The sequence below is a fragment of the Poecile atricapillus genome, chromosome 1 (genome assembly GCF_030490865.1).
Source record: "Poecile atricapillus isolate bPoeAtr1 chromosome 1, bPoeAtr1.hap1, whole genome shotgun sequence".
NCBI lineage: Eukaryota > Metazoa > Chordata > Aves > Passeriformes > Paridae > Poecile > Poecile atricapillus.
In genome coordinates, this window is record NC_081249.1 from 155775811 (window position 1) to 155847899 (window position 72089).

Below are 72089 nucleotides of genomic sequence, written 5' to 3' on the forward strand. Positions count from 1 at the left end.
CATTTGGAGTGATGGTGTTTGCCTTCACAAGTCACTGTTACACTTGATGGGGCCCTGCTCTCCTGGAGATGGCTGAACACCTGCCTGCCCGTGGGGAGCAGTAACTTAATAAGTGTGCACATCTTCCCTTCCCCATGTTTGTCTCATCCCATGAATTTTCAAGCTTTTACCTTTTTGATCTTCTCCACAGCCCTGTTGGTGGGGGAGTGAGCAGCTCTGTGGTACTTGAGCTGGTGTTAAACCACAGCATCCACATCCAACTCAGGCCTAGAAGATTTCTGCCCACTCAGCCCTGTCATGACTTAGGCAGCTCTTGACAAATGTGCGTGAGATTTGTTGGTGCTCTGAGAACTCTGCTAAAATAAGTGTGGACTGTGGTTGTAGGCAGGAGGTTGTGAAGCTCCAAATGTAGATCTTTGGCATGCAACGTAGCGCTTGGATACCCACAGCCACATGGTTATTACAGTTTAAGAAGCTGAGCTGCTTAACTGATGGTGGCCCAGGTTCCCCCATCTCCTTGGCCCTGGGAGAGACCCAAGCACTGCACTCTTACAATTGCAGCCAGATCACAGCACTGGCTTGGCCCTGTCACATCCATTCATGCAGCTAAAATGGAGCTAAAAATAATCAACTTTTCTCAAATCAAGGAAAGATATTTCAGGTGAGAGTGAAGAGGGTAGAAACTAAGTAGAAGGCAAAATATGTGAAGAAATAAAAATCAAAACAACTTTCTGTATTGACACTTGTTTTTAAACTAAAGACATAATTATCCTGTAGCAAGCCTTGGCTACAGAGAAAAACATCTTGTTGGGAGCTAATTAAAGAATTAGCCAGTGTTTAGCTTCTCATAGATAAAGGAGCATAAGCTTTGAAACAGAAGTGTTTGCAGTATGCTTTCAAAAACTCTCTGAAGACAGCCGAGCTTAAGTCTGTTAAGACTCTTCCTTTGACAATTAAATGTCTGTTCAGATGTCTTTTTTTTCTTCTTCTTCCTTGATTTTTTTTCTTCTTATAAAAGAAGTAGCTGGTACCTCTGAACAGCAGGCATTTTCTCCCTTGCTTAGAGCATGTGTTACCATGTATCACAGTCATGAACACAGATCATCCACTGAACCACTGCATAGGTGGGACAGGTGTCAAAGCTGGCATGAAATACAGTGTTTAGTAAATCAAAAGCAACCTGCTGGTGCAGCATGCCACGTCAACCCCACCAAGATTACATTCTAATCAGACCTCCCCCAGGCACAAGAGGATCAGCACTGTGTCCTTGACAACCTCCAGGTGCTGCAGAGTGCCAAACCCCATTTAGGAAGTTAATCAACTTCTTGGTTCAGCAAGAGGGCACAACGACAGTAAACCATTGTCCCTCACCCACTTAACACCCTGACAGCCTCTGCCAGGAAAGGGATAACCAATCCAGAAGAGCAGGAGTGACCAGACGGCATGGGCTGCCATGGTGTGCGCTCAGAGCTAGGCACTCTTCTTGGGGACAACTTGGGCCTGGCTTCAGAAACAACTTCTCTGCTCTGCTCCCTCTGCTCAGCAGCCTGATGGGAGCTGTGAACCCATGTAGCCACAAGTGATTTTTCAGAGCTCTACTAGTTTGGAATACAGGGTCTTTCTTCCCATGCTTCTCACCAGCCCCCCACACAGCAGGCTTTTAAGAAGAGCCATGTACACTCTTGACTTCCCTCCCTGTCAAATCAGGCCCAGGGTGATGGCTAAGATCAGGGATCATAAACTTCCTCCTCTCTAGCAGAAAGACTTTGGCTGCCCAGCAAAGGAGCACTGGGCATGCTGGCATTGACTCTGTCTGCCACCACATAAGAACTGCTGTTGACTGCACTTGACCCAGCATCTGGGTTTATTTAGCATCTCCAGCTTTGTTTAAAATAAGCACACATGCAGAAGAAATTATCCCTGCTTTCCACAAGACAGACAAAATACTCTATCTATGCCTTGTGGAAGAGGATGGGAGTTTTAACCAATTCTCTGAAGTGGAAGTACTCCATAGAGAAAACATTATGTGGGAAAGGGGAATCAATTTTTACTAACCTCTCTTCCACTGTCATGCTCCTTTGCAATTTTCAGTGCAACCTCTGATATCAGATGCATTCTCAAGAGTCATGAGAATTGTCAGTGCAAATATATTTAGCCATATCCCTTTGGGTAGGTGGGGGAGGAAGAAAACCCCTAAATAGCTGTAAGATAACAATTACTGCAAACATATTTGCTTAGAGAAAGTTTAGTCAGAGTTCAAAGTCCTTGGCAGCTGGATGGCCAATGGCCAGCTTCTTCTCAAGCTGTCCCTACAAACCTTTACTCTTTGAGGAGCGAGCTCAGAAGAGAAACCCCTCTGCTTTCCATAGGTCTTATCCCTATGCTCTAAGAACTCCTCAGTCTAAAAGAAATGCTTAAATAAATGGCAAATTATTTAGACATCTCTTCTCTCTCTAGCCAAAAAACCCTGTAAGTCAAATCCAAGCCCTCCATGACAGAAACCATGTTTTAAATTGGAAAAGGGAAATTCTCACCATTCATAAGATTGCAAAGGAATCAGAAAGTTCACAGCTCTACCAAATGAGTGAAAATGCTCTGGCTTTCATTCAACTGCACTGTTAGTGGGAGTGAGGAGAAGTCTCCCACAAGCCACAGGAGAAAACTGTGGGATTCAGACTGGAAAAGTAGCAGGGGGAGGATGTGAACACTGTTAAAAATAAAACTTATCAGACAACAATTGAATCGTGAGAATGTTATCTGGTTCAACAGGAGCATGAAAACAAATAGGCATTTCAAGAAGAGGGTCACTAGCAAGGTAAATAACTTCAAAATAGCAGGAAGTGACCAAGGAAATGTGCCAAGCCGAGGGCAACAAAAAGAGGTCTCTCCAACAGCAGAAGACAGTTGTGGATACAGATTCCAGTGTACAGTGATTCTACATGCAGCTGCGTGGGACTGCACCCACCCCTTGCACCCCTGGCCACAGTAAGGCACAAAACTGAAGAGATTTGCACAGGACAGTGTTTAACATGACCCAGTGTTTATTGACTCCTGCAACATTTTTTTTTTAATAGTAACAGGAACACAAAATGTGATGTGTGGTAAAATACTACTAAGGGTTTCTACATGAATCCAATGCAAAGTGCCAGCATTGTTGACCAGCATACAACCTGACAAGAGAAGATGTAATCATAACTCACTCTCAGATAGCTGCTGGGAGTACATCACAGCCAAAGTAGAACTAGTCATTTGCCTGCAAATAGACACATTTTCTTCTAGATGCAAGTGGTGTTAGAGCCAGCTATTTTGCAACAACAAGAAATACATATAATATATTCCAACATTTTAAAAAACACAAAGGACTAAAACTGTTTAAAAATAGAAGGGAAAAAAAGAGTGGAACTTTGTAGACACTACGTTGTAAAAGTCATTCTTCATAGAACCAGAAGTAATCTAGAGAAAAAGATTTATTAGAGGCTACTTTGCTCAAAAGGCCAGTGGTCACAGGTTTAAGAATAAAAATAGTCTCTTAATTTTCAGCACTGATTCCTGGCCTTTTTTCCTCCCTGTACAGCAAAAACCTCCTGTTGAAAACTGCAGCTTTGTGGCTCTGCACATTTTTCCATGCAATTGAAAAGGCAACCATGTTTTTTAAAGAGCCACCAAAAACTTGCATGATATGACATGCACATGCAGCATGAAACATCTTCACAGATATGAACAATGAAGGCACATTACCTAAAGATTTAAAAAAAAAAAAAAAAACCAAAAAACCACCCGAATTTTTGAAGGATTTAAAGTTAAATGCCTTAGATAAAACATTCCTTTTCACAACTGGCTGACAAGTGCTGCTTAGCCATTTGATTTAAACAGCTTACTATGAAGAGAAAACACAAGGAAAAAGCCTCTTTGAAATACCCTCCCCACTGTAGCAGCCTGCTTCCCTCACAGAGACAGATAATTTCACTCTTACAGAGCAGTTTGCAAGAATTCTAGAGACAGACAAGAGAAATCTATGTAGGAAACATCACACCTGTATATTCCTACATGACCAACACCCCCCTACACCCCATCCCCAGTTAAACTACAGCTTCTTCAAGGAGATCATCACACTGGAAACAAAGTAGAAATCTGAAACAGAGGACTGAGGAATTAGTTTCAAGCTCTCAAACCCTCAACTTTTTTTGTACTTGATTACGAGTGTTAATAAAGACAACATTCTCTGCCACAGAATAATTGCTCTGTCTTCTATACATGTAATATAGATGAGGACGATATTGGCTAAAAATGAAAATATGTACTTTTTTTACAATAAATGCAACTATTCTGCTCCATGCACCATACCTGTTGCTGACCGCTGCAGAAACCTGGTGGTAGCAACAGTGATAACTGAAGTACCTTCCTTTTTTAGGCCTTACACAAAGCTTTTCCCCTTCCACCACATTGTTTTTCTACTGTTCCAGGCTCCAGTAATATGTGTACTAACAATGCTTTCTAGTTCAGTTTTAAGGTTACAGTTTCTAGAGGCAAAGCAGTATTTGCTCTGTTTTATCTGGCTTTCCTCCTTTTAAAATCATGTTGGAGTTTCAAATTCATGTGCCATTATCAACTTTGCCTAGTAATACAACAGGTTATACTCCATCACCTTCTCTAAATAGTAATGCTGTCTTTTCCAACACCTCTCACATTTCAAAGGGTTATCCTCTCACTCTCAAGAGCCCAAGCTCTTTCACCTCCCACATGAATATTTCAGAATGAGAATTTCAAGTTATCACTAAGTTTCTGTCAAGTCGCTGGTGTGTTACTTAGAAGCAACTGTAGTAGAAGAATGTTTTTTCCTAGAATTAAAACACATTTATCATGTTCTTCATCTTTTTCTAGTCTTGAGTTGTAAGAATATTTGTCACACATGTTCCCTCATATTCCCCTCTTAAGGTGCACAGTGGTTAGGCCTGTAAGACCAGAGCTGGATCTCTGGGAGAAAATAGAGAGAATAAGGGGCTTCTTAGCACTGTTGTATTTACATCCAGCATTCATGGGCAGGCTGAAGGATGCTCAGCTTTTCTTTCTCTTTAAGATATAAAACTGCTTTAAAAAAACACTCCATTTTTGATTGTCATTTTTTATGTCATGAAAGTTATTTCTTTTCTGTCCTATGCAGCTGTTACCTTTCTATCACTGACGTTTAACAGTTGCCATAGCACACTATTTTTCCATTCCCTGGCTCAAGTGCAGCCCCATCACAGCACGACAACCCAGCAGAGCATGGGGAAGTGCTGCAGGGGCCAGTGGTTCAGACCACCTTCACCACCAAGGGCAGGTGGAACAGGAAAATATGGGACACTGAAGGGGGCATCTATTTGGAACATTTAATAGGGTCTGACATACAAACAGACAGGTAAAAATGAATGCAAGTGAGTGTATTAGGTTGAGAACAATTAGTGTGAGTGATAAATACATCCACTGCCAGTTCCCAGCTTCATTAAGAGCTATTCTGAACTGCATAGTAAGTGCTGGTTGTAGAAGTTTAGACAGATTGGAAACAGGTCACCAGTTACTCATTGAGTCTAATAAGTTTAAAAAAATAATGGAGAAATAAAATGTGTGCTTTGCCATTGAAAAACTCTGATCTCAGAGCTTAGGCACAGCAGTAGTAGTTGCCTGGCATCACAGATCAATTGAAACAATTGCAGTTTCATTCAAATTACATATGCATGCAAAATTAAACGTGTTCACTAAGAATACGCAGCATAAAAATCAAGTCTAAGTTACCCATTATTTATCATATATTTGTCAGACTGCCAGACATATCTTTTCCTTTCAGATTCATATCTATTTCACACAGAACATAGCAGATGGAGAAGTCGCAAAGCAAACACTTCTCTACAAATCACTGGCCTTAAGGGCCAATGCATTGTGTGCCATAAGCCTTCCAAGTATACCAGACTTTTGGGAGAAAACAGCTGCTTTACCAAACTGTGAAAATAGAAAAGATACAACTCATCCTGCTCAAAACAGGAAAAAAATGGTTTTATGAAATTGTGAACAGATACATAATTATTTTCCCCTCAGTACTGGGACACAAAGGACAGTACAGCTGCACAGCTAGAACGTGCCTCTTGAAGGGCAGACAAAATCCAGAAAAAGTGATGACTGTGTAGACAAACATCTGGGAAGTCACGTTACTGAAGAGCTGAGCCAATGTTCTGTGCAGCAAAATGATGAACAATACATCAACAGGTCCATTTGGGACAGACCATAAAATGACATTCTACAGATATCTGATTTTATTTCCCATGTTCAATATCTCTGTGCCCATTAGCAGTCTGCCAACTGATTTTAAACTTTCAAGGCTTCTTCCCATTGAACTAGAACTTTTTTCCCCATAAAGTGCAAATAAGACTCAGTTTTTTATCACTAGTTCCAATGACCATTATCTTAGTTACAAGAGTGATCAAAAGCCAATTGGCTGAGCCACTACCACTAGGCTTGAGAATCACATACTCTTTTTTTTTTTTAAACCCTGGTTATTTTTTCCAGCAAAAGGCAAAGAGCAAACAAGTCTTTCTTCTACTAGATGCAGCATGACAGGAGGCTGCCTTAAGTACCATCAGCGTAAGATGCACATGCTAGACACAACCGGTGCATTCTTGTGCATAAAAATGTTTTGCCCTTATTTGCTGGAAATGGAAGTCATCTTTGGGATCTTATTTCCTCACAAAGAGTTCATGAACAGTTGATTAGTCTTCATTAAGAGGTGCTTCTCTCTTCCTTGCATCTACATCAAAAAGAAAAAAAAGCAGGGAGTTAAATCAGGGGGTTCTGACTATATTCAACTGAAAACTATAAACAGAAAAAAGTTGGTTTATTGTCAGTGGACAACACTTTTCCATTTCAGAATCATGGCATGAATCCACTATGTGGACTGAACTACTACATGATACCACAGCATGTTAACAAGGACAGTCACACAGAGATCTTGACTGTCATGTTCAAATTGAAGATGACTCATGCAGTACTTAAGTAGCCCAACAAACTCTGAGACCCCATATCAGTGATACTTTCCCCCGCCTCCTTCTTCATGATCCTCCTTAAGGGTGAAACCAGCATTTGCTTTGCATATAAGCTACAGAGATGACAACAGTCTGTTCTGAAAGTCATTTGACTACAACTTTGCCCAGCTGCACACATTCTTAAAAAGACAAATGCTCTCCACACTGTATTTTGAGGAGGTAGCCCCTGAAAACCAGATCTTAAACTGGTCTGAACAGCAAATCTTAGCTCATGGTCCCAGGTAGGGTGTTGGAACACACCTGGACAACTCAGTCCATGACTCATATGCCATTACTACAGCAGCAGGCAGTGTGGCTGCCATTAGAAAGCTGGGTCACCTCTTTGTGGGCTTCTGCCCTTTACTAATACAGAAGACAGACCCTATTCAGGACATTTAGAGAACATAATTATTAAACTTCCTGTGAAAGTCTAAACAGGGTTTGGAGGAGCAAAAATATACCTCCCAAATAACAAAAGAGCTGACTCCCTGTGACTGGAGTAGCCACATGGAGTAGGAAAAAAAAAATCTCAGTCATTTGGGACTCAAATCAGAAACTGTCTCTCCCATTCTCACTGTTTTGTTCATCAGGGATTCTAGGGCCACGCCTGAATCTTCTGTCACAACTTCTCCACATAACTGACTGGAAATTAGAGGTGAAAAAGCTTTTTAAAAATACATTACATATGCTTGTAGCTACAGAACCTGTCTCTGACTTTGGTAATATTAAAATGCATTAAATTCTTTCTGGTGACCATGTATAAAAAAATCATACCGGTTAAGTTCCTGAACTTCTTTTTGGCTTCTGCTCTTTCTTCGGCATCAAAATACCACACGGTCATGGCATACCTATAAAAGAAAGTAACCTTGCATTTCTTTCCACTTTTGATATTAAAACACAGCACTGGAGTTTGATGTTCGTGGAGAAAGGAAAAACAAAACTGGATTACTAGACTAGAGAAGTAGAATGAAAATGACACATCTTTATAGGCAAACACAGACAGCATTTTAGTGTGTATTTTAACAAGTAAGATAGAAATATAGGTGAGAATTTCTGCTGGAGGCACAAAAGAGGGCACAGCCCCTGGTAACAGAGGGCAAAAGTAGCTTCCAGACCTTTGCATGTTTTTCTGTTCAGAGATGCCTGTACGCAGCTTGGGAACTGCCCTGCATCACACCAGCTTCTCACAGCCTACTGACAGATGGTAGCCCCAACAATCCCTACAGTGCTACAAGGGCAAAAGAATAACCCAGCACCTCCCAGCTAAATAGCTGTGCCCAGCTTGGAAGACTTCTCCTGTCAATGGTTAAGGGCCTTTTTTTCACACATGAGGATATATATCATTCGAGCTTGCTCCTCCTTACTTAATGAGAGAATTCCCAATTACTCAAAACCAGGAAATTCACTCAACATCTATTTTTTATGCACATGTATTTAAAGATGATGGCTATAATTTTGGATAAAAATAATTGTAGAAGATATTCTTTGGGCTTTTTCCTAGCCAAAACTAATATTAAATATGCTATTTACCTGGTTGCATAAGAAGGCTGGACTTCATGTGGGTTCCTTCGATCTGACCAAAAAAAAAGTAATCGGTCAAAAATTGGCTCAACATCTGCTACATAGGACTTTCCTTCTGGGAATATTCGAAGAATTCCACCATGCAGCTGAAAGAAAAGGAAAGATTGTTTTTTGCACATATAAACAGCCACACATTCACATGAAAAATTACTTATTTCTTCCTCCTCCACACTCAACAAATGGGGAATAAACATCTAATGATAAACATGACAACTACATGACAATACTGGAAAACCTTACTGTGTCTCTTGGCCACTTTGATTTTACCAAACAGTTTTGTTTGTAACGTTTCAGTGTAAGCTTCTGTCTGAAGCAAATGAACCAAGGTAACACCAACTCTGCAGCAAACACTGGGAAACTTCTGAGATTCCAGTCACATTTCTATAACCAGTGAATAACACAGAGCTGCTCTATCTGACCAGTCTGAGATCAGGGTCTCTCCCCAACAATTGTTAGATACTGCTAATGGTATTTCAGAACCCATGCCTGATCATTTAGGAATTAACTTGTACACCTTGAGAAGAGTGAAGTCTGTTCTATTGTTAAGATTTGTAAGACTTCTCAAATGTATTATAGATCCCAGCCATCATTTCCCTACTGGAAATGGTTTCCCTATGGTTTCTCTACCATATAATTTCTGTCTTTCCATTTGCCACGATTTTCAGGAAGAAGGTCTGGTGATCTGCACACACTCCAGAAACTTCAAAAGATGAAGATGAACCCTGCCTCCTGCTGCTGCTGTTAGAGGGCTCTTTGGAGACTTCAATGCTGCATCACAGAGTGCAGGGAAGATGCTGTCAGTGCAGCACTAACCTGACGTGGTACCTCCATGCCACATGCAGACCTCAGTGAGAAACTATTAAGTCAGGTTTAAAACCACATGGTGGCTTTCAAAGCCCAATATAATTATACCCTTATATTTTATACATTTACATAAAATCACTGTCACTTCTACATAAAACTCCATCAGTGTCCTACATTTCAGTTAGCTTTTCTTAGTGCTCACTTGGGTGCCTCCTCACTATTTGGATAAGGGTGCAACACACAAAATAAACTGGATATTTGCATTTCCTCCCACATTTCCTCCATTTTATTACTTTGATATGTTTTACTGTTATACTCTATGTAACAGGATGTGCTTTTCTGCAGCACTGCATTTTTCAATGGCATTGCCTCTGTATCTGAACTCACTTACAGGGATTCATAGTATTTACATGTGCTTAAAGAGCATATTGGCCTAAAATGAGGTTAGAGAACCGAAAACATGGGACAATTTTCAGTCAATAAACCCCATGAACAGTTTGTGCTGCATTACGGCAACAGACTTGCAAAGAGACATCCTGAAATTTTACAAACCCTTCTTTTGTTTCTAACTTAAAGGTATGGCACATTCAAGGCTGACTTAACTGCCTTATAGTAACATAGGCAGAAACAAGAGTTCCATCCTGTCAAGAGACCCACTGGTGGAATCAAATCATGTGTTTGTTCCTCTTCCTAAGTCCCGCTGCCTCACAAATAAGAAAAGTGAACTGCCTGAATATCTTCTGCAGGTTAGCCTGAAGTATCAAGAATGATAAAGTCACAGATTTGGGCTGTCATTTTACTCTTCTTCCAGAATCTACTTATTCTGTAGTGAATTTATTTTCTTTTTCTGCTGTTTCCCCTACAAAAGTGTTAAGAGCATACAGCCCAGTGCTTATAGCTTTATTCTATAGCAACAAAACAGTATGTGCGTAGAATGGGAGAGGACGATAAGGAAACAGTTCAGATTCTTACTTCCAAAGCAGTGCCAAAAACACCCAGAGGGAAAAAAAAAAAAAAAAAAAAAAAAAAAGAGATGAAGAATGGACGAATGGACCAGCAGTTCAGAAGTTCATCAGAGTTCACAGAAACAACAGACAGCTCCGAAGCTCTGCTTCCAAAGCAGTTTTTCCTTCCTGTTCTGCCTCAACCCCTTGGCTTACTCACCTTGGAGTCCCAGTTCTTATTCAGGTAATAAATACAGGTGATGCAGCGCCCGTCACCATTTGGATTGTCCACATGACGAACATACCCAGTTCCATTTCCAGGATAGCAAGCAACCATAGCCTGAAAGATACAGGTTGTAAAATAATTAATTCTACAAGATGCCTACCTTCAGTTTTAATTTGCTAAGCATCCTCCCACCACCAGTTTCGCTCAGTACTTTTCAAATGATCAATCCAAAACCTAGAGCAGACATCACCTGAAGGTATCTCTGCATAAATGTCTTTCACAGGACACCTCAGACAGTGTGAAATTCAAAACTGGAAAAAAAATACCCTTCATAATTCACTAAAAAAAATGGGGGCAAAAAAATGAAACTAGGGCACTAGTATGCATTGTACAAGCTTTTTACAACCTACGTGACTTTGAGGCAGTTTCAGCTGAAATTTGCTTGGGTTCCTACAGATAAGCAGTCATCGCAAAACTGATTTTCTAGTCATAATGAAAGTAGAAAGCAATCCCAGGATGTCATGCTTTACTACCACCATCCTCCTCTATTCATATCATCCAGTCATTGTCATATACACCTCTATGTCCAACTCAAAGTGAGGGTCCCGAGGAGGTGTTGGTAAAAGTCCATAGAGCAAAGTCTGCAAAAAACTGTAACTCCTTTGCACTGTGTTTGCACAGGGCAGTGTATGTTTGCTTTCACAGACTGAACCACAGAACTAACCAAACAGCTTTCAGAGCATACTTCTCTCTTTGATCATCTTCAGACTTGCTGATACAATCGCTTAATTCATGGTTTTAATTTCACCTTGAATGATGAGATAAGCCTAACATGCATTACTCCAAACCACATGACAATCTTAAAAGGTCTTAAAAGGTTTTTTACAGCAGAAACATATTAAACTTAGTTGACTTGACTAGCAATCTAAGCAGGATGCAGGGAAGCGCAGGTGAGACTGCAGGTAGGGTACTAGATCTTTGTCTCAGTCACTCTTCACTATTGGGGCTACTTGGCAGTGATACTAATCACCCCTAAAGCTGTTGCAATAGAAGTCTTGTTCTCACTCCCCTGACATCTCCAGATGCTTGCCAGTATTAGCAGCAGGAGTGATGGGAAGTGATGGACTAAATTGAGTTGAAAAACTGCAGATAGTGTTCAGGTGTGGTTTTCTCAGAGATGAGGAGAGAGCAATTATCATTCCTCAATCTATGTGCTGTGCTTCCATAAAGAAGTTGTGCAGGAAGCACACTATAGGCTCAAGTTCAGCTCACTGTCCACCAGGATGACATGAGAGTTCCCAGGTTCCCATGAGGAGCAGAGCTGCTGGCAGTCCCTAACTTGTTCTTCTGCAATGGGCCCTTCCTTCCCAGGGGCAGGAGTCAGATTTGCCCACGTTTAATTTCATAAGGCTCCTGTTGGCCTGTTTCCCCGGTCTATCTGGTTTCCTTTTAGTGGCAGCCTTGCCCTCAAGGGCATCAAATGGTCCCCCTCAGTCTGGTGTCTTCTGCACAGTTGAAGAGTACACTCTGCCACCTGTTTCAAGTTACTGATAAATAAAGGTGCTTAATGCAACAGGTCCCATGACAGATCCCTGTGGTGCCCCATTTGGTAGCAGCCTCCAGGTATAATACATCTGATTGACCATGACCCTCCAAGTCCAACCATCCAATCAGGTTTTTACCCATCTACTTTTCCATTCAGACCATAAAACCCTAACCCTAACTTCAGATGCGACAGTATTTTACATGCTGTCCCACAGAATGAGGATATGATTGTACACCATTTGCATGATCTGCTCCAATGATCTCATATGCACAGCTGATAATGTAATTGATAGCTGGAGATTGACAGTTTTGGCTTTACTAAGAGCAATTGCAATTTTTATCTAGGAACCCTAGAACTCTTGTTTTCTTCTTCCAGGCACCTGCAAAAGGTATGCTGTTCTCATGGGACATGACCACTACAGCATAGCCCATGCTGGTTTAATTACAAGGAAATTTTACTGTGCCAACACCAGCACAGAAGCTACTGCCAGCCAGCACAGTGGGTCCCTTGAACTCTCTGCTACCAAGAACAAAATCTATCCACAGGAGTCAGCCACGTGTGGATTAACCTTCCTCCCCACAACAAGCAGCAGAACAGTACCTGCAGGCAGCAGTAAGTCACCAGGGCCCGCTCTCCACACCTCAGGCCACAGATGCCTAGAGACTAGAAGCCTGCAGGGTCAGGACATCATACCAAACAAAAGCAAGTACTTTTAATTCCAAGTAATAAGCCCTCTTCCATCACATCCGGGAGTTAAGGTAGATGCCTTGCTGTAGATCCTGTCTGCTCTGTTGTCACTCTGCCATTACAAATGGCTCCAGAGTGCACAACATTTCACTATCAGCCTGATAATAGCAGTAAGGGCCAGCCTACAGCATAGTTCTTGAAACAAGTTTGTTAAGGGCTTAAGTCTGATGGAAACCACAAATCAGCTGTATCTGAAATGTAAAAATGGTCTGAGGGAGCTGTACCCTCACAGGGGAGGATAACACACCTTGTGCATTCCTCCATCCCAGTTACTAGCACAACACCTCATGCAGACCTCCACCTACCCCATGCACAGTGAGCTGCATTAGGTCTAACAATTAAAATAGTAACCTTTTGCAAAATGGGATCTTCATACACTGGGAAACATGACCCTCATGCCCCTGAAGCTGCTCCATCACTCCCCTTCTCAACTGAGCCGGGAAAGAAAATGTAACAAAAGGCTCATGGATTGGTAAAGATAGGGAGAGATCACTCACCAGTTACTGTCACAGACACAACAGACTAGACCTGGGGAAACTAATTTAATTTACTGCAAGTCAAATCAGAGTAGGATAGCGAGAAATAAAACCAAACCTTAAGACACCTTCCCCCTAACCCTCCCTTCTGCCCAGACTCAACTTCACCCCCAAGTTCTCTACTTGGGCAGTGGTGGGTCCGTCTTGTACCCAGCTGGCATTGGCTCTGCTGGACATGGGGGAAGCTTCTGGCAGCTTCTCACAAAAACAACCCTGGTAGCCTCTCAGCTACCAGAACCTTGCCCTGCAAACCCAACACATCCTGAGAACTAAGAGTACAAAGGAGAGGAGCAGCCACTCTGACAGTCGGGCAGGGAGGAGGCCAAGGGCACAGGCACCTGCACCACCAGCGAGCCCCAGCTCAGCAGAGCCCTGCTCATCACATGAGAGGGATGATGTGTGATGGGAATACAACTCTGGGGACTGATAATACCTTGTTTTTAAGTCAATGTACAATACAAAATTGTGGTGGCCTTAAGTCTCTCTTTGAAGAGTAGAAATTACTCCAAGATTACTGAACTGCCTAAAAATCAATCTAATATTACTACTATTTTTAATGCCACAGAAAAAAAGCTACTGAACAGCAGACTGAAAGGCAGATCCTAAAAGGAATTTAGGTGCTTTATTTACTATGGAAATCTAGGCAAAAAGCCAGAGTTTTCCCTGGCCTCCCCCACATAATATGTTCTCTTAGCAGAACATGTGCTTTGTCTCCAACATTGATGCATAATTTATTTATTTACAGTGTGCACCTTTTGCAACTGCAACACTTTGTCCCTGGAGATTAAGTGGAACAATTCCCACAGAATCCTAAAGCACGAGCCACACTATAGCTTAACCTTCAAAAAAGCAAAGAGAAAAAAGTTTTCTAGTAGCAGTAGCAAAAGAAGAAAAGCAGAAGTGAAATATCCTTTTTCCTGGCACAGTGAATATTTGAATGAAACCTTGAACAATGAAGGGAAATCATTCTGGTCCTCCTAGAGACTGTTGAAACGATATCAAGTTTTATCAGAGCAATGGCTGGAGCAGCTCCAGAGCAGATCAAGCTGGCCTCAGCAGGGATTCCAGCTGTTAGCAGTACTTTTGGATTCATTTAAAGCAAACAAGAAACAGGAGATGAGATGCGTGACCCAGACTTAATTTAGGTAATTTGTGAACACTGGTAGTTGCCAGTTTAGTGCATGGTCTAGCTACAAAAGCCAGAGGCTCAATAACAATAATCAAACCATTTACCAGGTGTGCACGTGGAGTGTTAGTAAAAATGTTTCCTACACTTTTGGCTATTGTGTACAGAAGAGCACATTCCATTTTTGGAAGCAACTCCTCTCTTCATTAACCAACTCCAAACCTAAACTAATCAAACTAACTATAGCAGGCAGTAATGAGCAGGAATGTACCTAACTTTTTCAATACAATCTATACAATGGCTGTTGATTGGCTTAACTTCTCAGTGTAAGCACTCAGAAAATTTCGGCAACGCTCCCCTTTTCTAAGTTAAAAAAAGAAGAGTTTGTCTTAGACAACAGCTAAATAGTTAAAAACTGATATCCACATGCATGCCTTTGGAGTCACACATACACACCGCCATATGAAGACCCATGCTCTGGTAGTCAACAGTCATAAATTAAACCCTACAAAACTCGGAAAATGAAAAACAAATCATCAAGACTAAATCTTCTGCCCTGTTATTTTCAGGGATGTTAGCATTCCCAAGAGGGTGCAAATCAACCACAAGTTAAACAAGTAGCAATTATCAGCTTTAGAAAGGACCCAGGAATCATCAGTAAATTCAACATTGCACAGAAGTTTGCAAGAAAAAAAGTTATCTATCATTGAGTCTAAGTATTACACTCAAGTCAGGCAGAGAAATCTGCAAGTCAAACTGCAAGACACTAGCAAAGTCTGAAGGCAGATAAAAAACAACTGTCCATTGAGAGGATTTTTCCCTGCCTCCCAGTGCTTCTAGCAAGCAGAAGAACAAATTATCTTAGCTGATGGCCAGGATCATGCTGTGAGACATGATTTACAAAATAAACAATGCTAGAGCAGCCTGATACTTTGAACATTTCAGAAAATATCTCAGAGACATGTTTGTAAGTGGAAATGAACAGTGCTTAACAGGAAGCAGTGGTGACACCAGGTCAGAAGTAGCAGCTCCCTGTGCCCTCTAGCACTAAACCAGGGCCCCAGTGCACCCCCAGTGCAGGCTGTATAGATGGTATTGTAACCCCTTGCTTATCCTGCATTTTTCTCTCAAAATTAGTATGATCTTTGCAACCAGCAGAGAAAATCCTGACCTGTGCAACTCAATCCTGCCAACACCAACCACCCTTGCAGTTTAAGCTAAAGACTCTACAATATGCTTTTCCATTTTCCATATCAGATTTTTATTAATATTGCTGAACAGCAGCTACTTTTTATCCTTTCTGTAGATCATCTCTGTGTATAGCTTGGACATCAAACAGTTAAATTCAGAAGTTATGTGTAAAGTTAGTTGAAAGGTTCTATATAGGCACAAATCAATGCTGATCTTCAATGGTTGTCTAAAAAACCAAGGTATTAATAAGAATTAACAGTGCTGTAAGCCACTGTAGCTTTCACATATATTTTTATTTGGCTGCACACTTCTCAGATTTCAGCCCAATATGTGGTTCTCAGTTCTGAACTGGAGAGCAAACAAAAAAACACTTTTGACCAGTCCTCTAAGAAAAGAGGACTACCAGGGTTCACTTGCCTTAGTTTTGAATGTATATTGTGTTCAACCTGATTCTAGTTCATAGATGTGCACAGTCTTTACATCCAGAAGGGGAAGGGCACCCAGCATGCTCTACATTAAAAGAACATGAGTAGTCTTACATTTCATGATCAAAGGCAAGAGATTCTCAGTTGAGGCTTGACTGACACACAAACGCTATGGGGTGTTGATTAAGTAATTTCTTATTGCACCCAATTGCACCCAAGTGTTTTCTGACACATACCTTATAATGATTAAGTATAAAATATTAATGAACATTATTAAATATTAGTTTGTTTGAATTTATGAAAGTTAAAATATTCAACTGCTACACTGAAGCATGAACTGGGAACATTGATCTAACTTAATACTCTATAGAAAAAGGAAAGAACAGAGAGGAAAAAAATATGTTGAAACACCAACAAATCAGAAACATTAGCTTAATGCCTGTTGGAAAGGGAATCACCTGTTCCAAGAGGGAGTAAAATTCTGCTCACTTCAGTCAAGCAACACATGAAATGGGCTTCAGTGGCAGTATTGCATGAGAAACTGGTCCCTCATTTCCTCACCATAACTTGGTTATCAGTCTTCAATCAAACTATTAGTTGTAACTGTATAAAAAAAATCCTGTTTCCATGGATAGCATTTTTACCAGGTGGTCTAGTACCTGCTTCTCCTCACTTACAAGCAAGCTTGATCATCAGATTCAGATCTTCAGGAGCTGAAAACTCAACTCTCTTTTTTTTTTTTTTTTATTTCGTCTTTTGCATGCACCATAGCTTATTTGCTGTTTGCAGGTACATAAAAGCACTTTTTTAAGAAATTTTTGAGGAACAGCCTGAGGGTGGAAATTGTGGGGAAGACTATTCTCTCATCTGCAGGAAAAGGATGCTAAGATGCTGGTTTATTTTTGCTAACCAAACAAAAATATATTACCTGATAATATTCTGATTCTTGTAAGATGGAAAACTATTCCTGCTTGTCAAATTTCTCCTAAGAACTAAGGAACAAAAAAACTTAGAAACAAAGAGCTACTCATGAAAGCTCTGTTCATGGATTACCTCCATGCCACACAGTTGCTGATGACTGGCATGTTATCTAGTTGCAGCTCAAGGAACCCCTGGTAAGCTTTCAAGTCTTATTGAATGTGTCTGTAAAGAAGCCAGATCACAGACTGATGCTGCTTCAAAAATGAGCTCCCTGTTAAATGAATCTGTGATGGGGTTTAGGAAGCTTTCCTAATGATTGGCAACAAAATTTAGTTTTGTTGTAGCCTATTGATATGAAGGACTGTTTCAGCCTGTGAGTACTTTTTTTATTTTTCTTAACAGAACGCATTTAGAAATAAATCTGGATGCCCTTCAAGTTCAAGCTGGCTGCCAGAGCAGTGCCACTGTGAAATGGGAAGGCAGGAAACAGCGGTGCCTCGTGTAGGCAGTGGCCATCTGCAGCTGTCAAGAGAGCAGGGAGCATTTGCGGACCAGCCTTTGGAGACAGCAGTGTGCTCTGCTGAGCTGCTCCCATTGCTAGATACCCACCCTGGGATCCCACAGGATCCTAAAGTCTAGGGGCAACTCTGAAACTAGGAAAGGATCTCACAATGGAAGAACTTCTCCAGGTTTCCAAGGGCAAAAGAGTCCCAGGCACTCATCTACCATTGTACACTGTCTACATTGCTCCCATTTTTTAAAAAGCCAAGTAAACTAACACTGCTTTCAGACCACCACCCAAATTCTCTGTATTCAGCCTCTGGGCACAGCAAGGAGAAAACAGAACACTGAAAGTTAAGGAAACAAATCTGAAACTGCCATAGGATCACAACTGTCCCCGCATCTGGACATGAGCATCTCTGCCTGTTGTAATAATTAAAAGAATTAGCCTCCTTTCTTGTACGCTTAATTAATCTACGTATGTCTGTGCGCATGTCAGTTAACACTTTTCTTCAGAACTCGACGTGCTTCGCTCATCTTCTGCGAATGCAAAATCAGGGAAGGTTTTTATTTTACATCCTCCTCTGGCCGAAAAGTACTCTTCGGTCGCTGTTGTTAGCGGGTCGCTGTGCCTCGCACGCACGCAGCGGCAGCAGCGCCGCAGGAGCGATCGGCGCGCCGCGAAGAGCGGGCATGCCATCACGGCAGGACCTGCAACTTAAAAGGCTATTGCCAGTGAATTAGTTCGGTCAAGGATATTCAGATTAAGTCTCCAATTAGCAGCTGTAAACATGCGCAGTGCAGCGATGTATCAATAAAGGCTGTTGAGTTCAGAGAGCCCGGCCGGCCCCGCGGCCCGGAGCCCTGGCTCGGGGCCAGCGCGCTGATGGCTCAGCGACAGTGCTACGTGCGGAGCGTGAGGCGATCTGCCATCAAATGCAAACTTCGCCCCGAGAGCGCTGCGGAGAGGCTGCGGAGGGAGCCGGGGAAAGCCACACACGCAGAGAGCACACAGGGCTCCGAACGGGCCGTCCCTCCCTCCCGTGCTGCAAGCGCAGGCACAGAGCCTTATCTCCCACACTTAACAAAAACAAAAAAATACCGTCTAATTACACTAAGGATTATTTTTGCCTTTTGCTGAAGCCCTCTTTCATCACTCAGAAAACTCTTTTAGTCCTCTCCTCTCCCCAAAGAACCAAACCTGGCCAAGCTGCACTAATGAGGAAGCATCCCAAGCAATTGATGCAGATGGAAAAAGCATCCCCTGTAATGAGCCCTGGGGGACATCGTGACAAGCACCACCCCCGCAGAAAGGCAAATTCATAAATAAGTGCAAGCTCATTAAGGAAATCTGTAAGGACTGTCCCTGTATGTTCAGTTTCTCAGCAGGGAATAAAAGCCTGGTAAGCAGCACAGACATCCTCTGAGGAACATTCCTCATCTGTGGGGTAGAAAGATAATCTCACAGTGCCTGAAATATTCCAGCCTTTCATTCTTCATCAGCACATCAGACCTTTTCAGTTCTGCTACTAGTCACCCAGTGGATTACACCACTTTTTTTTTTTTTGTTTTGTTTGCAACATTTAAAGAACTGCATATTTTGATGCTCTTGTGGTTGCACTAATAAAGGTCAGGAAAGACAGCCACAACATAGGCGAACTTTTGCTGCTGTTGCAGCTGCCTGAGTTGCCAACATCCTTTTCTTATTATTACCCATTTATTTTTAGCCTGTGGGCCCCAGGGCAAGTGAGCAACAGTGCCCACAGGGCTTTTATCAGCTCACATTCGGTATGCAGCGCCTCAAACACTTCCCGAGAGCTCACCGGGGGCAGCCCCGGACATCCTGGCAGGCAGAGGTGATCAGCCACCACCTTGAAGCAGGTGTGCCAAGGGCACAGGAGGCCCCAGCCGCCAAGAACAGTCCTTCCTTGAGGCCACCACCCTGAACACCTCTTGTGATCCCGCATGATCCCACCACACCAGAGACAGTGCCGCACTAGGGAGACATTCTCCTTTGCCCTCTTTGGCTCAGTGAAAAACACCCTTCACTGCCAGAGAGGAATGCAGGGTTCAGAGAAACACCATCACACTTGGCAGGTACCCCAAATATGCCTCAAGGGCCCCTGTCAGCCGTCAGGGCTTCTGAGGCTGCTAAGACACCACTGTGCTGCATAAACAGAGATCAACGTTAAGTGCTTGTTATCACAGCACCAACACCAAATTAATGCTAATTGATGAGACCAGTTATCTCCTATGCTAATTTTGGAAGGAAGCCATCTCACTCACTACCCACACATCTTTTGCTCACCCATACCTTCACAGAGGACCTTGTCTAGGTAACAGTATCCGGCATAAGATTTTGAATTAATATTTTAAGTGTAAAACCCATTAAAATTGTCTATAACAAATTACCATCAGAAACAATTTCTACCATGGTTCTAACGTGTAGTCTTTACCTCTAAGGCTCTGCTTGCACGTGAAGCTGTACTGCTCTGTCTACACGTGCACTTTACAACAGTGCAATCTCTCAGTTAAAGTGGATAGATGTGTATTCAGTGACATACCATCCTTCTGTGCAGGAAGGGAAACAAGATATTCAGATTCAAGGGAAATTTGTAACAATAAAACTGTACACCTGTTCTAAGGCTAGGCAATAAAATGTATTGGTAAAGAAAACCAAATAAATCTTTCTAGTGCTTTAGTGCCTTTCCTCTCCACCATGTACACAGCTGGTACTAGCACCACTAAGGTATGTGTAGACAGACACTTGGCAACTCTGAGCAAAGCAAGCATGCATAGACAGACACGCACACACCACAAACTGACTGCCAGTCTTACATCTGCGTGTCTTAAAGATAGTCACTAAAGCTCTCAACTCCTGAGCAAGGAAGTCTGCTCCTTAACCCAGCCATGGACAACATTAGATTCTGGATTTGAACACGGGCTGCTGAATTCCCACTTCCCTTTTTCCACCGGTCAAGTGTCTCCCACGGATTTCTGCTGCCACCACCTGACAGAAGAGACCAACCTGAAGGCCAGCTGTGTTGTGGCCACTGACACTGGCTTCGACTCTCCTGCTGGGGCAGTGCTCCTGCACAGGGACACAGCCATGCCTGCTGTTTGAGCCTGCTCACACCTGCTGCTCTGCTTTGCTCCACTCTCCACTTACCCAGTCATTCCCACCACCACAGCTCACTGAAGCAGCAGCCCCTAGGAGATTCTCAAGGCCCAGTACAGGACTGAGTCTTACAGCAATAATGCTCTATGGCATCTAAGGTAGTTTTTGCAGGAAACACTGCAACTATTGAGCAAGGGAGGCAGTCTCTCTGGTGTGAGATCAGGATGTTTCCTGAGGATGCAGAAAGCCTGAAGTGTTCTTTCTGGCTCACTTCCCTCCTTTTTCCTCTTCCTCTCAATAATCTTTCATCTGGCAGCCAATGTGACAAGAGCAGTATGTACTCAGAGCCACCACAGGGGAAAGGCAAGGCTGAGCCAAGCTGGAGGTTGGACAGAGGCTGCTCTCCCAGCATGCCAGCTGGTTGGGCAGCCAGAGGAAGCTGCCCTCATCCCTGTCTCTTCCCTGGGATGGAGATGATAGTGACTGCATAGACATGACAGGCTGTGGTAAGAGCAGGGGTAAGAAACCACCTGGTGGGGGTCCTGCAGCTGAGATATGGGGTACAACTGCATCTCTGTGGTGGGAAGAACAGAGGGCAGAGCTTTAGGATTACATATGCCCATTTTGCTATGGGGGTCAAATAGGTACTGCGTCTGCCCACAGCCATGGTCAACACTGGCACAACCAGTGCCTTTTCTAACTGCAGCCAAAACATTATACTAACACAGCTTATAACTAGCAGCAGTAGCTTCTACAGATGGTAAGTAGTGAAACATGCTTTTAACCAAGTGCCAGCAAAGAAAAAAAAAAGTATTTGTTTCAGTTGCAGATATCCAAGTGTAAAGAAACAAACAAAAAAGCTACATCAACTACATTTTCACTCTTGCCAAGAAATTATCAGTGCAAATGTGAGATTGCACTGAGCCTTTAAGTCACTGGTTAAACATCAAGTTATGCACTCAAATATCTTGGTAAAACACACAACTTTGACACTTCGGTGTTTGACCACCATGAAACGTTGAATTACACCAAATTTAGCAATGAGGACCAGCATTCACAAATCCTCCCACTGCTCCTTCATGAAGAGGAAGTCTGTAAAACAGTTAACCAGACACTGACCCTTCCTGTTGGCCTGCTTCAGAGACATCATGCACGTGCTCCATACAGAAGATGACAGACAGCAAGTTAATTTACTTAGGTGGAAACTTTGGTGAATATTGTCAAGAACAGAGTTATCAATACATTCTGGGGGACTGTCCTGTTTGTGCACATCTACTTATATGACATGGCTTTTATGTCTTAACAGCAGGACATGTTACAGTATTTATGGTGAAGCTTCTCCTTTTCCCACTTCTGAAACCACTTCTACCAGATTTCCTGTGGGAAATCAGAAGGGGAAGGTGCAGTTAACACATACAGTCTTCAGCAGCAAGCACAACACCCTAGGACTGATAACAACCCAGGCACAGGTAACATGAGAACTAATTGACACTTCCCCCCTCCCACCACTTTAATATCTTCTCTCTCAAATTCTCCTGGTTCTGCTCTACTTTTTCTACCCACATGGTCCAGTGAGGGACTGTGCAAGATGCTTTCCTCACTCCCAGGAGTCTCAAGGCAGTCAGGAAGTTCCATGCAAACCTCCACCACCACAAAGCCCGCTGTTCTCACACCCCAGGCTTTCCCCATCCCATCACACACTGCCTGTTCCTCTGCATGCATTACTGGAATACGTGCTACTGTTAATGGTATTAAGACAAGTTTTCCATAAGACAGTCAGTTGCAAAGGTCAGATAAAAATCATAACTACTATCTATTTCATCAAGTGAGGCTACTTGCTGCCTCCCAAGAGACCACATAGAAGATGACCTGCATTTCAAACTTATAAAAAAAATTTATACGAAGAGCAGGGATGCGTAACTTTTCCTTAAGTTTTCCAAACATATTCTAGCATAGTCTAAGCCAAGCACCAGAATATGTGCTTCAGGTCCCATTGATCTGAAAGAGCCTTTAAGAAAAAGTAGTTAAGTGGATTGCTGAACTGGAGCCAAAATTTTAAAAACATTTCTCTTATCACTTTGTATAAAAAATTACAGTGCAAGAACACACAAACAAAGATTAATTATATTATGACTTACAGACAGGAAAAATGCAGACATATATCTTGTTTAGATTTTCAGGTCCAGAAAGAAGCACAGAAAAAAAGAGTATTTATTTTGACCAAAGGATTCACATGAACTACATCGATATAAGACTCAAAAAAGACTACTTCTTTTGCTACAAAGTAGGATGTAATTTTCTGATGTTTGGCAAAAGACATGGCTACTCTGCCATTTCCAGCTGTAAAGCTTTGGACAAACTGTGCTGTTTCCAGTCAATGCAGATAGAGTGCTATGCTGTACTCCTGTCATTTACACTGCTCATTTTTATCTGGGCGGCTAAACAGGAACATTTAGTAAGCCTCCATGGAACCGCTATGGTCAGCAAAAATCTCTTGCACTACTTTATTTGTGAAAAATCAGACCAACAAGTAGGTTGTTTAATCAACTGCTTTCTACTAAGTGCTTTGCATGTTGGCACTAAGTTTATTCACCTACTAATCTTATCGAAGCACAAAGTCAAGAGAAAAATGACTGTAGGGGAAAAAGCTCCTTTCTGTCACTGGGAGATAGTAGATGCCTACGTGTGAGTGATGGAGGGGAAACAGAGCTTACAGCTGTCTCCAAATCCTTCACAGAATGATCACGAGTGGTGTGCTGATGGGATGATGTGCCTGTGAATAGTTTAAACATTACTTGACATGAATGTCCTTCATGATCTTACTTCCTCTCACTGACTGAACAGAGAAACCTTGTTTTTCTGACAAACTCTAATCTCTTTTCAAATCCATAAAAGGTCTAAACCAAATTGTTATGTGGTGCTATGTATCAGTCAAAATCACTGTCCAGCCCCATCAAATTCTGTACCACTGCATCAGTTATTCACCCTGGAGCCCACCAAAGCAGCCATCAGCCCTAGGCACAGGTACCAAAAGCAGTTTCCAGAATACCTCTTCCCAAGAGCTCCTCTATTAATAAAGCCTTTTCACAGAAGCTTAGGGAGACGTGTTGTTGGCAGCTTTCTAACAATGTTGTCTCAGTCTTCAGCTTTGTGACAGAAGGATTACAGTAATGACAAATCCGACCCAGGGCTTTTTAAATTCCCTCAAGCTGGTATGCACACATCCTACTTCTCCTTAGATGTAAACCAGTAACACTTACTCCAAGGCTTGCCTTCCTCATTCTCCTCCTCATTCTCTCAAGCCATCCACTGCAAGATGGGTGAGCACTATGGGGCCTTCTGGTGCCAAGGGACCACTTGCCCCTGACCTGCTACACAAAGGGAAACTCAATCCAATTGCAAGTGGAGCAGAAAAAAGTGAATATCTCAAAGAAACAAAGAAGAAGAAAGTACCTGGTCTTAGTAAGAATCATCTTGAAACATTTGATAAAAGTATTGATCTCTTCCAAATTTATCATGAATTTTGTTCAGGAAACATCAAAAATTCATCTAATTAAGAACACATTCATGCTTAGTTCATTGTGGTTTTATCTCCCTCTCTCATATGTTCCACACACATATGGGAAGGACTTGCAATACTGTCGAGCACCATTGCCTCAGGAAAAAAAAAAAACCCTAGAAAAGAATCTGTTCAAAATGGAAGAAGACAGAGAAGATATTTCCATGTAATAAATCAAGCAAATTTCTCAGGAAGTAACATACAGGATAAGTCCTGTATCATACTGAGCCACCATCCAGAGAAATTTGGAAGTCAAAGAAAGAAGAGTTTACTGTGAAATCCAATAAAGACATTGGAATTAACACAGCTGGAATTCTTAATGCAAAATAACAAGCCATTTTTACTGTGTACCTCCTGTACTGCATCAGTGTTATGAGAATCAATGTCCATTTTAACATATACTGCTATTAGCAATGAAGTCTATATAATGGACTGAATTATTCATTAACAGTTACCTTGGGAAAAGGCATACAATTATTAATAGCAAGGATCATTAGGAAGAAATTCTTTGCAGAAAGGGTGATTAGATATTGGAATGGGCTGCCCAGGGAGGTGGTGGAGTCACGTCCCTGGAGGTGACTGGAGGTGGCATTCAGTGCCATGGTCTAGCTGACATAGTGGTGTTCAGTCACAGCATGGACTCAATGATCTCAGAGGTCTTTTCCAAACTAATTGATTCTGTGATTCCATGGCCAGCTCTCCTCCCTACCAAAATGCAAGCTCAGCAGGACAGGGTGCTGAACTCTGAGTCTTGTCATTTCCCTAGTGGCTTTCCCAAGGATACTGCACCTTGTGATGCCACACACACACCCCATGAGTACAAAGGACAAACACTCCCCATACACAGAGGCCTTAATGCCACCTGTATTACAGTTACACTGTCACTCAGTGAGCAATGAGTCCTCATATAAAAGCAAACTGAGTGGCATGTACTTATTTAGGGCTTGCAAGTGATCAAGCTATTGGCCAGCACACCAGTAAGGCAACCTCTGCAAGTCCCTGGCATTAGGAGCTGACATGGCACCAGCAAGAACTGCTACCAAAGCAGGCATGGCGATGAATAAGAAGTTACTGCAGAAAATGCATGACCAATATGAGAGACTGTGGAAAATGTGACTGCTTTGCCACCACTGTGTAACACCAGGGTCTAGCAAGACTCCTGAAGAACTGCTGGACTGCAAAACTACAGAAAACAACAACAAAAAAACCTGCCCTGATGCCACATGCACAAACTCAGGATAAACAGACCATGAATATATTTACATTGCCTGAGAGCACTGACATTTCCCTTCACTTATAGGATGAACCACCTTCTGCCTTGCTCTGTGACTGTGGCTGTAAAGCACGTGGACAGGCTCCTGGGACAGTGTGATAAAGGTCGCTGGGTGGATACAGACTTCTCTGACAAGAGGAGGAAAGGAGAACCAAGAGAAGTCACCTGGCTGCCAAAAGCTCTGGCATAACACACACTGAAGGCAGTTTGTTTTTGCCACCACCTACCTTGAAATAAGTTTGCCAGTGCACTACAGTCAGGCTTTTAAGAGTGATGATACATAACAGCTACTGAATTCAAGCTGCTTGCAGCTTCAGCATCTGAGTATTAACTCAAACACCATTCCCTAGAGGCTTCCCATGCTTCTGAACCCACTTACAGATATGTGCATCTTTGTCTGTAAAATATTGATCCATTTCTCCAATACCCTGACCCTGCTGAAAGAAGAATTTAACCGAAAGATTCTCCAAGTGCCTCCTTCAGAGAAGTAGTTCTTTTGAAAGTTTCAAAAGTCATTGAGAATAATTTGATGAAGAACAAAAACAAGTGTTAATATGCCCAAGTTTATGCTCCTCTAATTGTCAAGTAAAAATTATACATTCCTGTGTATAATTAACCAGGCTAACTAATCTTGCTTGACAAACACAGATATAAACATCAGCTTTGACACTGAGCCAAAGCAACCACACTAGGATCTGTGCCAATGCTGAATTCTTCAGTCTCATATCATAAAACGACTTGTCTGTTGTATTTACAGCTCCAGTGGCTCTAGACTCTGCCGGCAGCTGGCCAGAAGAACAGATTTGAACTTATACATTATGCCAGAACATGTGCATTTGATTAGAAGAAAAATTATGCATATTTCTTCTGGATGGTGGTATTCATCAGACCTCCCATTGTAAACTAATTGTAAGGCATGTTGCTACCCAAGTATCAAAAAATACTTTGTAACATACAATAAGCCTCTCAAGAGGCAGTACCTCTCTTCAGCCTAATACAGCTACAGTTTTCTGTTATCCCACTCTTCAAATCAGTAGCTCAAGTCAGAAAATTCAGCATTTCCCTGTGTTTTAATTCAAAAGGAAGGATGTCATAGAACAGCACTTTTCTTTCTTCATATAAAAATGCAAAAATACCTTACCTCATTACCTAAGTTATGAGAGAATTTGTAAAACTACTCCTGTGACATCTCATCCATTTCTTCAATCCTCAGGAACAGAAATCTTGGTAACAACCTGCTAAGCAGATCATATTTCAGAACCTACCTAGGAACACCCTATCATGTGAGAGGCAGAAGAACCCACTCTGGTTTCCAGCAAACACTCACTAGCTATGAACTGTCACCACAAAAGACCTACTTCTCCTGTGACCATTAGAGAGGGTCCACTACAATTGGGATGAGCAGGGTGCTGTTATGTCAACAAGCAGAGGAAGCAAATTTTTGAGAAGGTTTTGAGAAGTCCCCACAGGGACTTCTAAATTAACTAATCTCACATTGAAAACACTTTTTTTTTTTTAACTTCAGGCCATACACTTGACACTGAATGCAAGCAGTTCTCTTCTGAGCTGAAAACATTACTCACAGACTTCCTTCAACACAGAGCAGCTCTTAAGATTATGAATTCTTGCTTTATTTTCTAACCAGCAGGACTCACTGGTGTCCAGCAGGTACAAGATGGGCTTGGTCCCCAGTGGCTGCCCTGACATGGATTTCAGCCCTTGGTGGTACCCAAGAGGGTATCTGTGACTTGGAGCAGGACATGCTGCTCTCACGACAAGGTGCAGAGTCCACTCAGAGTGCAGCCACACCAGTTCAAAGTACCTTCCAGCCCTGGCCGTGAGGACCAAGCAGCTGCTGGCAGCACGTCAAGCGCTGACTCAGCTGAGGCAGCCCGGGGCACTGATGGCATTGCTCTGGGACCCTGCCCAGTCACAGGGAGAGCTGCCCTTCTCCAGCAGAGGCAAAAGGAGATAAAAAAAATAGAGAGAAAAGAGGAATACCACAGCCTCTTAGCAGCAGATAGGTCACCCAGACACCTCACTGCAAACACAACTTTAACATTTCCACACACCAGCCAGCCAACCTGGTTCCTGCCACACTCTGTCCACTGCCTCCTCACATCAGGGCATCAGGAACTTCCAAGATTCCCCAGACTCTGCAGAATCATTAAAAAAAAAAAAAAAAAAAACACTCCAAAGACACTCCACTTACCACCAAAACATTTAACAAGTCTTGAAGGAGAAATTTATACTACAGTATTTTTCTACAGGGTACCCCCTCAAGCCCCTGCAAATGTCAGTTAACCCCAAGAAGGAACTTTGGGACCTGGGGAGTCAGAAGCTGCAGCACATCACCCTTTCACCTGCAGTCCCTGGAGCATCACCTGATCCAGAGGGCACTCTGGGTGACTGGCCTCACAGACAAAGCTGCAGCTTTGCTTCTGACCCCAAACACTGACCAGATTTTCTCCACTCAGTAAAGCTCCAGCAGAGTAGTGACAGGTCCTCAGAAACAGAGTGACTTCTGACCTCAGGCCAGAACATCCCTCTGCACAAGAACATCAATCTTCTCACTCTGAGAAGACTGAACTTGGGTCAGATATGCCTCAGTGATGCCCTCAGCCATCTACCTGCTAGAAAAGGGGAACCACTGTATTATCTTATTAGAAAATGGAGACTGGCTGATGAGAATTCAAAAGCAACAAGCAGTGCATTGGGTCTGTCAACCTTTAACCATGTTTCAATCATTTAACCAGCTAGTATTTTAAAACATTACTTACACCAAAGATAGATTTCTATCACTGCAAAGATGAAAGGTTATATTTAATGGTCAGCTCTCAAATGTCAACCAGCAGCTCCTATGAATATCTAGCACCCTTGAAAATTTCAGTTCTGTTCATTCTCTGATGCAATCTTAACTTTCTTGAAATGCTCTTGAAATTAATTTGGAAGCAGCACAATCCTACCTTACTTGTTTCTCTCATTTACCTAAAAGGAAAATTTCCTTTATTGGACAAAAGTTGTTCATGTCTTATTATGTTTGTACAGCCACAAAATATGAAACACTTCACACTAAACTAACATAATCTAACATAAGTTCATTTACTAGGCAAATCTTTCTCCAACACTTAGGCTGAAGACTAAAGTGATATTACTTATTTAAAAGTATAACCCTTTAAATAATGATGGGATGATATAAGTACATTTTCATAACAAATTGAGTTATTACGTACCTAAAGGCTTACATTTTAAACAAATTTTTCTGAACTCTTAGTTCTGACTAATGTCTATATCCCAAAACAGTAAGTTACAAGAGCACATGTCCCACAAAGAAGTTCTGGTCCAGCTGCCCAAGAACATCCCACATCCCTACAAATGTTAAGCAGTGAAAGTTTTGTGGGCATTCATTTGTGCGTATAATCCACCAGAAAAAAAAATATGCTGAAATTAAATTTGGGATTTGTGAGTATGCATTCATAAGGCTTCAGATGATAAGCAGAATGGGTAGGTTTAATGGTGGAAATGTCTTAAACCGACGTGGGAACCTGCACGCACTGTAGCAGTCAGTTGTTAGTCACAGGAATAACCTTCCTGCTGAAGGCGCCCCACATCTCAGTTACAGACAGCAGCTGCTATTCCAGGGCCTCACATACCCATGGTACTTACTATTATAACAAGGGGATTGGTTACTATTAACATCTGATGAAAACTTCTCTGCATTTGGTTTTACATGCAATATTGAGATACTGAGTCCCTTTCAGTCCTGTTCTGTTGTGCAGCACTTCCATGCACTGTTTGGAGTCTGACAACTTCCACATTAAAGCATGAGCCAGAAGTCTTTCCTTACAAGAAATAGCTTGCTGTCTATTTATAAAACAAGTTCTGTTCATTACTACTATTTGTAAAAGAATGCCTTCAAAAACACCAAAACTCTGTTTTAAGATCATCTCTACAACTCTACATCACTGCCCAAAAGACAATTCTTCCCAACCAGCACCAACAGCCTTTATTCATTCAGCTGATTAATTCTTTTCATCAGAACGAGGTTTTCCAAATACCTTGTAAATAGGCTGGACAGCCTCCCTTCATTCCAGTCCAACTTTTAAGCAACCCCCCTCAACATCCACCCCGACACACACCCCCTCACTCCCCACACACGCTCTTAGCCAGAAATGAATGCACTTTCAGTAGTAAACAGGTAAACAGCAGTCACCCAGAAAAAGGATGAGGATGACCTCAAAGGTGTGCCGAGGCAGGATGGTTATTTATACCTCCTAACATCAGGCTCTCAACAGAAATAAGTGAAATCCAATCTACCCACATTTTAAAACATATCTACCCAAGCTTTAACTGAATTGATGATCAGTAATTCAGTGGAGGTAAGCATAAGGAACAATGTTTCAATCTTTTATTATTCCCAGTACTGTGTGTAAATATGTGGGGGTGCGTGCAGAGGTTTCACTGGGTTCCCAAGTAATTACTAAACATCAGTGTACTTTTTTTTTATTTTTCAGGGGGGAATCTCAGTACCACTCACATATGCATTTGGTCCAGTGCAGTCAAGTTACAGGCAAGAGAAATACCTAACTTCTCCCTATTGTCATTTTTTTAAAGTTTCTTTCATTGCTTCTGTTCCTGGCATATCTCCAAAAGCAGCAGACCTTTTGAAAACGTACTATGTCAAGTCAGAAATAAAGAAATAAGGATGTTTTCAGCATTCAGGACAACAAACTAAACTTAGTTCCAAGCTAGTTCACTTTGCCATAGCAAAACAGACAAGGAAAGAAAAGACAAGTTATCCCCAAACTAATACAAGTGGAATCACAAGTGCAAATAAACTTAATTGGGAAAGAAATTAATAATACAAGTGTCCTCTCCATTTCTGAGAAAGCCTAGAAAAAACAACTTTTCTCTTTAAAACAAAAGTTTGCTGCGCTCAAACTAAACATCCCTGTGAGTATTCTGTGCATACTCAATGCAGTAACGATAACCTCTTCAGCTGTAGAACGGCGACAAGAGTTGGAACTCTAAACTATAACGGATAATACTACTACATGGGTAAAAACATCCAAATAATCGGATCAGAGCCGGGTACGTTCTCAGGGAGGGGTGGAAAGCTTGCTCCCCCCGTAACATGGTCAGGGAAGACGTTTTTGGTGGGGTACGCCCCGCACTGGTCCAGCCTGTCCGCACCTGGGGTAAGCACAAGCAGAAGCGGGCTGCAGGCGGCTGCAGCCCCACCGCGAGAAGCGAGGGGCCGTACGCAGCCCCGGAACGGCGGCGAATTGATGCCCGGTGTCACACAGGAGAAAAGGCGAGGGACTGGCCGGGGTCCGGCAGCCGAAGAGCCCGGCGAAAACTCAGCAAGGGGATCCGCGAGGAGCCGCCCCGGAGCGCTGCTGGCACCGGCGGGGCGAGGGACCCGCAGCGGGCCGGCGGCAAGGGCTGGGGAGCGGCTGCCGTCAGGAGAGCCCCCCGGGCAGCACACGGCGCCTCCGCCACCCGGGGCGGTGCTGCGGGACGGCCCGCGGGGCTGCCCGAGCCGCAGGCACCCGCCGACAGCGCGGACGAGCCACGGGCGAGTGCCCGCGGAAAGTTCCCGGCAGGTCCCACGGGCAGCGGCCAGGCGGGTCCGGCCGGCTGGGAGCCGGTGCCGGCGGGCGGACAGCAGCCCGCGGACCCCTTACCTTGGATCGCTCTTTTACGTAGTACTTGCCGAGCCGGCTCCCGCAGTACATCACCAGCCGGTCTATCAGCGTGAGGAGAAAGTTGATGGCCTCGCAGCCCTCCTCCGTGCCTCCGATCCACTTGATCTGGTCGCCGCGCAGGTGCCGCTTGGCGACACCGCGGCTGGGGCCGGCCAGCTGCCCGTCGGCCAGTTCTCCGTCGCGGTGCATCCGCTTCACCCGCTCCAGCACGCAGTCCCCCACCACCTCCCCCAAGAAGTTGTCCAGGTAGCAGAAGCCGATGTCGTGCAAGCAGGGCACGACGTACTCCAGGGCGATTCTCTCCAGGTCCAGCCTCATGATGTGCCCCAGCGGCATGGCGCGGCGGGGACGGGCGCGCCGCTGCTCTGCCGGCGCCCGCGCTGGGAAGGGATGCCCGTCGGGCCGCCGTCCGCTCCAGGCCGAGCCGGGCAGGGGCTCCGCCGAGGCGCGGGGCCAGGCGAGGCGAAGTAAAACTTTCGCTGCAGCGGGCTCGGCTACGCACCGCGGCCCGGCGCTGCGGGAGCGGCGGTGCTGCCGAAGCCCTGCGCTGCTGCTACCGCCGCCGGCGCCCCAGCAGTGTGCGGGAGCGGCCCGGGGCGTGCGGGAGGGGCGCGGGCAGCCCCCGCCCGCGGTAGGAGGGCGGCGATGGCCCCGCGCGAATTAATCCGCCGGCTACGTGCGGGATGTGTGCTCGCGCCGCCGCACGTGGGCGGGGCCGCGCCCTCGCCCCGCCCCCTCCCCGCCCGCGGCGGCCCGGACAGCCAATCGCGTGGGGCGGGGCGGGGCCGGCCCGCGGGGGAACGCGCGGCGAGGGCTCACACACGTGCGCGGGGGGCGTGGCCCGCGGGCCCGCGCGCCCCCGGAGTGGGCGTGGACAGCGCCATTGAGGAATTCTCTCCCGGCATGTCGGCTGCGACCCCCGCCAGGAGCCGCCGGGCCGGCCACCGCGCCTCGCCCTGCTCCGCCGCTCCGGAGCTCCTGGAATAGTCCAAGCCAAGTTTGCCAGTGCCCCGCCGGGGCTCTCCGACCGCCTCTTACCTCCGCCAACCGCAGCGGCAGTTTCAGCACCCGACGGAACTATTGCATTAAGTGGCAGATACATTTTTTCTGGGCGAGGAGTGCACTGCGTTATAAAAGGTTTACCTGGCAAAACAGGACTTCCCTGAATTATTTATTCCCAAAGAGCCCGCCGGGTTGCTTGGCTCTGGTAGCAGGAAACACCTCCCGGACCGTCGGCGGCTTCGTGCCACGACGGGACAGCTGCGGTCAAGCGGTGACCAAAGCCAAAGCCAAAGTCGCCTTTCCCCGTGTGGCCTCTCGCCGGTAACACTGTCCCTGCGAGGCCGGCCACGAAGTACGGTCCCGCGGTCGCCGCTGGGTCTGGTCCGAGCGAGCAGCATGCTTTCACATAAAACACCTCCCGAGAAGCGAGCAGCAGACAGCCGCCTGGCTCCGCTCGCACACGCAACGTGCCCGGGATTTGCTAAACAAACAAGAGAAGCCGCCACAGAAACCAAAACCAAAGCAAAGTCACGTTGCGGAGTGGTGCTGCCTGCGGCCAAGCGGGACAGGGTGGCTGTGCCTCAGTCGGTGTTTGAGAAGTTACCGATATCACACGCCACACAGCCCCGCAGCCGTCCGTGTGCCGAGAGCATCCTTCCTGCTCGGCGGCCACCGGTGCTGTTCCACGCAGCCCCGCGGAGTCCGCACGCACACGGACACACACACAGACACACACACAGACACACAGACACACACAGACACACACACAGACACACAGACACAGACACACAGACACACACAGACACAGACACACACACACACACACACACACACACACACCCCCTCGGCACCTCCAGGGATGGCAGCGCGGGCTGAGCGCCGCCCGGCAGCCCGCAGGACGCGGGGCTGTGTGTGCCTGCCCGCAGGGACTGCCCCGCGGAGCCCGCTCAGCGCCCGGCACAGCGGCACGGCACGGCTTCGGCACATTTCACCCCCAAAAAAGGCAAAATCTCTGCTGGTTCTTTTCTTCCCCTTCACATCGCGAATCCTGACGGGAATACAAGCAGTCCGTGCTGCTGATACTGCTCGAGCTGCAAACTCCAGGCCCCAGCATATGCAGGAGCGGGTCACGTATTCCACGTTTGTTCTCCAGTGGTATCTACCCCTCAGTGCATAGCGCTAAGCACAGGTCTAATCCTCTAAAGTTATTCCCTGACAGCTCTGTCGAGAGCCGAGCAATATTACATCAGATAAATTCATATGTGGTGAGATATGGACTGATTTAGGTACACACTTCATATTAAAATGGGGTTATAATTAATAAGTTATAATTCTGAATCTTATTAAAATCTTAATGCTTGTCTGAAAAATCAGTCACATGTGACAGCTTAAAAGAAGTCATAATCACCAAAGGATACAAGATTAGTTCAACTGCAAAATTTCAACGTTATGAAATTAGGAAATATTGGTGATGCATTATTGTACTGTTCACACATTTTTATTATGTAAAATCTGTTATGTGCCAAAACCCTTTGATTTTTCCCCTTTTCTTGTTTACACACACATGTAAACATACAGTCCTGTACCAGAATCAAGTATTTGTAGATGCTGAACTTCTAGCCCTTCTATCAAGTGTAATGATGCCACTTTGACGAGTCAAGGGCTGAGGGATGCCTTCTGGCAGTAGCTGAAGTTGGTCATTACAGATTCATTTCTCTCCTTTTAAAAGTCTGAAATTACGAGTTAGACTGATGCCAGATCTGCATCAGAAAAAGTCGTCTTAGAGAGTTAGAGATTTGTCTTAGAAAACTGAATCCACAGCTCCATTGCAGAGTGATGTTCACAGAGCTGTAAATACTTTTATTCCTCCAGCACTGATGTCATGTCTTCCTCAGGAGGGCATTCACTGCCTTTTGTTGGCAAATCAGGTTTTCTGGTGGACAGTGTTTTGCCCCTTGAAGCATGATGTGCTTTTCATACTAGCATTTGCAGTGGCTGTCAGATGCATTACTATTCCATGTGAAGATAAAACATCAGGAGAAACAAACTCCAAGAGTAGTGATTTTATTTATTTTTATTTACCGGTGCTATTTTACCTTATCTCTTTGTCCCTTAATGATGATGATAATGCCCCTTGCATGATGATAATGAAGGTGTGTGAAAGAGATTGTGATTGCTTAGGTTAGAAACTCTCCATGCATACAGACTACTCCCAGAAACAGTTTTCAGTCCATCGTTATACTGGAACGAGTTTGTAACCCGAGCAATCACAGCCTCTATCAGGCATCACCTTGATCATCACCAAGGAAGGACATATTCCTGCCTAGCCCACAGACACTCTGCAAGAGCTCTTTCATTCCCCTTAAGGGTACCAAAGCTGAGTTGAGAGATGCTAGGCTGCAATTGTAGCAATTCCCAAGCTAAGCCATGAACTTGCCAATAAAAAGGCAAAGCAGACCTCAGTGAATACTATAGTGTATGAGAACCACCCAGAAGAATAAAAGAGCTGGAACAGAACCAGACATTGAACTTTCCATAGCACTTCTTGTGACCACTCCACTGCTCCCCAAACAAAGCTATCACAGATCATGTACAATATAAGTGTTGCACAGGGTGCAAACAAAGGCATGAAGGTGTGAAACCAGGAAGTTCACAATGTCACCTGCTCTTTTGGACATGCATAAAGTTTGTTTACAGTGCTGTGTATCACAGGTATGAAAGGTGTCACCACATTTTAATTAAAAATCCTACATCATTCAATTATATATGAGCAATCCCTCCGCCATGTAAAGCTCTATTTATCCTTACAATGTAGAAATTTTTTTTTGCCTGTTTTCTTATTTTTCATTTCATCTAATTTTGAAAACTTCCAAGTTCTGCATAACTGTTGCTTTCACTGCCAGTATGGCACACACTAGAGTTCAGTAGACTAAAACAGGACATTAATATGCTGGCAGAATGATTTTAAGGAGATTTGTTTCAGAGGATTAGGATAATTGGTATCAGTCAAGCCTGGATGTTTGTTATACACTAGTGCTATTTTTTTTTTTTTTACAAGAGAATGTACAGATGAATTGCTTCACACCTTTTTAGAGCAGAGAGTTTTAAACACTTTGAGTCTTGTTTTCAGATTTTTCCTGCTGGAAAGCCAGACTATTGCAGTGCCAAGGGCTGAACTGCAAAGGACCCAGCAAGAGAAAGGGAAGAAGGGAAGAGTATTCTTTATATCAGTGAGAACCTATAAAATGGTACTCTTAAAACCTCATAGCATGATAGAGCTGATGTCTCTAGTGAGACAATAACTGAAGTTCTGCCTACAGAAGGTACTTTTCTGACCATGTTGGTATGGTTGTACAACCCCTCTGGCCAAGGCGCAGGTAGTGTTTGCACAGGGATGACACACCAGTGCTAGCACACCTTGCTATGACTTCTTAAGAAGAAGTCACTAACTCCACCTGCCCTTCCCACCCCTCTGCTGCAGGTTTCAACTTCTCCTCTGCAACGCTGGCAGAAGAGAATGTGAGTTTCTGCCTCAGCCCCTTCAAAAGTGCCAAGTCCAGAGCTTTACATCCACCTTCACCGGGAGCTGAGTTTTACACAGAAATAGCTGAGGCATCAGCAGCTGTACCATTCCTTTGCCTGCTGTGCAGGTATCAACTCCTGGCAGAGTAGCTGTGTTTTGGTGTGATGTCTCCTCCAACTGCAGCCACAAGACTTGACAGAGCTCCTTTGTCAGCACCCTTAATATTATGTCACACTGGAAACAGGAGTGAGGGCAAAGGTACGTGTCAGGGCTTGAGCTGACCTAACAACTCATTCAGCGCCTTTTCCCCCCACACCTCTCTTTGCACTTGCTTTGGCACACTTTGGACTCCTTGATGGCTGATCTCCTTTGCTAAGGTGGCAGAGAAGCAATTCTCAGCAAAAAAATAGAGTCATTTGGGGAGTTAAATTATCTTAGGTCCAGTGGGATGTGCTGGAAGGATGGGAACCATTGGGACTGACCCCTTTGGGCAGGAGTGAACAATTTGATAAGCAAGAAGGAACACCAGCAGATTGCTCAGAGCCCCATCCACAACTTCTCTGAGCAACCTGTTCCAGTGCCTCAGTAATGTCACAGTATCATCTGCTGGAAGTGTTCAAGGCCAGGTTGGATGGGGCTCTGAGCAATCTGCTCTAGTGGGAGACATCCCTGCCCAGGACAGTGTTTTTGGAACTAGATGATATTTAAGGTCCCTTCCAACCCATGGCTTGTTTGTTGTTTGACTAGTCGGAACATCTGCTAAAGATTGCCTTGTTTGTAGTGGGCTGAGTATCTGATGCACCAGTATCTTCCAAATCATCGGTTTGGGAAAAAACTACACTATAAATGTTGTTATGGCTAACAGAGCTCAGCTAGCTGTCAGCCACAATCAAGTGTTTTATCAAAGTTTTCCTACAGCAGTCTGGGTGAAAAATGGCTCTTTGGGAAGTGAGATTTCCAGCTTCCTGATAGGATTAAGTGCTCCTATCTTGTTCCAGCAGCTCCTTAGGAATGCCAGACTTCAAACTTGCAGCTTTCACTGGCCTGTGGTGCATCTCTTGTAGAGCAGTGGATATTTGTGGCATGTTGTCAGCTGCTTGAGAAGTCATGGGGTGTTCCAAACTGTCCTGAAGGGAGTTAGCAAGTGAGCAGAATGCAAGGAGAGCCAAGTTGTTTAGTAAATTCACTTCATGCACAGTCTGACAATATTGCACTAGGCAGTTCATTTTATGGCTATCAAGTATCATACTGTCAAGAACTTGGAATTAAGTATGGCTATGAGGGTAAAAAGGCAACTATTGAGACTTGTATTATGTAAACAGAGAAGTTCAATGTGGTTAGTTAATGGCACAAAGAAGGAAAAACAAATTTTGAGAGTATAATATTTTTGTGAAAAAACATTTCAATGAATTTTAAATTGTTAACATCTTTGTAGGAATCTGAGTGTGCAGATATCCATGTGTATATTTCCATATTTTAGAGAGGTTTCTCTTACCTTTTTGAATTGGATTAATCAGTTAAGAACTGTATCCAATGCAAGTACTTTGTTTGAAATGGAATAGAAAATTACCATAGATAACATTATGATTAATTTAAAAGTTTCTTACTTTTTAAGTAGATGTTCCTCCCCATAAACCATATCCCTTTCTCCCAAGTGTATCTCAGTGTTTCTGGAATTAAACAGTAAATCCTGATATCCTGAAATCCTGAGAAATAAGTCTGGCCCAGATAATGCATTGTAATAAAATAGAGGATATGTCCAGGAAAACAATAATGCATGATCCTTTGATCAGAAGACTGGAGCCATAGACATGTTAACTGCATTGCCAGGGATTTCAGGCCAGAGAATTATAACGTTCAGAAACATGAATTTTGACAGACAAGAAATCAAAGTTCTCAATATTAAAAAGATTTCTACTGATAAAACCAGATCTCAAAATCTTTTCTAGGTCTTTTCTTTGTCAAAGACATTAACTGGTCATTAATATAGATGAAGAAGAATGCCAGAAATAAAGTGTTTAAAATATCTTCCCTGCTGCTTTGCAGTTGTTGAGTTTTCACCTTTCTAGTTTTCCCATAGCTTCCAATGAAAACAAGAAATAAGTATGTGATGTAAACAAAAATCAGAGCCAGAAGATATTTGAAGATAGACAGTTCTAGGGATCAGACTTGCCACTTTGCCTGTTCTATTAGTTAATGAATGAGCAGTCGTTTATTATCTGGGTTTTATAATTAAAGTTGCTGCTGTGCAATTGTCGGTACAGGCAAATTTAATTTCTGAGAAATCTCTAGCTGGCAAGAAAAATTACAGTTGACTTTCAGCAGTTACTGAAATGCCAGTAAGATAGTAGAGCTGTCTGTGTTGGGTTGTTGTTGACCTTTCTCTTTGGATGTTTTGTGTGTGTCTGGTTTGGGTTTTTTTTTATTTCTTTAAGTTGCTGAATCAGAGACAGCAAAAAACCTTATAAGGGAATAAAATCAGAATTTGGTTCTTCTTACTTGTTTTAGATCAATATTGAATACAAAAACAGTCTTCAACATGTGGGGAGTGTGATTTTGCTTTATCTTATTTAATCTCCTTGCCTTTTTATTTAGGAAGTTCTTACCTATGAGTGGAAAATTTTTAAGCAACTTAGTGAGCGTACATTTCAAATCACATGCCTTATCTCTCAAGAATTATGGTCATCCATTTTGTCTTTAGATTAAGATATAATACAAGTTAAACAAATAAACAGAAACCAAGATTTTTTTTTTTTTAAGTGCTGGAGTGAGATGTTAAAATGTTTCTAGACTACTTAAGATAATTAAAGCTGTGTGTTTCTGCCCTTTTATTCCTATCCTACAAGTATAGGTCCTTTATACTAAAATATAGACTTTTTTGCATCAGAAAGATAATAAACCCCATAAAATACAAGGCAGAACCATTTTATTAAAAATAGCCTTTGCATTTTTACATAAAGTTCACAATAAAGTATTTTGGATTTGGGTTTCTATCATACAAAAGTTATACAAATGTAAGCTTTTTCTATATTGTAGGTTTGATGATCTGGAACAGATGTCCAAGCACTTCGACATCTTTCTCTATATATAATTACTAGAGCTGTCCTCCTAATCATAGCATGCAGAATTGATCACTTACCATACATAATTAAAGCAATTTTTCCTCCTAATGCAGAACCATGATAATACCATTCCCTAAATTCTCTTCTGAATAGCTTGCTAATAAAACTTACACAAAAGATTTGTTTTCCTCTCTTAAATTAATTTTTCTAATACAACTCATCTATTTTGTAGGACATTTGCCAGATGTTACTCTGAATAGTAGTGCCTAGGTTTTACTTTGGCTTCATAAAATGTAAAATACATGTTCATGTAAAGTTATAAAATTGATATTTTATACATGTAAACAATTGTGGTGTCAGCCTTATAGCAAAACTGCAGCTTGTCCTGTACACAGTTCTAAACGCCCTCATGGCAGGGCATAGGGTTTGATCTACTTAAAATACGACTTTCCTTTTTTTGTAAAAAATGGAATCAAAATCTTGACATTCATGCATTTTTGAGGATCTTGAGGGTGGCTACAGCTTGTTCACACATTTTATTTTCTGATGAGCAATTTTTTTTCTTATTGCAATTTTTTTCTGGCTCAAGCACTGATAGCAAGTGGCTACGCAGCCACATAATAGCAACAAAAATCAATGCTATTAGGTGATTTTCATAAGCTAAGAGCTAACAGCAGAAGTCACAGTAGTTATCGATCACAGCTTTCAGCTCATGTTAACCCAATGCTATGCTATTCCTCTTAAACCTGGAAGTTCTTGTCCTGGTGTTTAGAACAGTGTGCACAAGGCTTTTCCATCTCTGACATGAAGCTCCAACTCTTTGCTGGCCAAATTTTCACAAATTACTTGTAACTCAACAAAAAAAAAACAATACTTGTAATTAAAACCTGCCTTTCCAAACATACTTTGCTGCTTCCAGCTAGCCAGTAGTGTCTCCCCAGTAAAACTTTCTAAAGGCAATGCAAAAAAGAAAATTCAAACCTTCATATAGTGCATTAAAAAAGAGAAGACTCTTAAAGGAATTACAAGTATTGTGGAAAAATACTGCCCATATATTTTTTCGTAAGTGTTGAAATTCTTTTTGTGTCCTATGGGAAAACTTAAATGGAATTTGTGTTATAGGCACAAGATGGTGACTTAAGTGATAGATCAGGTGGTTTAATGGAGAAAGGCCTTGTGTAATGACTTTCTTGCCCATTTAAAGCAAAAGAAGTGAAAAATATCATAACCAAAAGAGTTGACCATTTATTTCATTCATATATATTTAAAGCATTGATTTTGTAGACAAGCTGATGTTTCTACAACTCAAAGCAAGGATCCAGTTACTCTTACTTTATTGTCAGAATGGATTAATTGACTTTAATTCATGTTTTTCATCATTCTTCCACAGAGGTTGATGTTAATGTTTTTTTCACTGTCTGACAGTGAAATGTTAGTGTGTCAGGGTGCTAGTATGTTCAAATAATATCCTTGGATATTGCAACCATAATCTCTCCTTTGAAGAGGGACATTTTTGTCCCCAATATTTTTTTTTTCATGAGGGATCTTTTAAACTGCCTTTCCTGAACAGACATCACAGCAATTAGACTCAGTTGAAAATGTCATTCTTACTTAATAAACAGATCAATCTCACTTTGCAGTTGCTTCATTGCCTTTCTGGGGATTTCCAAGTCAGAGGGTAAGTAGCTATTTACTGCCAAAAACCTAATGGGGGTTCAGGAGCAACCTCAAGGAAGTCAAGCCTGGACATAACAGAGCAACACCACCTTTGGGAATGTGGGTGCTCAAACCAGAGAGAGCAGCTAGTATCTTCAGTGGAGATTTACCTAGATTAAGATTATTTTATTTGATACAACTAGCCGCCTTATCCAGCAACTGGAGTAGCCAGACACATCTTCAAGGCTTTATGTCTGTGCCAAATGAGCCTCTACATGACTCATTCTTTAGCAATTTTCTGGAAAAAAAAAAAAAAAAAAATTTTTCTGGATGTATGGAAGAAATATAAATAGAGACTGCCCATGAGTAAACTTGTTTTCCCATTGTGTGGTTGTGAATGGAAACTTCATCTGGGCTCTCATCTGCACTGCTGTGCTCTGAATGATCAGATAGCGTGATCTGAGGAAAAAAATCCTGTCTTTAAAATTTTTCCTTTTTTCCCTTCCCTAAGGAAGAAAGAGGTGTTTATGTTTTGCAAAGAAAGATTTTTGGCAAATGACTGCACCCTTACTTAACCAGGAATTACTGATGATGCCCTCTGGCTTGGGGGTGAAGAATCACCTGAAGAGATCTGTGCCACATTGCGTTGTAATTTTCGAGGTTGATTACAGTCTTTGCTTAGGCTTGATCTAGGCATGAGTCTATCCTGCAGCCCCAAGAGAGTATTCTCAAGGTCATGTTATATCCCAGGAGCTACTCTGCCTTTATTAGTAAAAGCAAACAGCCTGACGAAAAGTCCACTGGAATCTTGCACGTGACCTCAGCCAAGTCTTGGGGGGAAAAAAGAGGTTTCTTCTAGCAGATTTATTGCTTTTATAGAGGCCAGATTATCAATAGGTTACAGTGTATTGATCCTAGAGTGGATTGATTCATATTCGTCTTTTTTCTTGACATTTTTGTTATAAACATCTGTCTTTTCCATGAAATACAGAAAAGATAAATCAATATTCTAAAGATAGTCTTTAAAGTAAGCTGCTGTTACATCAACAAGCTGTCTGAGTGTATGTAAGTAATTAAATATGGGACCTGGAGTAGATAGAGCATCAATGATAAGGATAGGTTGATTTTATAGAGAAAGCTGGATCATCCTGTTAACCTGTCTGGTATCAGCAACACATTTTAGTGCAAATGAACTATGCACTAAGAAGCAAAGAACATAGATAAGATCTGGGTCTCCGCATGCATGTATATTTAGATATAGAATAGCTAAACTGTATACTATTTTATGCTCTGGGCTCCACAGTGGTTTCAACAGGCCTTAAAGGTCAGGGAAAAGAAGTTTGCTTTGCAGGGTCATGGCTGAGAAAGTAATGCAATCACAACAGAATTGTCCATCTGAGCATGGAAATTATGCCATGAGAATTTCTTTTGCTCTAGTAGAAGTGTTTGTGCGTCCCACCCATATCTATCTGGCACTGACACATCTTCCTGGCACTTTGGCACACTCTTTTCTAGTAGTGCAAACCCCTCCCAGTAGGCCACATCAGAGCAGTGGAAATGGTGACTTACACTGATAAAGCCATTTCAAGTCATCTCATCCCACAGTCAAGTGTCTGGTAAATGTTTTGGATGCTGCTATCCATAATTATCCATAATTCAAAGACAAAGTGATATTAAAAGACTTTTCATATTATGAGATGCTACATTCCCACTTCTATTTCCTGTCAAGGAACATGAACTATATGGTCAATAAGGTGCAGAGAGGAAGTCATGGATTGTTTTGGACAGAAAGGTGAAGTACAATAAAGTGAAAGCCCAGCATTGGTCCATGTCCAGCCCTAACATGAGAGCCCAGATTCTCACTCAGATGCCTGAACTTCTATTACTCCACAAGAAACAAACTTAGCTAAATATTTAGCACTCATGCTCTCTGTCAAATTCCTGAAGTATAATCTTGAAGTCAAAATAATGTTTACTGCACTGAAATTTTGAGTAAGCCACTCTACCATCACTTTCCCAGCTGATAAAAACATGTATGAGTGAAAATGTGGGAATCCTTTCTTCCTTCCAGCTTATTCACATGCTTTCAAATTATCTTCCATTTCCTCTCTAGCAAGATTTTTTTTTCTGATTCTCCACTATCCAAAACAAACAAACAATCAACCTCCAAAACCCCAAAGATTTTCCTGAAAATAGATCAGAAGTTTCCTCAAACTGACTGAAATCCTTTTATAACAGTTCAGTAATTTTTAATGAATGTTCTCCTCTACCTCACATAACACCCAAAGGCAGCTAATTATTGCCAAAAGCTGAATACAAGAGCAAAAGGCAGTGCTTGGGGAGGCAGCATTTTCACCTCAGTGATACAGTACACACTAATTTGTTGATCTTTTTAAAGCATGTGATCCAATCCATTAATGAAAAGTATTTAAATTATATGAAGTGTATCATATAGTATTTTTATGACAGAACTAATTTTCTGTAATGTCATCATATAGAAAAGTAGAGGAATAAAATGTATGATAGATGCATGCAAACCACACTTACTGATTATGTCACATGTGGTGTGAAACGTGATGCACACATATAAACAAATTAGGGAGAAGACATCTAAGATTGCTTACAGAAATTCAATTACATTTTTTCCCAGATAACATACGTGGTTTTTAAGTAGAACAGGATTTTTTTCTGCTACAAACTCAGTGCGTGCATCACCATTAAACTTGTGCGTGCATCACCTACTCTCTTTTTTGTTCACAGGCTTGAGTAGTGGATTGTGCCACGCATGTTTCAGGCCATGCTCTGTGTGTCTTTACACATGATAAAAGTACAGCAAAGTATTTATTCAGGGAATGGGAAGTAGCAGCATCCTCTACAGGATGATGTTACAGTGCTCTAAGGAGCTTCTCGGACACTGGGGGTCTGCTCTGATCTCTGCGGGGAGGGGAGGGGAGGGGAGGGGAGGGGAGGGGAGGGGAGGGGAGGGGAGGGGAGGGGAGGGGAGGGGAGGGGAGGGGAGGAAGCTACAGAAGCCTCTTGGCAGAAGCCTCTAACAGGAGGTAGCCATGCTCAATTCTGTAGTTTATAGCTATGGAAATCTGTTAGCACTCATGTATTTAAAAGCAGTATTTCACAAGATGCTTAACATTTTGCCAGCACTGCACACAGGAGGAAGCTGAATGTGGCAAGAAAGGAAAACGTTCCTCGTATTATTCTACCAGCTCTTCAGAGGGCTATAAAATATATTGGCTTAATATTTTCCCAGCTTGTGTCTTACCACTTAGGGATTTCTCTTGAAAGACATTCCCTCAAGGATTCTGTCTGGCATAGTTTAACATCCTTCACTAAATACTTCTTCTGCTCACCCTTCCCTGTCCCTTTAGATCTGTATTCCCAGAAATTTTACAATATGCTGATCTTGCACAGTAAAGAAAAAAACCCTCAACACCCAAGGCCTTAAATGGACTGTTTGCTTCAAGGCTATAATAAAGTTTAAATATATGTTTTTCAGTGGTGAAATGTAAAGCAACTAGGAACAATCTGTTCTTTGTTTTTCCAGTTCACCCATTACCTCAAGAAGCAAATTTCTGCAATTTCTTACTACCCGTTTGAAAAATTTCTGGTCAAGGTTGGAACCATAAGAGAGGGGAAAAAAAGAGTGGTGGGCATGTATTTTGTAATCTTATGTCAAGAGACCAACAAAACACCAACAGAAACGGTAAAACCTACAGTATTTAGGGCTTCACAAGGAGTGGTAAGTAATGGATTTCTTCTCCAATCTAGTATGGCCATCTGTCGCTCTATTTGGAACAGCGAGAACGACACAGACTCTCTTGTAGAGTCAAACCGGAGAATTTCTGCCAGTTTATTGCTTCAGATCTTTTTTATAGACCAATACGTGAAAGTACAGAAAAGAAAACTCGTATTGGTTACTGAACTAACACATCACCATCATTGGTCACCACCCCTCAACCTTCTCTTGCAAGAAAACAAGGAACAGACAAACAGCACCTGCAAGGCTGTTTTCTATCTCTGAGGATTGTTTTAATTCCTCCTTTTGATTTCCCAGGCCACTTTCTCAGGCAAGACTGAGAAAGTTATGTGGCCTGCTATTCCACAGGCATCATGCTCCCTGCTTCACAGTTAGCATCCACAGCCATCCAGCTGGAATGGCAAATAATACTGAAAGACATGCAGCTGGATGCAATCGGGACAAGGAAACACAAGACAGAGCTACTGTAAACTTCAAAAAGGAAATGCTGGCAATGACAGGAAATGTAAGGCCAGACTTATAAGAGCCAGAAAGGCAAATCATTGCCACCAGCAAATACATACATCACACTCTATCAAGTCACCACCTCCTTCTTCTATGGAACTCTCAATTGACTTCATCATCTTACAGCAATGCCTTGTTAATAAAGTTCAAGTGCTTTGCAAGTCAATGCCCTTTTATTGTAAGTGATAACCATAACAATAGCTAGGAGATGAACAATAGAGAGAGATAAGCTCCAGGGTGCAGCCTTACTTTTGTATCATGATCACCTAGTCAAATTAGATCAAACTAGATCAAATTAGTGCTGCATCCCCAACCATCAACCAAAATGGCAGTCCACCTACATGCCAAAAGTGAACTTCACAAATTTTATGTACCCAAAAGCAAACAGGGGAGGTAGTCTCATGTATTTTCCTTGTTGAATTTAAGCCATATTATAAGACATACTCACCTGTTGACTTTTTGCAGAACAGCTCCACACCCTCTGTGATCACCTGCCACTTGTCTTCCTTAGCAGGAAGAGAGCACTGCATTTCATCAGACTGGAAAAGAAGAGAAACAAGCAGGGACAGCTATTATCTTGATTAGTATCATGAATATCAACTAGGTGATTAGGGGAGGGAGAAGTCCTTACTAACAGCTTTGCCAAATGCTTCCTGAATTGCCTAATAGTCTTCTCCACCCCAGACTGATGGTACTGTGGCAATCCAGGTAACCTGCTAACATGGGAGTTACTAGTTCCTGGTTATCTCCCTGGCAGGTGGGTGAGGATGTCTAAAAACAGCACCCACAATCAATTAGGAACTTGGAATGAGTACTTGTGGGAACTATAGTCTCCCTGTGCATTTTCCTGCTGAAAATCCACAGCTTCAAGAACATGATGCATCTGGGTTTTTTTGTTTCATTGCTGGCCAATATAATAACCAGATTCACCAAATTGTTCACCTGCATTGAAAACACAGCACTCACATGCAGTTATGGTTCATTCCTCTCAGGCTCTCATTTTCTCCACCCTTGGGCATAAACACTTCTAGAGTCCTTCCCATTTCAGCAGCATATATGCTGACCTAACAATAGGGAAAGTACTTAACTCTACAGTCCTCATCCATGCAGGTGATGATACAGTCAGGAAAGAGACAGTCAAATAAATTAACAGGTTAAACAAAGCGAAAGTCAGTGTTTGAACCTCAGCTCCCACTATTATGAGGAGAGCTGGTATACTGTCAGGACCTCAAGACCATCCCTGCTCCCAGAGGACTGGCTGCAGGGTACAGGGTCCCTTTGTGGCTGTGGGAAGCCCAGGCACAGCTGACTGGGTAGCCATCAGAATTGCTTGCATGTATTTTATTACATTCCATTACAATTTTTTACTTGTATCAAACGTGGTTTTTTTCTCTGTGGTCTGTGGAGCTAGACTTTCCTCTGAGTTTTATCAGTAGAGTCTGAAGCCAGATTAGTCCAATAAAGCTGTGATGTTGTCTTTCTGCTAATCAAAAATCCATCTCTTTGACACAGTGTCATTTATACCTGCGAACACGATGAAAGGAAGCCTATGTGAATTGTCCAGTTAGTCTGTGCCAAAACTCTTTCCAGGGTAAAAGCACTAACACCTTGAAATGAATGAAAATATTTAATATAAAGCACCATATCCTGTCCCTGTTCTAACACTAAAAGGGTTAAGGCTTCTATTCTGTTAAATTAACAAAAGCACTGTTACTATTTCCTCCTTGCTTACCAGCATGGTTTCCTCTACAGCAACATCTGTGACACCACAGAATTTTTTCAAGACCTAATTAGTGTTGTTAGAAGAAAATGTTAGTTCACCAGATAATTTGGGGAATAATATAATTTTTATGTATATATATATATATATGTGTGTGTGTGTGTGTGTTTGTTTAGCATCTTCCTCATGTCCCATAAATCTCATGTGATAGCAGGCACATTTCTGATCACTAGGGAATTTCTGATCACTAAGTTTAGGGCTAAAAAGCCAATGGTTTCAGTATGCTGCATTGTTTAGATGTTAGGTTAAATTCAGAGATCAGACTAAGATGCTTTTCTGGAAAACCAGTCTAAATAGAGTTCCATTTTTACTGCCTGGCATTGGACTGTGGGGGGAGGACCCTGGAAAATGCAGAACAGGTTATTTAGAAGAGAAGTAGCTTGTCTAGGAAAGAAGAAGACATTAAGTCAGTCTTATTTCTAGTTCTCCAATCATTAAAATATTTTCTGTCACCAGAAGGAGAAGGGTTAATAAAGATCACTGGCTTTAAAGAAAATACATTGATTGAATTCTTCAGAAAAAGAGAGCTGATATGTGAATTTAATTCCTACATCTTCAAAGGAGTCAGCTTATACAAACTGTCTTATATAAATTAAAATGCTCAAAGGATCTCTAGTTCACTGTAGTTCCCAAAATCAAATGTATCCCACTTTAGTTTTATAAATTGTTATATCTAGAATTTTCTTTTCAACCCATGTTAATGTCTTTCTTGTTCAACCCTTTTTATCTCCTAATCTATTTTCAATGGATAAGAAATTGACTTTTAATCATATTCTAACACCACTGAAGTGATCTTAAAGGTTTTTTCTAACCAAATTGATTGTATGATTCTTTGGTTCTATGACTGCTGAGTTTAGCCAAAAACCCCTGTGCATTTAGAATACAAGGGCAGAAATCTCCTGTTAGTGACTGTAGCTATGCCTATAAAGACTGTGAAGTAAAACAAGAGTTGTGCAATCTGCTAGACTTAAAATAAAAATTAATTTATTATTGTCACTGGGAAAAGCAGCTCACCCCTGGGGAACAGAATTAAAAAATAATTTATTTTAGCTGTATTTACATAAATAGGGCAAAAGACAGGTAAATCAATAATAAATTTTAAAACAGATTACTCAAATACATTCCTCTATGACCTGTGCCAGATTACAATAATGAGAACAGTTTAACAACAAATATTGTGACATGAGCAAACGATATTAACCCACATCTCCGTCTGCTTTCTTTTATCCAGTTTTAGTAACTCAGCAGAATAATAAATGTGATGATGTGAAGGTAATCTGGGAGTTATGGAAAGTGCTTCCCATAACACAGCAACACCAATTACTCTACACCTTTTCCAGACCAGCTCGTGTTTTAGATGGCTTCTCTTGGGTAACCTGAGAAGGTTCACAAACCTACAGTATAGAATATTGTTTTCTGATCTTTCATGCAAGACCTCATGATGCCTTATATTTATCTAGCATAACCTTTGAATATGATTCAGTAGTAGATCATAAGTTTTCCACAAGAAGTTTTCAAAGCCCTGTGTTTCTGAAGCTGGTAGCATGTTTGTAAAATTGTGTAACATAGATTTATTATTCATAGAACTGATAAATGAGTATATATGAGAAAGACAAGTTTTCCTACCTATGCTATTTAATTTGAGCTGAGAACAATTACAGTTAAGTAAGGAAAAGAAGAAAAAAATAGTGTAAGTTTTCCAATGACATCTGACTTAGCATTCCTTTCTCTAAGCAGATTTAGGTAGACGTAGTGCAGACTGGGAACTCCTATTGACAGTAAGCAGAAATATAAAATGGCAGTGAAACTGGTAACTTAAGCATTTTCAAAGAGATTGTCTACTATGTAAAGAAGGATACTTTCAACAATCAAAGAAAAATCTATGCAAGTTCATTTTGTTAAAGATACTGTAATTTTCTGCTAGTAAGATGTACTGCATTTTGCTGTTTTTTGGCCACTGGTGCTTTTCCATCATTCTGTAGAAAAAAATAATCTACAGAATTGTCCATTTCTTTTTGTGGTAAGGACAAAATAAGCCTTCCACGTAAATTAAACTAGATCGAGGTTGTATATTTTAAAAATCCAAAACATTCCCTTCTGAAGCTGTCTGAAAACAGCAGCAGGCTGCATCCACTATTACCACTTTTTTTACATTGAAAATATTGTACATATAGGAAAGGCAGCTGACAATAGTAAATCAGTTATGTTATATACAGAAATGGAAGTCAGAATTACATAAAGAAACAGAAACCAACAAAAAAAAATTGCATAAACTGCATTTTAATATGACAATAAAAGATTAGGCTTATGATGCCAAAGACCAAGCAGAATATGAATAATACTAGCAACTTTTTAGTAACTATGCACTAGGGAATAACATGAAAGTTGCTTTGTAATGACAAAATTTCTCTCACCCCAAGGTGAATTTGATGCTGAAAGACATATCTATGAAGAATATTGTTTTCTTGAAAAAAATGAGGTAATCATAATGACTCTTTAATTATTAGCTGAGACTTATGACAAAATACATCTGCACCCAGAGTTGCTAATAGCACCTGGTTGATGTAGGTCTTTGTTCCTTCCACACAGCTCAAGTCACATGAGGTTAACATTGACCTTATTTCAAGGAAGAATTATTCATGTCATTCTTTTTAGTTATAGAGGTTGTTCACCCAGTCATGCCTGACTGAAATAGAAAGCATGAATTTACAAATTCAGTGCCAGACACACTGGGTCGACAAAGTACTTCATTTAATATGTAAAATTACTTCCAGAGCTATGAAAGGCAGAGGAAGAGACAGATCCAGCATGCTCACTGAACTCTATGATATTAACTTGACTATCATGTAGGACCTCAAGCAGTCATCTGTCAACTTCTATAGTCTCTCCCCTGCAGACTTTTTCTCTCTATCCTTAATACAGTCCATATGCCACACTGCTCCATTAGTCATTTGTTTTCTTTCCACTTCCACTGTCATCTCTGCACTACCATCCTTCACATAACAGAACCTCTGAAACCCAACATTCTCGAAGATGCCTTTAGAGGATTGCTCTCTGAAAAGTAGACTTATTCCTCACCCACAGTCACCAATCCTTCTCTTTTCTGTAAAATCCAGGGAAAGAAAACAGAAACTCTGATATGCCAAGGTGACAAAGGGAAGCTATGTTAAGCTGACAATTAAATTCAAAACATCTACAGTCTTCACAACAGGATATCCTTCATGTCTTCCAAGTCCCCTTTCTCTCTTCCTTAATTCCACCTTTACTGCTAATTGGAATTTAGCCAGGGCAACTACTTGTAAAACAAATGACTAAAATTACAGAGTCCAAACCTATTTTGGTCCTACATGTGAAATGAAAGGTGTCTCTGCCTAGAAAATAATACTTCTTACACTTGGGACACAGACCTCAGGATGATTCAGGCTACCCCTAAATCCCTGCTCAAATCTGGCCCTAAGAGAAGAAATTGTAGTAACTTACTTTAAGTTTGAGTAAAGAATATCCATGCAGTAGGATAAATAATGTTCAACCACTACACTTCAGAGTCTAGTTCAGAGTAGACAAATATTCCTATATACAGAAGCTTTAATGGATTTTCCATGCAGTTACTGGTCCATTCAATCCCTATTCAGCATTAGAGATGTGCCTTATATTCATAAGACACCTTATTCTGCAGTTTCTGCACATTCTGTGTTGTCTGCTTTTGGTAAGATATGCTATGGGGCATAGCACTGGGTGCCAATTGCCATAATATTTATTGACTCATAAAGGTCAGCACATGACAAGAATTGCTTGTTCTGTCATACACCATTACTTGGACGGGCATTACAGCAGCCAGCAGTTCTACTCACATTTTAGTCCAATGTGACTGCAGTTTTCCACGATGACACAGTAACAGGTAATAACTACCTCATGACAAGATTACTTTGTGGAACTTGAGAGCCAAAGCAGTGAAGGGATAAGTAGTGCTGCTTTTATAGGTCATTTTGATATTGCTATGGAAAGGAGCTAAACTAACAAGATGGAAGTTTTTCACTTGAGTGTCTTTCTATTTCATCTCTTTTATGTAAGTGCATCCATTTCTGTGTTTATTCCATCATCTCACTAATACAGGAAATTATTGTAAGACTTTCTCTCAGAGCTCTGCATCGTTGACTCTGTTTAATCTTTACTGTAGTTATGCTAACTAAAACAAGTATATGAGCTATGAATGGTCTCGTCATAGCCATTATCTTTTTCCTGATGTTTTTTTGAATTCAACATGAACTATTTACGTATAGCTTTTGGAATCACACAAACAAGGGCAGGGAAGGACCTTAGGAGGTCACCCTGCTGCAGGGGTTTAGCGAAGAGCTAAACCACAGCTAAACAGATCTGAACTCTCCCTAGCTGTAACTATCTGACCCAAGTCCTCACAATAGCTGCTGGTGGCTGTTTACCTCAGCTTCAAGATCTGATCTGTCTATAGCTGCTTTAATAGGTGATGTGATCCATATACGCATTGCATATACAGCTCTTTTCATTCTGTGCTCTTACAGAATCCTTTCACAATGCTCTGTGTCCTCTTCAGGTCTGGAAATCTACACATTGCAGTGGAAAGAAGGGCATTCCCACTGTTCCTATAACCACCCTATGATCTACAAATAGTTTCACTACCCTCCGTGTCCTCACATAAATCCTCTGCTTACACAAGCCTGAGCAGTTATAAATAACAAGACATAATATCACATCTTTAGAAAGCCACAAAATTTCCCAAGAAACCAATTGCCCAGCAGAAAATGAAGGAAAAATGGCAAAACTGACCATAATGTAACACGTAAGCAAAATGAGTGAGACTCAGTTTCCTGCCTTCTTTCATTTGCAAACTGCTCAGACACAAGTGTCATTTTGAGAGCTGACAGGTAACACATGGCATACCACAGCTGATTGAATAAGACATTTTTGGGAAAAAGAAATTAAATGTTTTGAATTAACTTTACAGATCAAAAGCTAGCAAAGCACAGAAGGCCTACTGAAGAATAGACATTTTCCTTATAGAATTCTTCTGCTAACAAGAACATATAAAATGCATGAGAACAAACTAAATTCTTCATTACTCAGGGCAGAGTAATTACCTCATCAAGATTATTTCTAAGAATGGTAATCTTGGATGATTTAGGAAAGTTTAGCTGAAACCAAAGCTGCTTCTTAGATTTTAAGGACTAAAATGTTGGTTTCATATGGGGTAGACTTTTTTCACAGTGGCTGATATGGGGCTTTGTTTTGGACTTGTGCTGAGCACAGAGTGAATAATACAGAGATGTTTTTGCTATTGCTGGGCAGGGCTTACAGAGTCCAGGCCTTTTCTGCTTTTTGTATAGCCATGCTGATGAGGGTGTGGGGGTGCATGGGAGGAGACACAGCCAGGACAGGTGACCCCAAGTGACCACAGGGATATTCCAGACCATGTGGCATCATGCTCAGTATATAAAGCTGGGGGAAGAAGGAGGAAGAGGCATTTGGAGTGATGGTGTTTGCCTTCACAAGTCACTGTTACACTTGATGGGGCCCTGCTCTCCTGGAGATGGCTGAACATCTGCCTGCCCATGGGGAGCAGGGACTTAATTCCTTGTTTTGTTTGCATGTGGAGCTTTTGCTTTCCCTATTGAAACATGTTTATCTCAATCTATGAATTTTCCAGCTTTTACCCTTCTGATTTTCTCCCCAGTCCCACTGGTGGGGGAGTGAGAGAGTGGCTGCCTGGGGCTTGTTTGCTGGCTGGGGTTAAAAACCATGACAAGGACCCAGAAAACTTACATTTAGTAATCCTAACAAGAAGTACCTAAAACAGCTAGATAAACCATCTATAACAAATGCATGCTGTGAAAATAAAATCAACTAGGAAATGTGGCCATATCATGGATTTCCAAGTCTAGAGTTTAGGAAGATAAAGATGTCAAGGAGCTATTTGCCAGGCTAAGCACATATAGTCTGGCTCCCTGAAGAGGCTAACACCAAGGGTCCCAACAGACATCAGTGAGCAGTGGTGTCTCTCAGGATCAGTGTCACTTAATACCTTCATTAATGACACAGATGAAAGGATCGAGTGCACCCCCAGCAAGTTCACAGATGACACTAGGCTGAGAGGTGTTGTTGAAACACCTGAAGGACAAGGTGCCTTCCAGAGGGACCTGGACAAGCTCAAGAAGTGGCTGTACAGAAATCTCAAGAGTTTTAACAAGCCCAAGTGCTGGTACTGCATTTGGGTCAGGGCAGCCCCCGGTACCAGCACAGGCTGGGGATGGACAGATCAGAGCAGCCCTGCCCAGCAGGACTTGGGGGTGCTGCTGGGTGAGAGGCTGGGCATGACCCAGCCATGGGCACTGCCAGCCCAGAGAGCCAAACGTGTCCTGGGCTGCATCCAGAGCAGCGTGGGCAGCAGGGCAGGGAGGGGATTCTGCCCCTCTGCTCTGCTCTGCTGAGACCCCACCTGCAGTGCTGCACCAGCTCTGGGGTGCCAGCACAGCAAGGACATGGACCTGCTGCAGTGAGTCCAGAGGAGGTCACACAGATGATCAGAGGCATGGAGCATCTCTGCTACAAAGAAAGACTGAGAAAATTTGGATTGTTCAGCCTGGAGAAGAGAAGGTTTTGGGCTGACCTAATTGTGGCCTTCCAGTAGCAGAAGGGAGCCTATGAGAAAGATGGAGAGAGACTTTATACAAGGGCATGTGATGGCAGGACAAGAGGGAATGACTTCAAACTAAAAGAGGGTGGGTTTAGATTAGATATTAAGAGTATTTTTTTATTTTTTTTTCCAGGGATGATGAGGTGCTGGAACAGATTACCTATAGAAGCTGTGGATGCTCCATCCCTGGAGGTGTTCAAGACCAGTCTGGATGGAGCCCTGAGCAAACTGGTCTAGTGAAAGGTGTCTCAGCCCATGGCAGCAGGGTTGGAACTAGATGATCTTTAATATCCCTTCTGACCCAAACCATTCTATGATTGTATGACTGTGAAAACCAAAAGGGAATGGAACTTGCTGGTAGTGTGTTTAACAGTTCGGTTTGGAACAGAAGTGTGCTTTTAACTGCTTCCAGTGGAAGACTTAATTAGTGTTGTTCCTTCTTGTTCTGCAGCTATTTACTTGCACACAGATATGTATACACCAGTCCCAGAAGTACTGTTCCTAGGAAGGGAGACTAAAGCAATGGTCCGTGAGTGTTACAGAGTCTGGTAAAAGATTTATGCAGAAAGTGATTTATGATTTTCAGAAGCAAAAGAGGTGACAGCACAAGATCTGCAGAGGATGCTCAGCTTTGGAATGATAATGCCAGAAGGGACTGTGAGTATGCAGTTTGGCTGAGGATATGCAGTACGATGGACCAAGATTACACTTCTTTCTTTGGCTGTACCTGTCTCACAGGTTGCAGACATCTCCAACACCTGTGCCTCCAGCCTTGCTCTGAGCAGGTCTCATCACTAAGGATTTGAAACTGCCTATGGCATCCAGTGATTCAACTTTTATAATGACTAAGTGTTGCAAGCTCATGGAGCTTAGCCAAACTGAGCAACAGTGGAAAGTTTTTAATTTTTTTTCTTTTCTCAGACAAGATTTTTGAGCCTACCATCTACTTCTCTGCTCACAGATCCCTGTTCAGAGCCCACTGACCATCCATTTCACAGATCTCACTGCAGGGTGTTTCAGTTTTGAAAATCGCTCAGTTCCCACAGTTATTCTATTCCTAGCATGTGAACAGCATAGTTACAGCATTCTTCCTGGGGGACGTCCCTCAGAGCATGTGATCTTTTAAAGGAGAGTCCAGAGATCCATAATCAAATTATCAGATATGAGTTTTTATGAGGAAGTATGATTCAGGAAAGCAATTGCTGGTTTTAGAACACTGACGTTGATGTATGGTATTTGTGTTGCAAGGCAAAGCTGCCTATAAGCAGTATGGGGTAACGACGGTTCAGTGGAAGCTGTACTACCCATGTCCAACATTTATCTCCCTGTTACACTGCAATAATCATGTTACGCAGGCACAGGCCTCCTGGAAGTACAGGCAGGCTTTGTGTGATAGATCGCTGATATTCATGCAGAAAAGCAAGACCACCAAACCTTTGCACTTGTCAATATTTGTACTCTAGCAGTTGGTGGCTAATGGCTTAACACATTGATTCTTGTTGCCAATTTTCCCCTGTATTCCAGGAAAAATAAGATTCAGTTTCCCAACTCAGGGATTAGAAAAAAAAATCGAAAACGCAACCCAGGCCCAGCCTCCAAAATAAATATCCTTTATTCTCACAGAGTCCTGCACATCCAGATACACCCCAGGCTTTTCTTAAAAGCAAAACCAAATAAAATAGAAAACCAAAACCAGAATCAACCCTCCCCAACACCAGCAACAAACTGGAACTGTGACGTATACTTCAGCTGCAAAGCCTTAGTGTTCTGGCTATGCAGAACAGGAGACTTCTACTTGACCTGGACCCAGAGCCTAAGGCTTATGGACCCACATTACAGTATGCCATTGGCTAGGTCAGGACAACCTACCCAGTGCTTCCCCACCCAAATCTCACCTGCAGGTATTTGCATCCAACTTGCAGCCATGTCTTGGTGGAGGTGGGGGTAGGAGGATCAAGCATCCTCAGCAGTGAAATTATCACCTCCTACATCTCTGAACAGCATTACATCAACTTAGAAGAGCTGTCTCTCACCACTTCCACTTAAGAAAAGGATGAAGTAAACACAAACCAAATGCATCCTCTGCAGGAGCATGGTCAGCACAGGCATACCTCTGCAAACAGCCTGCAAAGGGTCAAAGACCTGGAGGTCAACTCCTTTGTCTGCCAAGATCAGGCATGGTGTTCCCATCCACTGAGCTCAGCATAGATCACTACAGATCATTTTACTCCTCCTGTTTAAGAAGATGGCTGGTTTATTAACTAGGAACTCTCTGCTTGGCAAAACCAAACCGATTTGTATTGCTTTAAGTGGGCAGCCACATTTCTACATCAGGGTGGAACTCACGAGTTTGATTTTCTTAATGAATCTGAAAGTATTTTATTTCAGTTTCACATTTGAAAAGAAAAAGAAAATGGAAATGGGAAAGGGAAAATAAATATGGCCCAAGGAATCCTCAAATTCTTTAATGCTGTGAGTTTTCTGCCAAAGCTATCCAAAGAAACAGAAGCAAAGGAAGGACATTTATAGTAAAGTGGTGCTTTGGGAGACTCTCCCTTTAAAAAAATTGATTTTAATAGAAGCCTTAACGTAATTCTCAATTTATAGCAAGATTGTGGCAAGACTACAGGAAGAATACAGGGTACTCCTTCAAGGATCTCATTCTTGGGCCTGGCGCTGCCAAGAAATGCTGTGTGAAACCTATTCCCTCTGCCTCTACACAATCCCAGAGATGGCTGATGCATTTCACATAACAACAGTCAAGGTAAAATCCACAGATATTAGAAGCCAGAACTGAAACTCAGAACGAGCATCTTCTTCAAGAGTATCTTCATTAAGGGAGCAGCACAGCAGATTTTCAGCCTACATTTATTTGTTCATACACAATCACTTGCTTATTTGTCTGTCATAATTACCTTTACAAATAGCCAAACATAGTTATGACAGTGACAAAAGCATAAGCCAAAAAAGTACACTTACTTCTTAAAAATGTAAACTCAATTTAAAAAACTGGTATGGCAATGAAAATGTGGTTTTCTCTTTTTGTTTTGTTTGTTTTTTGGTTTTTTTTAATTGTTTTTTTTTGGGGGGGGGGAGTTGAGAAAAGATTTGTCATTTTTGCTGGAAATATTTTTTTCCAAGTTTAGGTGAAATAAGCTTACAGATCAGTATTTTGGCCCATGACTTACTCAAATCTGGCATTTTTTGGAGGATCCTTTTATAGAAAACTACCTGAATACACAGGATTGTGGGTTCATTCATTTTCCTATTATTTTTTAAAGTTTTTTTTTCCACAGAAATTACTTATGGTTTTGCCAGAAAGATAATGCCTGTAAATATATCAGCCACATTTTTCAGAAATACATTAGTATTCCTAATCCAGGGTGTTGGAACCAGATGAACTCTAAGGTCCCTTCCAAGCCAAACCATTCAATGACTCTAGTGCTAGGTTTCTGGCTTTTAAGACAGACATCTTAAACTAGAAACAGCAATGTTTAGGTAAAAGTCCTCAGCATTATTTACAAAGGATGGTCAGGTAGTAGAGTGAAACAGGTAAATTATAAAGGGGCAGAAATCTCTAAGTGAGGCTACAGGATGATAGGATGCTTCAGTTAAATAAAATACCTATAAACTACAATTATTTATTCAGATGATGTTCCTTGGCTTTCCTTTCAGGAAAACTGCCAGAAAATAAATGAAGTATTCACTGAATCAACAACACAGAAAAGACACTTAAAGAAAGATCTGAAGTCAGAATATGCAAACACTTCATTTAACTAAGCAATATACTTAGATAAAGACTAGTTTTTGTTTAGCTTACTAGCATTGCTTTTTATAATTTACAATTTAATGGGTTTATTTAGAACTAAAATAATTAAATAGTGGAGACAACTATGCCACCAACATAAAAGGCACACAAAATAATTATTTTATTTCCATTTATGGGAAATATTTTCCTCTATAAATTTTCTCATTCTTATCAATGCCAGTTTAGCCTTTAGTGATTTTGCTACATGATTTATTATACACAGAGGACAATGAACTCAATTCTTACCTTCTAGTTGCCTGGGGATTTTTCATTAAACATGTACCTAAGAGTCTGGTTTATGGGTGCAATAAATATGGATAGAGGGCAGTGGTCTGGGGTTCATCAGCCATCATCAGTGTAGAAATACACAATGTCAAAAGCCAGGCAGCTTGAGGGGCTAACAACTGCTGCCTTGCATGGGAGATGTGTGGGAACACTCTCACTTGCCTTGGTCCGCCTTCTGGGAGATGGGCACCAGAGGAAACTCAGTCTCTTGTGCTTTTCTGTCGGGATCCAGCAGCATCAGGAAGGGTAGAATGGTGTGGGTGACAACCATGGGGAGCTAAGTGCAATGGGGCACCTAAAGAAAGGCACACAGGGTGTCAGGATGTAAGACCTGGGAGCCCATGGCATGCCTGCTTCTGACTGCCATCTGTGTGCCACTGTGTGCTCAAAGTGCAGCAGGCGCTAGAACAGAAATATACCCAGTGGCTGAAAGTGCAACTCCTGTAGTGTTAAAATACTTTCTGGTTAAAATCAGTTAACTGATACAACTGATAGGGCAACTTGTTCCTTGATGCCTAAAGCCTGACTAAGGGAAACAATATGAAGACAAACTAGATTAAAATGTACCCTATCTACAGTTTATATGTTTATTAAGTAGATTAGCTCATACCTACCAAAACACAATTCTCTCCCCTCACCTTTTTCCTGAGGAGGTGCAAACCTTTGGAACAATTAAGGTAACCCTGTACATGTTTTTCACTGTCTGGCAGCAAATGGAACTCCCAAAATTGTCTCATTAAACCTGACTAACATTTGGGTCTCAAGCACTCCAAATGAAGAGTGAGCCAATTTCTCTGTAAAAGATCTATCAACAATGAGCAAAACATGAATAGAGAAGTTTTGAGGAACCCTAACTTGCATTCTGTTGCTAAGGGATACACTTCCTTGGTATACATACTCCCATGCTCTCAGCAAGTCTGACTCACAAGAAGTCTGGTTTTCAGTAAATAATGAAAGCCCTACACTAATGAAAACAATGTAGGAAGGGTCAAAAATGAAGTAAAATAGAATAAAATAACATGCAAATTAAATATTACTTTACACTCCAGACAGCACATAGGGTGCTTTACCACCAGAGTGCTCTCTGTAGGCTGCATAATGCACCTGGAAAATTTGTGTTGAGACAGACTGGACTTTTTTCCATTTGCAAAATAATGTTTTTACTGCTCTGCTCCCTTTCTATTGAGCCCAAACAGCTCCTTGCTATTTGTGTCTCTTTTTTTCCCTTTTTCTCTGCAAATGCCACTGCCAGATATCTCTCTCCCACAATACCTCCCTGTCCCTCTCACTTTTCTTAACCTCTACTTGTTACATGGAATGGTTGTAGAGACACAAAGGTCAGAACTTTCCCAAGTGACTTCCACTTTCGGATGTCTCCATATGGGGTATCTGAACTACTGACATATTCGGGATGAAGTTTTTTGTTCCCATGAAGTTCAGGGAAAGCTACTGGTAGTTGTAATTTCTAAGATTAGGAATTATTTCTGAAAATTTTCACTAATCTTCTTTACCCTAAAGGTCACTGTGTGAAGCAAATCCCAAGTCCTAATGCTGATCTTGGCATTTGTTGGGTGAATTACACAGGAAATCCATAACCAACTTGTTCCTCCATAATTGCAAGATTCTCTCCCTCATTCTGTTATACTTCCAGCAGCATGACCACTGGAATGACTGGCTTTGGATTTCCTATGGTATTTCTCTGAAACTATTCACATGAGTGAAGATAATAATGAGCTTAGAGACTGACCTTAACCAACTAATTTAAAATATCTTCAATTATGGAAGCTACATGCTGCAAAATGCACGAAATAGATGCATTTTAAAACCAACACAGAGTATATAACTATATTACTACCTGAATTATTATCTGTGTAACTCCATAGATTAGTAATCAAAATATACAACTTGAAAATCTGAGACAATTACAAAAAAGAAGCAATCTATTGCAATAAATGTGGAGAAAATAGAGAATAGGAATTTTACCTTTTGTTCACCTGCAAACCAGGTTAAGGGAATTTTTTTCCTGTTTTCAAAAGGTCATATGCACAGCTATTAATCCTGTGACTCACAAGTCAGAAAAAGGTCAGTGGGTTTTTCATGTACACACGCTAACTATTATAATATAACAAAGTTAAAAGAAAATCCCCATTGGGGCAGGATAATAAAAACCGGAAAAGAAATGTGAGTAATAGGGGAAGAAGAAAAAATTTAAAGGAGCTAACTTTAAAATGCAACATTGTTTTTGATTTTTTCAACACAGGTGTTACAACAGGGGAAAAAAACCCCAAAACATTAAAAAGTATCTGGGAAAATTGTTTATGCAAACAAAGGTACTTTTTTACAAATCCCTTATCCCAAGTTATTTTCCCTTTTTCTCTTATTGCACTTACTACTTAACTTCCCACTAAAATAAATAATTTCTATAAAATCTGTGTACTAAATCCTGCAGTTCTTGTTCAAGCAAAAAATCATGTTGACTTCAGTGGAAATCGCATTTGAGCCAGGCTTTGATCAAACATTTTATATTCTAGAATGCTGAAAGTGGAGCAGTGGGAAACTATATCAAGCAGGTAAAAACTTGCATTTAACAGTTGTCCTCCTGTAATCTGCTCCTCCTAGTGCACTTCACATCTGGAGGGACACCATGCTAACCAGCATCTTGTTAGAACATCTCTGAATTCAGAAGTGCTCATATGTCTCTTTCTTTGCCACTGTATACAGTTGAATAGAGAGGGATGTGGGTTTAGAGAACATTTTACATTATGTGCAGTTAATTTAGCCATGTTTGTTATCAAGTTTGCAAATGCTAAACTCTGGATTCGTTAATGCAAAAAGACTTGAATGTACAAAGGGTGTCTGTGGCTTTATGAAAATGATGTGTGTGAGGTGTTTCTGTTTACTTTGAATTCCAGCCAAAAGAATGACAATGTACCAGTGCTGTTGGACTGGATCCTTCTTTGGCTGGATCAGAATAGATTAAAGTGTTCTTCTTTTTAAAAGTTTCAGGTGTAATATTGTCTTATGTTTCATACCTAGAAAAAGTAAATTGGTACCCTCCATGCTAAAACAAGAAAAGCAGTATTACAAGAGAAATAATTCTTAATGGTTTAAGATGAAAAAGAATTGACCCCTGGATTAAATGCTGTTGACTGAGGTTAACCAATACTTCGCTTTTGGCTTAAGTAGTGTCACCAGTTAACCTAAAAGCATTTTCTCCAGTTTCAAAAAGCAAATTTATAGTTTCTTGTCTGCGGATGAAGCTTGTAGAGTGCTGTTGCATTAGTGAGTGGACACTAGAGATGGTCAGGATTAAACTGTTCCCTATTTTGAGGTAAATTATTCCCACACTCAAAAGATGTGACTACAGCAGCACATAAAGGCAAGGGATATTTAAGAAATTCACATCTTCTCAGGAAGATATGCTACTAAATTTAAAAAATCCACTTTGTGTCAAAAAGGTATGTTGAACTCTATGCATACCACTAAAAAAGCTAAGACATATATAAGATTTGGTCCTTGCTGAGTGACTCCCATGTATATGAAGGTCTATCTTTATATCTTAGATGTTTCATAAATCAAAAAGAGGATTGTTAGTCACTGATGTTGTCTTTTTCAAGAAGCACCATGAGCAGCTCCTTCCATCCTGAAACAGTCTGAGTGATTGACCATTGTGCTGTTTCGCCCTAGAGTTAGGGGGGCTCCTGAAGCTGCCCATCCTACACATGCTGAACCTCAGTGGCTGTCTTTATACCTTGAAGATTTTCCTCACAACTCACTGGGATAAAAGGCTTCATAGCATTGCACAGTGACATCTTATTACCATGACACTCAGCTGGGAAAAGATTCACACAGATAAAGCATTCACCTGGACTCCTGAGGCAACCAGTAAAGAGCCCAAGGATATCCAGTTTCTAAAAACTCAAAATAAGGATATTTATTACCATTCAGAGAGCACTGTAGCTCTGTTGTCACAGTAACAAGTAGCAGCAATACCATTACTGAACCAAATCACATTTGCAGTCCCACAGCATTGTATTCAACAGAATATATCTGAATGCTTTCTATTTGCTAGCAAAAAGAAGGATGTTAGCCTAAATGAGAAGTAAGGACACAGGATTATGCTCTTATTTCATCTCTTATTTCAAATGAAAGCAACATAGCAGGAAAATCATGAATGCATTTTTAAAAATATAATACACAGCATATTCTCTAATGTTCTGCTGCATCTCAAGGCATTTCAACCTTAATCAAACTTCAGAACTCTGGTCATTTACTTGCAAATGTTAAAGTTTTGGGTTGTTTCTTTTGGGGTTTTTGGAGTTTTTAAGAAATCTGTGACTATTGATATAATTAAGAACTATTCAGCAGGTTGCCACAGAAAATCTATTTTTTCAGCTAACCCAATACCTCTACAGATATTTGAGTTACCTAATGCTTCACTGGAAGTAGAAGATGAGTCTTATATTTAAGAATCAACATGGATGGCCTTTTTAATATAGGCAAAATATTTGTCATCATTAAAAACAAAAACAACTTCAAAGTGTCTTCTATCATAGTCCTGCAGGGAAAAAAATGCTAACTTCCTCTTATACTTATCAGGTACTTGCAGGGGAAAAAAATGTAATAAAAATACTAGAGGAAGAACCCCAATCTGTATGAAGTGAGATTTTGATGAATTTTTTCTCTTTGCTGTGTCATTTCATTTTGATTGCTTCTTAGAAACACTCAACCTGGAGGAGGGATGTTCACTGCCTGTGACTGGTTTTCATGCTGAGTCATTGCATCATCTAATTTGGAGATCTTTAAAACAAGCATGTTCACTTTGTAGTCTGGTCTAAAGGAAGCAGTGGAACTGAAAATATGTTTTCTCAAACAGGTACTGAAAGTGGCTCAAGGATGCAGAAAACCCTCTAAAACGTTTTCCACGAAGCTTCAGAACGAGCTTCGGGAGCTTTCTATACTTTAGAGAAATGTATCTTTTTTACAGACATTCCTTCTGACATGTTGATAAAATACTGTGCATGTGCTCATTAAACACTCTTGTGATAAGACTAGCTCCAATCAACTGCACTGATTTAATGTAAATGGTGTTGAATGTCACTGAGAGAGCACCAGCTAAGCCCTATCCCTGCTGTTCCTACCTGTGAAACCTCCCCAAGACCTGGCTATGCAAAGTGAAAACTCTCTCTCAAAGTAACAGAAATCTTTAGAGGCACCCCAGGTAGACAGGGATTTAACAGTCCAAAAGAGAAAGCAATAAGAGCTAGTGTGGCCACTGCTACTGGTGACTAGTACAGCCTAAATCCCACTTCAGCTCCCACACAGGAAGCTCCCTGTTGGCTGGAGCTAAGTATGAATGCACTTTCTAGGCTATTCTATACACCTAGATTAATTATTCTTAGTGGTCAAATCTGAAAGGAGAAAATATACACTGAGTGTCCCCCATGTGAACTGCCTGCTTGTTTTCATTACCTGTATTTCAGACAGATCTTTTGTATGTTAATTAATGACAATAACCCAGAACATGTTACAGAACATATTTAAGATAAACTGTCATGTTTGGGGCCATGTGTATCTGATTATTGCTATTATTATTATTACCTTGCCTTAACTCTCATTTTTCTAGGGTATTTCACCTCTTGGTTTCTCCAGCACTGGACTTCAGCAAGAATATAATTCCCCTTTTCATCTTCCCCCTCCCAACTCACCTATTTGGTGTTGAAAACACCCCAGATCAGTTGGTAGGGAAGAATATGCACCACGGTACAGTCATCTCAGCAATACCGAAGGTGCACCCGGTACTGCAGTAACAACAGCTACTCTTATTGCAAACAATTTTGGAATGATTTGGGCAAAGAAGATTCAACATATTCTCCATTTGGCATGGATATAAAGGAGAAAAAAGTTTTGCAGAGTATCATTTCACATCACTTAAAATTAGCCTGAGATTTCAGTCTTGCCTATAATTTCAAGGTCAGTCTTAGTGCTCGCAAATTGCACTCTCGTAGAGGTGCCTTGCAAGGAGTTGTTGTCTAAAATATCACATTCAGTACTTGCTAAGCAGTTTAGTCCAACTATGCAAGAGTTAAAAAAGTCCTAATTATACAGAAAAAAAATAAATCCAAAGTCCATTGTTAGTAGGGAGAGGCAAGCACAAACAGCAGTTAGCAAATGCTAAATAGGACATGCAAAAAGACTTCCATCACATAAATAGAGATAATTATAGGGTTACAGAAAATTCCCACAGAGTAAATTTGAGAAGTCATATGGCTAGCAAGGACAACTCTGAGAGATCATTTTTGGTGCAACAGAAAGGTGGACCAGAACAGAAATGACATGTCAACTGACTTTTAAGAACAGCACAATAAACGTGCAGCAGTATTGCAAGGGTGTGATGGAGCTAAACAAATTCTAGTCTGTGTTTAAAAATAGGATGCCATTAGAACCAGTAAAAGCAATATTTCTAGCCTTGTTTTCTAAGGCCCCATGACAGTAACCATGAGGACTGACTTCTGGACATTTCAGTATTAACCCCAACACACCTACGAGGCTTATAAGGTGGTACTTACTCTTGCCTCTGTCCACTCCTTTCTTCTGTTTCTTTTTTATTATAAGACTTTTTAACTCTCCACAGTTAATGAACTGTTGAACTTGCAATAAGACAGAGAAGAGTTCAAAGTCAAGTGCCAGAACGCAAGGAAACAGGGAAAAGGCATAACTATAAAGAGAGATGAAGATGCTGTAAAGTTGATTAAAAAAGAAAAGAGCAAAGAAAAAAGAATAGGGAAGAAATTATTGCTTTGCAGTTCCAGCATAAGTGGGAAAGAAAATGCTGTATATTGGTATGTATTTTGATAGGCTTAATCTCTGTATAGCTGTGTAATGTTGTAACTCCTAATACAGCAACACAGAGAAGGGAAGTATGGGATGTAATTGCTGCGGCAGAGTTATGAGGTATGCAGGCATACGTGAGCTCTTGCACACAGACCAGAACAAACACGAACACTTATTGTTGATTTGATAAAGAAATACAGCATATTTCGTGGTGTGCGCCAGCCAGCTGCCAACTCGCTGCAAAACTGAACGTGCCTACAGTCTGGGCTGAGTGGTCTTGTTGCCCCACACAGCGTCTGAACTGCTCATTGCTGGCTTTCCCAGAGAACAAAGGAGATCATCCAGAGGAGTCAACAGTAAGTGATCTCGCTATTAAGCATTCCTAGTTCACCCCTAATGAGAATCTAGGTGCCCGGAATATGATTAAGGGTCACATACCAACAAGCTGCTTGAGCCTCTGCCTTCTCTTCCTTGGCTTTAGGAACCCTCGCTTGATTATTACTGGCACTTTTTAATTCACATTAAGAACTCACAATTTTGGAAGAAGGCCAGCAATACTGATTATAACTCTTGCATGGGCAACTTCTTCAAGCTCTCTTTTGCCACTCCACTCCTGCACTATGGAATCTTTTTCTAAAAAAGAAAACAGGATCATTAGTGCATCTGGTAAAAAGCTGCAGTGCTTATTTTTAGCAGACCTACAGACTTTTACCAGCTGTTTAATGCCAATATTAAGCATGGAATATTGTTACTTGTCTATTCTTCTTGGAAAACACTGGGATATCCACAGATAAGCAAGTAATGGCAAGGCCCCAGAAGCAGCCAACCTTGTACCTGGAGGCCTGTGTTGTGAAGGATCCTAGGCCAGTTCAGGGGTGGTCTGACAGCTCCAGTTGTGTTTGTACTGTGAATACAGTGGTTTGTTCTCACAGTCAGTTTTGGGCTGAAGCTTAGACCTGTGCATCTGCCCTTGCTGAGAGAAAGTAGGAGGGAAAATCCCGAAGGGAACTTTTGCAAGCAAAGTCCCTGCATTTCCCAGTGCTGTGCAAACATGTGTCTTCTTCAGCTTCTGGCATCACACCATTTCAATTTCCTGCTGCACTCAGGCAAGAATATTTCTGTCTAACACATTTCAAAGAGGAGTTTCATTAGCATTAGTACGTAATGTCTTTGAAACTGCAAAGAAAAGGCAGGTGTGTCAATATGGAAAGCATTATGAGAGGGCAGCAAGGTTAAAATATTTCTATTTAAAGCTGACCCACTTTAATGAGGAGATTAAATCATACAACAGACACAGATTTTGTGAGATTTTATAAATTCCATCTTCAAGTTCAGCTTGTCTCAAGTTTATTCTCAACTGCTCAGGTTTGTTGGAGTAAAAAAGAAGGAAATGGTATTAAACAGCATGATCCTATAAACATGTTTGTCAGCCTCTTCTACTAAGTAAGCGAATATTTTAATCTATTAGCTAAGTGCAACTCTTTGTATCTCATCAGAATAAATGGTTTTGGATAATTTAAAAGCATTTTCCATGGACCAGGGTATAGCTAGCAAGCTATATTCTAAAAGTAATCTATAAAAACCCTCCATGCTGTCTCTCAAAAATTGTGCCAAACCTTTTCACAGACAGACTACAAAAGGCTATGTAAGGTGTCTGGCAGCTAAAAGTAAAACATATGTACATTGAGCATGTTTTATCTAAATAAGTTAATACAAAACAGGAGAAACAGAAAACTCCTAAAGAGACAAACTGATTTAAGGAAAAATTCTAAAGCCCCCAGAAAGCCAATGTTCTTTGGCCACTAGACCAAAATGTATCTCCTTCTGCAGCAAGGGCCTGGCATGATTACCTGCTCCTGTCCTTTGTGAATAACCTTTATGCTTGTTATTTTTCAAGTTTTCAAAATCATATTAAGCAAACTGAATAAGTTGTGGGATTCTTTTATTTTTATCATTTTGGTTAATTTCTGGACAGAGTCCAGAAACTTGTCCCTCTGCCTCTGAAGTATGAGTCTCATCACATAGCACAGTAAAAATAAATCATGATTTGCATTTCTCAATAGCCTTCAAATAACTACATGGAGTAAAGCCAAACCCAGCCTCTTCATTGAAACAAACAGCTTACATTTTCACATACCAAGATTGCTTCTCGTTCATGTAACGAATAATTTCTGCTTCCCAATTTCCACATGGGCCACTGTGTGAATTACTACCAGCCACATTTCTCCCTGGTAGCTCACGTAGCAAGTGCTTTCAGTCAGCACGTCCAACCACAACGGCAAACTTTGATAGGATTTACTTCTGCCATGGAAACCTTCTGGCACGTATTCAGCTCCTGACTCAGGGTGCTTATCTGTGAAGCGAAACTCCCTCTGGGATGTGAAGCACCATCATCTCAATCACTTCTCATTTTCCTCCGAAAAAAACAAACAAACATTCAGCACACTTCTGAATCTAGGTCCTTCCTTCTTTCTCATCCCTCACCCAACCCTAGCCAGAGGCAAGCTCTGGAAAATGTGAAGAACAAGGCACAATTGTTCTCAGCTTCTACCCTATGCTCATTATATTGGCAAAGCTCAAAACCATTTGCTTCTGACATTGTACTTTTAAACACTGTAGTTCTAGAATATCAGCAAAATCCCAGCATCATTCTTCAAAATAGGTTCCTGCCTTCATTTGTCATGCTTTTCATTCAACAAATGTATTACCATGTTCTCATAGTTATCTGGCAGATTATTTAACATTCAGCCCTTAAAAAAAATGAGTCTTCAAAAGGGACACCCTTACTCATTCATAAGGTAAGGAGACATAAGACAGAGAGCTCAGCTACACACAGATTTTAAATTAAAAATCAATTCTAGTATAGTTAGAACAACACCCCAACATAGCTACTGCCATGCGGGCAGCAGAACAGAAGCGGAGCAGGGCATGCAAAATCCCAGCCACTTTTACTGGCTTAGTTGTTTTGATGAAAATCTCCATGGTTCACCTGAAATAGCTACTCTGGTACAAAGACATGAAGTCCATAGCTGCAGTACAAGATTTGGGAAAAGTAGGAATCCTGAACCATTGTGGTTCAGTGACTGTACAGTCTTCAACAACCTCTCCCACCCATGTTCTTTCCTTTGCAAAAACCTATATACCAAATGCAATTCCAGAGGAATTCCAGATTTTGCAGGCAGACTGTATTTGTTAAAAAACAGAATAAACACTTCCATGTAAAGAGTTAGCTTTATTAGTCCACAGACTAGCTTGGCTATTTTCTCTATGACTGTTGGTCAAAGATAAGGAAGAAATGAAAGAAGCTGTCAGGAAGAAAGCCTGGGCAGATAGAAGCGACAGGCAGGAATAGAGACAGAGATGAAGAAAAATGTAGTGTGGGTAAGGAAGTAGAGAAGTCTGAACTTCAGAGGAAGCCAAGGACAACCCTTGAGAGAGCAGTAAGAAAGGAAGTTTCTATATGCGCTTAGAATTGCACCTGCTAATCTACACAATGCAAACCCACGGGAAGTGACTCAGTGGTCAGAGCTTGACACACAAAAGGAAGCATCCTATATTCCAGGAAAAGGTATTTGGCTTATGCATGGACATAATGTTTTTGTTCAGGTTGTGAACCACAACTGCATTTGGTTTTGTTTCTCATATGCAGAAGTTGCCCTTTATAACTTACTATTTTTAACTCAAGCCCATCAAAGAGGAAGAGAAATTTTTGAGGAAGATTTCAGTACTTTTTCCACATCTTTATGAAGGAGGGACTAGATTCATAGTGCTCTGAGCATCTATCCTAGCCCAGTTTCTCTGTGCATCTTCATCCATAACGTGGCATTACATAAAAATTAACAAAAACCCGCTTATTTGACATTCCAGACCAGGCCCTCACACTGAAGGTATGATATTGTGTCAAATCTTTCTTTATCTTGATGCAACAAGGTCACAATGTGGTGCTGTCATACCAGATATACAAATCCCAAGGACAAAGAAGCAGTTGGGCATCATGGCTACTAAATCCCACTAACTCACAGAGCAAACCAAAGGGATTTCAGTGCCTAATTCTCTTTGCTTCCACTACCTACAATGGCTTTAAAGGAGAAGAGACAGGATGAATGAGCTGAAGTAGCTCCTGGTTAACAAAGTTACTGCAAAGTTGTATAGGCTGCCATCATCTTTTGCAGACAAGGATGCCCATAACTGCAGTTATCCTCCAGCCAACAGCTACCCTACAACCTTAGAATCCCTGAATGCACCATTTGGGAAGTCTGGCAGGACCAATGTCCCATGGGCCCACAGCATGCAAGGACCAGCAGTTAGGAGAAGGCTACCTTCATGTTGCTACCCTGCAGACTTGCTCCACTTGGGAGAACCATAGCATGCAATCCTCAAGGTTTGTAGTAAATGGCAGAAAGGTTTCCAGCTCCTTTTTGACTCTTACAGCACAACTTTCAGGCCAAAACATCACCCCTTATCCAATTGTATTTTCTCTCCGTGAGGAGTAAATGCAGCCTCTGTGAAGCCTAGCATACTGTATGTAGACAAAGAGAGGTTCCTGTAAAGGCTCACTGAACTGTATTTAATGGGTGTTCGCCCTGAGGATGGTAACCAGTCACTGTACTTGTGAGACGTGCAAAATGTCAGGGGAATACAGAGAAGTGTTGTGTTCAGGAAGCGTGTGATGTGACTAATAGAGTATGACAAGGGGTGTGGTTATCATGAGATATTTACCTCCCTTCAGTGCCTTCATGAGACGTGAGAAAATAAGTATCTCCCTCCTCTCCCTGTCTCTCAGGAACATGTTTATTCACTTAGAACTAAACTTCTAAAATTTATCATACTGCTCTTATTATAAGCCCTTTTGGGGCAGTTTCTCAGGAAGGAAGTTTATTACAAGATTCTAAATTCCTGTTCCAGCTGAGTAACGCTGGACACAGAATTCAGTTTACTTCACAGTAAATAGTTTATGAAAAAGCTAAGTTCTTGACCAAAACAATGTATTTCAAGCAAGTGTAAAATTTCTCTGGTGTTTGAATATGAGGTCTACACGTAGGATGGGCTACTTCCATCTCTGATTCTCTTGGAAGATGGCCCAGCTCCCTGTGTCTTGTATGAAACCTCAAGGCAGGTAGGAAGGAGTGAGTAGCCACAAAGCCAATTGGCATCTGCCTGCAATACTTTTTTCCCTAGATGCAAATATAAGAGAAAAAGAACATGCTGCTCTGAAGAAAACAAATGAAACAAAGAATGGAGGAATCACGGAGAAGAGCACTGGAGAGGTGTTAGAGCAAGGGCATGAAAGGTAAGTGCTGGAATGCTAATCAAAAGATGGAACAGTAGAAAATGAGAGAGCAAGGTAGAGACAGAGAGAGGAGAATGAAATGGACTTTCAGGATGGAAGAAAGGGAGCCCAGAGCCTGGAAAAGGAAACAGTCATGTGAGACAACTGAGGTGTAACTTCAGTAAAAAAAGGGGGAAAATCAGTTAAAGGAAATGCTAATGGAAATTAACAAACTGGCCCTGACAAGAAAAAGAAGGGCAAGGGGAAAGAAACTGAACAAAAGATAATAAACATTAGGAAGAAAAAAGGAATGAGAAACAGATAAAATATTTTACCCACTACTTTTTTCTTTTGGTCTTGTTTGTCTCCCAGAATATCTCATGGTGAAATAAATGGAATTTTATTTCCCAAGGAAAACAGCTATTTAAAATAGCTGTGTACATAACCCAAATTTTACCCTTCAACTCCAATCTCCAATCCATGAGTGACCCTTCATTTCCACTAAATATTTACCATGCAGACTCTGGTCTATATAGATTTATATCTGTAGGCAACTCAAGCCACAAAATACAGCTTAATTTCTGACAACAATAAAGCTAACAAATAAATTAACTCTTCATTCATTCATTCATTCATTCATTCATGCTCATTGCAACATCAGGAGACACTTGCAATGCATGACAAAACCAGGAAGCAGTTGGTGGTAACAGACAACTTTATCTTCATCTCTCTCCTCCTCACACCTCATGACAGAACAATTCTCATCACTCTCATCAGCACCAATATTTTCATATCTATGTTAAAAAAAAAACAGATGCATCTATATAACATACCCAACAGTTGCTAAATACTCAGAGGCAACAGCCAAGGGTTGGGCTTCAGGACTTCAAGCTCATGAACATGAAAACCAGCTGCAAGATTAAAACATATAAATTGTGCTGAGTCAAATAACCATGACCTCAGAACTCTGAAAATTGTTGCCTTCTTCAGGTTAGAGACTGTAGGTGTTGGGGAGAGCATGGGAAGTTCCAGATCAATGGAAGACCCCAGCAGGCAGGCAGGCAGGCAGCTTCACAATTACAAAGACAGAGCCTATCCCTGCTTTCTTCCTGCAGAAGCAGACCAGGCTTTGGGGATGTCTGTGTTTAGCCGTAGCAAGAACATCCCTTAATAACAAGATGTGTATTTTGAGCAGTGCTCAGGTCTAATTAAAGTAAAAGGGCTAATTTTGTTTCAGAATATTGTGCTAAAATCTGTATCAGCAAGACTGCTTACAGTCAGCAGCATCCCAGCACTTTCTTCCATACAGTATTAGGAAACCACTCCAGGAAAATTTGAATAACTGCAGACTGAGGCTACTTCCCATATGAATCACTTCTTGAAATAAAAACTGGTCTGTCTTCACTGGAGCAGAAACCAGATAGGAACAATCATAGAGCCATACCCATCACAGGAGATTAACTACTAGTGTGAGACATTATGAGATTTCTGAATGTTCCTCAGTCTGGGACAAGACCTGAGCTACAGCAGAGATGTGATACATCTCTGATACAAGGAAATCAGATGATCAAGAAGCCATGAGCAAACACATGCTAAACATTTAAGAGACATCCACATTTATGCTGAAATCACAAAGAACTTAATTTGTAATAGCAAACTAAAAGAGGAAAGATGCACCTTTTTTAAAAAAATTAAATGGGAAATCTTTCTCTGTTTTGGGGTTTTTTATTAAATACATGAAACAAGATGTTTTCATTACAATTTTTCTTGAGAACTGTATCTAAATCACTCAGAAATAAAAAACTAAAACAGTGGTTATTAAGAAGAATTAATGCAATAGCAGAACCAAATGGTTTAGTTTTAGAAACCCTTATTAGAGAACTACCCTTCACAACACTGATTGATTCCATATTCAGCTATCCAAATAAAACATTATGTTACTGTGTTATCTGAAACTTTCACTGGTTCAGTGGACTCCTTAGACAAGGCCTAGTTACCTGGTTAGATTGTAATCCTTCAATAAAGAATGGCCAGGCAGAGCTATGCATGTGTGTAGAGACCCACAGATTCAGAAATTTTTTATGGGATGGGACCTGAGTGCCAATTTAATGATTGTGGTGTGTGCTCAGCTTGAAATACAGTTTTTCAAACTCTTCTTTAACCAAGCAGTTCACTCATCAGGAAATTAAATTCTCTGGTAATGAGGAGACATAACACTTAAGTGACACACAAGCTTCCTATCAGATTTACACATTACGTGTGTAATGACATGGAGCTCTACAAGCAGCACAAAAGGTTGAGTTTGGCTTCCTATGGGGCAGATGCTCCTGTTTATTGTGTCTAATATTTGCCTTCAGACTTTGCCCTGAGTACTCATCAAATCCTCCACACACATGGATTCTTTGGTGATTGATAGAATGCTGTTAGACTCATATTGCAATCTTTTCTCCTGAAGGTTTATCAATAAGACTCACTTGGACTCTAATAATCTTTAAAGTTCTACCCTTTTCCATTCAAAGTGGCTAGACAGTTCAAAATCTACTGAGTAGTCTCATGTTAGAAATCTAGGCTAATTCTACTAATAAAAATTGTCAAACTGTTGTTAATTCCTGAAGGGATTGCTGTCTGTAGATTGTAAGACACTATTAGAGATAGCTATTTCCTTACAC

The 72089-nt window shown here is 41.4% G+C and overlaps 1 protein-coding gene and 1 long non-coding RNA gene across 2 annotated transcripts; both read right to left on the bottom strand.

The window, feature by feature from the left end:
• Nucleotides 1–3023: 3023 nt before the first annotated feature.
• EGLN3 (egl-9 family hypoxia inducible factor 3) lies at nucleotides 3024–31944 on the bottom strand. The gene is made up of 5 exons (XM_058848831.1): nucleotides 31238–31944; nucleotides 10602–10721; nucleotides 8583–8719; nucleotides 7827–7900; nucleotides 3024–6778 (listed from the first exon to the last, which is right to left on the bottom strand). The coding sequence occupies exons 1-5, from the start codon at nucleotides 31592–31594 to the stop codon at nucleotides 6741–6743; spliced, it is 726 nt and encodes a 241-aa protein (XP_058704814.1). The 5' UTR covers nucleotides 31595–31944; the 3' UTR covers nucleotides 3024–6740.
• A 3784-nt stretch (nucleotides 31945–35728) lies between these two features.
• Nucleotides 35729–55257, bottom strand: LOC131586268 (uncharacterized). Its single transcript, XR_009279116.1, has 3 exons — nucleotides 55120–55257; nucleotides 45226–45316; nucleotides 35729–36910 (listed from the first exon to the last, which is right to left on the bottom strand). It is a non-coding gene; the product is annotated as an uncharacterized LOC131586268 (long non-coding RNA).
• Between the last annotated feature and the right edge of the window lie 16832 nt (nucleotides 55258–72089).

Coding starts and splice junctions, on each gene's coding strand:
- EGLN3 (XM_058848831.1), bottom strand. CDS start 31,594: ATGCCGCTGGGGCACATCATGAGGCTGGACCTGGAGAGAATCGCCCTG. Junction 8,720..10,601: donor ATAAGAACTGGGACTCCAAG/GTGAGTAAGCCA, acceptor CTTTTCTTTCAG/CTGCATGGTGGAATTCTTCG. Junction 7,901..8,582: donor CAGCCTTCTTATGCAACCAG/GTAAATAGCATA, acceptor TTTCTTTTATAG/GTATGCCATGACCGTGTGGT.